This window comes from Ranitomeya variabilis, chromosome 2 (assembly GCF_051348905.1).
Source record: "Ranitomeya variabilis isolate aRanVar5 chromosome 2, aRanVar5.hap1, whole genome shotgun sequence".
In the NCBI taxonomy this organism is placed as follows: domain Eukaryota; kingdom Metazoa; phylum Chordata; class Amphibia; order Anura; family Dendrobatidae; genus Ranitomeya; species Ranitomeya variabilis.
The window spans coordinates 961397828-961469916 of NC_135233.1; positions in this window are offsets into that span (position 1 = coordinate 961397828).

Consider the following 72089-nt stretch of genomic DNA (forward strand, 5'->3'; position numbering starts at 1 on the left):
ATAAGACCAAAGACGCCATCTTGGAAAAGGTGAGTACCAAACCACCGTGGATAGGAGACCACCAGAAAATAAATGAACTTGGGAATAAATTTTAATAAAAATAGGCCTTTATTTTATAAAGTTGGCAACAATTACATACAACAAAATATATGGTATTCAAAATTAATAAAAAGTACATATGACTTGTTCGCAAGGTCAGGATTTAAAATTCAATAAGATAAACCCCAGTATAATATCTCCTTTCTCACTATGCCTATCAAAAGGTGCAAAGGTTTCAATATTAAGTGTTAAAAAAGGGAGGGACCGTGAATAAAAAGTATATAATATTAAATTATGTGCAAAATACAATTAAGTTTTATAACGTTGTGTAAAATAGTGCGAAAAAAGTGCATAATAGCAGAGGATTCAACAACCCAATAATGTGAAAAATCCACATGTGCCAGCCTCTATTCAGGCCAAACAATAAGTGACCATTTGCACATAGGAGATAGCACAACAATATATAAGAGAAGGTTTTTTATATATATACCTGGGGGACAATGGATACCTGGACCAGCGTGCGCCCGACGCGTGTTTCGGATGTATCTCCTTCGTCAGGGGGTAGTCAAATGGTGATCATTAGGGGTTTATATAGTGTGGATTATGATAGACGCTGCGACCCGAGTATGTTCGGCGCATGCGCAGACTGGAGGTCCGAGAGTTCCGGTCCCCGCGTCACATGACCGGACGCACAGGAACGGAGTACCCGGCGTAACCAAGGTAACATGGACGCGGAGCGCCGGAGCTCACAGACACAGGCTGGGCATGCGCGCAGCCAGGGACACAGCGTGTAATAGGACGTAAGTGCAAGAAAACTTCTATGGGCATTAGTTCTATGAATATAACCCAAAAATAAGCCCATCAAAACACATAATACATAAGAGTAATCAATTTAACCAAGGTGTACATATAATAATCAGATATATATATATGTTTTTTATACCGGACTAATTCCAAAGAGGAATGAAAAAATATATTCATATTTGTCTGTACATCTGCACATTTAGAATATAAATATAAGAGCCAGGTATAAAGAGGCCGAATGTAGAAAAAATATTATTGGACAATTATATAAATAAAGAAGATCTATACAGATAGATACATATAGATACAGTAATTAAAACATACAAAAATAAAAACAGAAAAAATTTGAAAAAATTCCTTTGAGAAATAATAAATCTAATTTATATCAAATTTCTATCTTCTTAGTGTTCATCGCCTATGGACACCCGAAGTACACACCAGGCCACACAGTTCAATCATCCAGCACGACTGGCAACGTCCGCAGCCCACAATCCAACATGGTAAGTATAAAACAGAGCTAAAATCAATTTGAAAGATAAAAGATTAAAACACAGATAAAATAAATATAATATTAGTCTAACGGTTTACAAAAAGGGTATAAAACTCAAATTCTCATTTAATCCTTTAGGTGACACAGTGTCAAGTGTCCAAATCCATTTTGTTTCTTTTCTCGCAAGGGCCATACTTATTTCTCCACCTCTTTCATTGCTTTTAATCATGTCTATACCTGTCACTCTTAGCAATGATGCATCACAACCATGATGCAGTTTGAAGTGTTTAGGAATTGTTTTTAATAAAGATATCTCCTCCACCTCTTTAGCAGCAATGATTCCGCGTACATGTTCCCTGGTACGTATCTTGAGTTGTCTAGTTGTCATACCTACGTATACCAGGGAACAAGGACATACAGCATGATAAATCACCGCTTTAGAAGTACAAGTTATAGTCTGTTTGATTTTATAAGTACTAGTACTATTATGGTTGCAAAACGTGTCAGTTCTAACAATATTCGAACATGCGACACAATGGCCGCATGGCTTGCAACCAGGCACTACTCTTGTATCTGTGAGAAAAGATTGAATTTCCGGATTATAGGAGTAGTGACTCCTCACTAATTGATCCTTCAAATTTCTACATCTTCGGTAAGTGATATTGGATGTCTCACCAATATACTGTGATAAGACTGGATCAGCCTTCAGGATTGCCCAGGATTTATTTATATATGCCCTCATTAGTTCATTCTGACCATGGTATTGTGTAATATACCTTACTACTTTGTCTTGTTTCGGTGGTTTATTTTCATATAGCGCCTGATGTCTAGTTATGTGTTTAGCACAATTATATCCCTTTTTCACTGAGCGTTTACTATACCCTCTTTCTAAAAACCTTGCCTTGAGATCCAGTGCCTGCCTCTCAAAATCTGCCTCATTTGTGCATATCCTCCTCAGGCGCAAAAAATTGGCCTATTGGGATTGATTTAATCATAGTTGGAGGATGCGACGATGAGGCATGTAGTAAAGAATTTACCGCTGTTGACTTCCGGAAGATATCACTATACAGGCAGCCATTGTCATCCCTATGTACACCCACATCCAAGAATTCTATAAATTTTTTATCACACTTGTATGTCAAATGGATATTTAAGGAGTTTTGATTTAATCTTTCCATAAAAGTCTGAAGTGATTCTGTAGACCCCTGCCAGATAAAAAATATGTCATCAATGAACCGCACCCAAATAAGGATGCGGTCCATTGATGACACTGGCTCGGTATGGAAGAGGTCCCTCTCCCACAGCCCCAGGAACAAATTGGCATATGAGGGCGCAAAAGATGCGCCCATAGCTGTGCCCTGGAGCTGAAGGTAGAGGGACCCCTTAAAAAGAAAAAAAAAATTTTCTAATGAAAACCTAAGAATATCAACTGTAAATTGTCTCATGGAATTGGGTATATGTGAGGAGTCCAAAAAATACTCTGCTGCCCGTATGCCATCACCATGCTGGATGTTGGTGTACAGACTCTCAACGTCACATGACACCAAGAGCGTGTCATCACCAACAAAGAGACCATCTATTTTTTTCAGAAATTCATTGGTGTCTTTAATGAATGAGGGTAAGGTCTCAACTAAAGGTTGTAGTTTGGAGTCAATGAATTTATTTATTTTTTCCAAATAATTCCCGCAGCCGGATATTATAGGTCTACCAGGTGGAACTTTTTGACCCTTATGGACCTTCGGAAGTAGATAAAATGTAGATATGGCAGGCTCTGACACCTGGAGAGCTACATATAAATCTTTGTTAATAGTGCCTGTATCGAGCGCATCCTTTAAAATGACTGAGAGTTCAGTTTTAAATTTCCCCAATGGATTAAAGGTCATCTTTTTATAGTATGTAGTATTTTTTAACTGTCGAAATGCTTCAGATTCGTACATCTGTTTAGGCCAGATCACGACGTTGCCCCCCTTGTCAGCCGGCCTAATCACTACATCAGTGAGTTTCTCCAAATTTTTAAGGGCCATTTTTTCGGTCCTATCAAGGTTCTCTATAGATGGAAACCGTGGAATTTTATTGAATTCCTTACTTACGGTTTTTACAAAAGTATCAATAACCGGACACGCTGACAAGGGGGGGAACCTACGAGACCTTGGCCTAATAGATAAGGGGATCTTACCTCCCATCGTGTCATTGTGCTCCTGGGCAAGTTCCTCCAGAGTCTCTAGTGTCTCCTGCTCCGCCTCTGTTGGAAATAATTGCAATAATTCTTCATTATGAAAGTATTTTTTAAACATTAATTTCCTGGCAAATAAATGAAGGTCTTTTATAGCTGTAAACTTATCAAACTGTGCCGTTGGGCAAAACGTGAGACCTTTCTTTAAAACATTTATTTCAGTTTCAGATAGAGTATGATTGCTTAGATTAATCACCTTTAAATTATTTTCCGGAGTCAATCTATAATTCCGTTTGGCTGGGGCATATCTCGGCTCACGTTTACGTTTAGGAGTCGAGACAGTAGATGCCAAAGTGGAAACAGAGGAGGATGAGGAGACACCGGATACATCCACTAAGGCTTGATTAGATGAGGCTGAAGGAGTCCTGTTACGTGTATTATCATCCTGTTGGTTCTTACGCCACCTGTACACTTTACCACTCGAAAAATCCTTTTGGTCTCTAACCAATTTGTTCCTCTGGTTAGTTTGAATATCTTTTATCCATTGATCCATTTGTTTCTCAAGTAGGTTATCCATAGATGATAATTGTTCAGTTGACAGGCAGTTTTTGGCACTAGTATATATATCATCCAGGGATTTATCAATAGTAACTAGATTATTAGAATTATATTTTACCAGTAATTCCATCAATTGTCTTGAGGCAGTGTTACATACCTCCTCCCAGTTTTTTACAAATTCCTCGTCAGTGACGGGGAATGCAGGGGTTACGTGTATTCGTAATCCCCTAGGGATTAATTTATGTTGGATATAATTCTCTAGAAATGCCTTACTCCACCAAACCTGGGTTCGCTTGCAAGTTAAATTTTTTATTGTTTTGAAAAGTTCATCAAATTGCAAACCGTCAGTAACAACCGTGTTCGTGTTGCCTTTAGAGAATACTTCATTAATCTGTCCCTGCCATGATAATTCTCTGGTTTTAAAATCCATATCCGGATGGTAAGGAAGAAGCGCCTGTGCAGAACACAGTAATATATAATTGTTAAACACAGAATACCCAAAATGATCCACAGATTTATATAAATCTAGAGAATATTCTCAATAAATCAGAGTATAACCGTGGTCAGGATATGCTGTGAGATATTACTAATGGAAACCACTATAGTAAAAAAGTGAGTACCAAACCACCGTGGATAGGAGACCACCAGAAAATAAATGAACTTGGGAATAAATTTTAATAAAAATAGGCCTTTATTTTATAAAGTTGGCAACAATTACATACAACAAAATATATGGTATTTAAAATTAATAAAAAGTACATATGACTTGTTCGCAAGGTCAGGATTTAAAATTCAATAAGATAAACCCCAGTATAATATCTCCTTTCTCACTATGCCTATCAAAAGGTGCAAAGGTTTCAATATTAAGTGTTAAAAAAGGGAGGGACCGTGAATAAAAAGTATATAATATTAAATTATGTGCAAAATACAATTAAGTTTTACAACGTTGTGCAAAATAGTGCGAAAAAAGTGCATAATAGCAGAGGATTCAACAACCCAATAATGTGAAAAATCCACATGTGCCAGCCTCTATTCAGGCCAAACAATAAGTGACCATTTGCACATAGGAGATAGCACAACAATATATAAGAGAAGGTTTTTTATATATATACCTGGGGGACAATGGATACCTGGACCAGCGTGCGCCCGACGCACGTTTCGGATGTATCTCCTTCGTCAGGGGGTAGTCAAATGGTGATCATTAGGGGTTTATATAGTGTGGATTATGATAGACGCTGCGACCCGAGTATGTTCGGCGCATGCGCAGACTGGAGGTCTGAGATTTCCTTTCCCCGCATCACATGACCGGACGCACAGGAAAGGAGTACCCGGCGTAACCAAGGTAACATGGACGCGGCGCGCCGGAGCTCACAGACACAGGCTGGGCATGCGCGCAGCCAGGGACACAGCGTGTAATAGGACGTAAGTGCAAGAAAACTTCTATGGGCATTAGTTCTATGAATATAACCCAAAAATAAGCCCATCAAAACACATAATACATAAGAGTAATCAATTTAACCAAGGTGTACATATAATAATCAGATATATATATGTTTTTTATACCGGACTAATTCCAAAGAGGAATGAAAAATATATTCATATATGTCTGTACATCTGCACATTTAGAATATAAATATAAGAGCCAGGTATAAAGAGGCCGAATGTAGAAAAAATATTATTGGACAATTATATAAATAAAGAAGATCTATACAGATAGATACATATAGATACAGTCATTAAAACATACAAAAATAAAAACAGAAAAAATTTGAAAAAATTCCTTTGAGAAATAATAAATCTAATTTATATCAAATTTCTATCTTCTTAGGGTTCATCGCCTATGGACACCCGAAGTACACACCAGGCCACACAGTTCAATCATCCAGCACGACTGGCAACGTCCGCAGCCCACAATCCAACATGGTAAGTATAAAACAGAGCTAAAATCAATTTGAAAGATAAAAGATTAAAACACAGATAAAATAAATAAAATATTAGTCTAACGGTTTACAAAAAGGGTATAAAACTCAAATTCTCATTCAATCCTTTAGGTGACACAGTGTCAAGTGTCCAAATCCATTTTGTTTCTTTTCTCGCAAGGGCCATACTTATTTCTCCACCTCTTTCATTGCTTTTAATCATGTCTATACCTGTCACTCTTAGCAATGATGCATCACAACCATGATGCAGTTTGAAGTGTTTAGGAATTGTTTTTAATAAAGATATCTCCTCCACCTCTTTAGCAGCAATGATTCCGCGTACATGTTCCCTGGTACGTATCTTGAGTTGTCTAGTTGTCATACCTACGTATACCAGGGAACAAGGACATACAGCATGATAAATCACCGCTTTAGAAGTACAAGTTATAGCCTGTTTGATTTTATAAGTACTAGTACTATTATGGTTGCAAAACGTGTCAGTTCTAACAATATTCGAACATGCGACACAATGGCCGCATGGCTTGCAACCAAGCACTACTCTTGTATCTGTGAGAAAAGATTGAATTTCCGGATTATAGGAGTAGTGACTCCTCACTAATTGATCCTTCAAATTTCTACATCTTCGGTAAGTGATATTGGATGTCTCACCAATATACTGCGATAAGACTGGATCAGCCTTCAGGATTGCCCAGGATTTATTTATATATGCCCTCATTAGTTCATTCTGACCATGGTATTGTGTAATATACCTTACTACTTTGTCTTGTTTCGGTGGTTTATTTTCATATAGCGCCTGATGTCTAGTTATGTGTTTAGCACGATTATATCCCTTTTTCACTGAGCGTTTACTATACCCTCTTTCTAAAAACCTTGCCTTGAGATCCAGTGCCTGCCTCTCAAAATCTGCCTCATTTGTGCATATCCTCCTCAGGCGCAAAAATTGGCCTATTGGGATTGATTTAATCATAGTTGGAGGATGCGACGATGAGGCATGTAGTAAAGAATTTACCGCTGTTGACTTCCGGAAGATATCACTATACAGGCAGCCATTGTCATCCCTATGTACACCCACATCCAAGAATTCTATAAATTTTTTATCACACTTGTATGTCAAATGGATATTTAAGGAGTTTTGATTTAATCTTTCCATAAAAGTCTGAAGTGATTCTGTAGACCCCTGCCAGATAAAAAATATGTCATCAATGAACCGCACCCAAATAAGGATGCGGTCCATTGATGACACTGGCTCGGTATGGAAGAGGTCCCTCTCCCACAGCCCCAGGAACAAATTGGCATATGAGGGCGCAAAAGATGCGCCCATAGCTGTGCCCTGGAGCTGAAGGTAGAGGGACCCCTTAAAAAGAAAAAAAAATTTATGAAAACCTAAGAATATCAACTGTAAATTGTCTCATGGAATTGGGTATATGTGAGGAGTCCAAAAAAAACTCTGCTGCCCGTATGCCATCACCATGCCGGATGTTGGTGTACAGACTCTCAACGTCGCATGACACCAAGAGCGTGTCATCACCAACAAAGAGACCATCTATTTTTTTCAGAAATTCATTGGTGTCTTTAATGAATGAGGGTAAGGTCTCAACTAAAGGTTGTAGTTTGGAGTCAATGAATTTATTTATTTTTTCCAAATAATTCCCTCAGCCGGATATTATAGGTCTACCAGGTGGAACTTTTTGACCCTTATGGACCTTCGGAAGTAGATAAAATGTAGATATGGCAGGCTCTGACACCTGGAGAGCTACATATAAATCTTTGTTAATAGTGCCTGTATCGAGCGCATCCTTTAAAATGACTGAGAGTTCAGTTTTAAATTTCCCCAATGGATTAAAGGTCATCTTTTTATAGTATGTAGTATTTTTTAACTGTCGAAATGCTTCAGATTCGTACATCTGTTTAGGCCAGATCACGACGTTGCCCCCCTTGTCAGCCAGCTTAATCACTACATCAGTGAGTTTCTCCAAATTTTTAAGGGCCATTTTTTCGGTCCTATCAAGGTTCTCTATAGATGGAAACCGTGGAATTTTATTGAATTCCTTACTTACGGTTTTTACAAAAGTATCAATAACCGGACACGCTGACAAGGGGGGGAACCTACGAGACCTTGGCCTAATAGATAAGGGGATCTTACCTCCCATCGTGTCATTGTGCTCCTGGGCAAGTTCCTCCAGAGTCTCTAGTGTCTCCTGCTCCGCCTCTGTTGGAAATAATTGCAATAATTCTTCATTATGAAAGTATTTTTTAAACATTAATTTCCTGGCAAATAAATGAAGGTCTTTTATAGCTGTAAACTTATCAAACTGTGCCGTTGGGCAAAACGTGAGACCTTTCTTTAAAACATTTATTTCAGTTTCAGATAGAGTATGATTGCTTAGATTAATCACCTTTAAATTATTTTCCGGAGTCAATCTATAATTCCGTTTGGCTGGGGCATATCTCGGCTCACGTTTACGTTTAGGAGTCGAGACAGTAGATGCCAAAGTGGAAACAGAGGCGGATGAGGAGATACCGGATACATCCACTAAGGCTTGATTAGATGAGGCTGAAGGAGTCCTGTTACGTGTATTATCATCCTGTTGGTTCTTACGCCACCTGTACACTTTACCACTCGAAAAATCCTTTTGGTCTCTAACCAATTTGTTCCTCTGGTTAGTTTGAATATCTTTTATCCATTGATCCATTTGTTTCTCAAGTAGGTTATCCAGAGATGATAATTGTTCAGTTGACAGGCAGTTTTTGGCACTAGTATATATATCATCCAGGGATTTATCAATAGTAGCTAGATTATTAGAATTATATTTTACCAGTAATTCCATCAATTGTCTTGAGGCAGTGTTACATACCTCCTCCCAGTTTTTTACAAATTCCTCGTCAGTGACGGGGAATGCAGGGGTTACGTGTATTCGTAATCCCCTAGGGATTAATTTATGTTGGATATAATTCTCTAGAAATGCCTTACTCCACCAAACCCGGGTTCTCTTGTAAGTTAAATTTTTTATTGTTTTGAAAAGTTCATCAAATTGCAAACCGTCAGTAACAACCGTGTTCGTGTTGCCTTTAGAGAATACTTCATTAATCTGTCCCTGCCATGATAATTCTCTGGTTTTAAAATCCATATCCGGATGGTAAGGAAGAAGCGCCTGTGCAGAACACAGTAATATATAATTGTTAAACACAGAATACCCAAAATGATCCACAGATTTATATAAATCTAGAGAATATTCTCAATAAATCAGAGTATAACCGTGGTCAGGATATGCTGTGAGATATTACTAATGGAAACCACTATAGTAAAAAAGTGAGTACCAAACCACCGTGGATAGGAGACCACCAGAAAATAAATGAACTTGGGAATAAATTTTAATAAAAATAGGCCTTTATTTTATAAAGTTGGCAACAATTGCATACAACAAAATATATGGTATTTAAAATTAATAAAAAGTACATATGACTTGTTCGCAAGGTCAGGATTTAAAATTCAATAAGATAAACCCCAGTATAATATCTCCTTTCTCACTATGCCTATCAAAAGGTGCAAAGGTTTCAATATTAAGTGTTAAAAAAGGGAGGGACCGTGAATAAAAAGTATATAATATTAAATTATGTGCAAAATACAATTAAGTTTTATAACGTTGTGCAAAATAGTGCGAAAAAAGTGCATAATAGCAGAGGATTCAACAACCCAATAATGTGAAAAATCCACATGTGCCAGCCTCTATTCAGGCCAAACAATAAGTGACCATTTGCACATAGGAGATAGCACAACAATATATAAGAGAAGGTTTTTTATATATATACCTGGGGGACAATGGATACCTGGACCAGCGTGCGCCCGACGCGCGTTTCGGATGTATCTCCTTCGTCAGGGGGTAGTCAAATGGTGATCATTAGGGGTTTATATAGTGTGGATTATGATAGACGCTGCGACCCGAGTATGTTCGGCGCATGCGCAGACTGGAGGTCCGAGAGTTCCGGTCCCCGCGTCACATGACCGGACGCACAGGAACGGAGTACCCGGCGTAACCAAGGTAACATGGACGCGGAGCGCCGAAGCTCACAGACACAGGCTGGGCATGCGCGCAGCCAGGGACACAGCGTGTAATAGGACGTAAGTGCAAGAAAACTTCTATGGGCATTAGTTCTATGAATATAACCCAAAAATAAGCCCATCAAAACACATAATACATAAGAGTAATCAATTTAACCAAGGTGTACATATAATAATCAGATATATATATGTTTTTTATACCGGACTAATTCCAAAGAGGAATGAAAAATATATTCATATATGTCTGTACATCTGCACATTTAGAATATAAATATAAGAGCCAGGTATAAAGAGGCCGAATGTAGAAAAAATATTATTGGACAATTATATAAATAAAGAAGATCTATACAGATAGATACATATAGATACAGTAATTAAAACATACAAAAATAAAAACAGAAAAAATTTGAAAAAATTCCTTTGAGAAATAATAAATCTAATTTATATCAAATTTCTATCTTCTTAGGGTTCATCGCCTATGGACACCCGAAGTACACACCAGGCCACACAGTTCAATCATCCAGCACGACTGGCAACGTCCGCAGCCCACAATCCAACATGGTAAGTATAAAATAGCTAAAATCAATTTGAAAGATAAAAGATTAAAACACAGATAAAATAAATATAATATTAGTCTAACGGTTTACAAAAAGGGTATAAAACTCAAATTCTCATTCAATCCTTTAGGTGACACAGTGTCAAGTGTCCAAATCCATTTTGTTTCTTTTCTCGCAAGGGCCATACTTATTTCTCCACCTCTTTCATTGCTTTTAATCATGTCTATGCCTGTCACTCTTAGCAATGATGCATCACAACCATGATGCAGTTTGAAGTGTTTAGGAATTGTTTTTAATAAAGATATCTCCTCCACCTCTTTAGCAGCAATGATTCCGCGTACATGTTCCCTGGTACGTATCTTGAGTTGTCTAGTTGTCATACCTACGTATACCAGGGAACAAGGACATACAGCATGATAAATCACCGCTTTAGAAGTACAAGTTATAGCCTGTTTGATTTTATAAGTACTAGTACTATTATGGTTGCAAAACGTGTCAGTTCTAACAATATTCGAACATGCGACACAATGGCCGCATGGCTTGCAACCAGGCACTACTCTTGTATCTGTGAGAAAAGATTGAATTTCCGGATTATAGGAGTAGTGACTCCTCACTAATTGATCCTTCAAATTTCTACATCTTCGGTAAGTGATATTGGATGTCTCACAAATATACTGCGATAAGACTGGATCAGCCTTCAGGATTGCCCAGGATTTATTTATATATGCCCTCATTAGTTCATTCTGACCATGGTATTGTGTAATATATCCTTACTACTTTGTCTTGTTTCAGTGGTTTATTTTCATATAGCGCCTGATGTCTAGTTATGTGTTTAGCACGATTATATCCCTTTTTCACTGAGGGTATAGTAAACGCTCAGTGAAAAAGGGATATAATCGTGCTAAACACATAACTAGACATCAGGCGCTATATGAAAATAAACCACCGAAACAAGACAAAGTAGTAAGGTATATTACACAATACCATGGTCAGAATGAACTAATGAGGGCATATATAAATAAATCCTGGGCAATCCTGAAGGCTGATCCAGTCTTATCGCAGTATATTTGTGAGACATCCAATATCACTTACCGAAGATGTAGAAATTTGAAGGATCAATTAGTGAGGAGTCACTACTCCTATAATCCGGAAATTCAATCTTTTCTCACAGATACAAGAGTAGTGCCTGGTTGCAAGCCATGCGGCCATTGTGTCGCATGTTCGAATATTGTTAGAACTGACACGTTTTGCAACCATAATAGTACTAGTACTTATAAAATCAAACAGGCTATAACTTGTACTTCTAAAGTGGTGATTTATCATGCTGTATGTCCTTGTTCCCTGGTATACGTAGGTATGACAACTAGACAACTCAAGATACGTACCAGGGAACATGTACGCGGAATCATTGCTGCTAAAGAGGTGGAGGAGATATCTTTATTAAAAACAATTCCTAAACACTTCAAACTGCATCATGGTTGTGATGCATCATTGCTAAGAGTGACAGGTATAGACATGATTAAAAGCAATGAAAGAGGTGGAGAAATAAGTATGGCCCTTGCGAGAAAAGAAACAAAATGGATTTGGACACTTGACACTGTGTCACCTAAAGGATTGAATGAGAATTTGAGTTTTATACCCTTTTTGTAAACCGTTAGACTAATATTATATTTATTTTATCTGTGTTTTAATCTTTTATCTTTCAAATTGATTTTAGCTCTGTTTTATACTTACCATGTTGGATTGTGGGCTGCGGACGTTGCCAGTCGTGCTGGATGATTGAACTGTGTGGCCTGGTGTGTACTTCGGGTGTCCATAGGCGATGAACCCTAAGAAGATAGAAATTTGATATAAATTAGATTTATTATTTCTCAAAGGAATTTTTTCAAATTTTTTCTGTTTTTATTTTTGTATGTTTTAATTACTGTATCTATATGTATCTATCTGTATAGATCTTCTTTATTTATATAATTGTCCAATAATATTTTTTCTACATTCGGCCTCTTTATACCTGGCTCTTATATTTATATTCTAAATGTGCAGATGTACAGACATATATGAATATATTTTTCATTCCTCTTTGGAATTAGTCCGGTATAAAAAACATATATATATCTGATTATTATATGTACACCTTGGTTAAATTGATTACTCTTATGTATTATGTGTTTTGATGGGCTTATTTTTGGGTTATATTCATAGAACTAATGCCCATAGAAGTTTTCTTGCACTTACGTCCTATTACACGCTGTGTCCCTGGCTGCGTGCATGCCCAGCCTTTGTCTGTGAGCTCCGGCGCTCCGCGTCCATGTTACCTTGGTTACGCCGGGTACTCCGTTCCTGTGCGTCCGGTCATGTGACGCGGGGACCGGAACTCTCGGACCTCCAGTCTGCGCATGCGCCGAACATACTCGGGTCGCAGCGTCTATCATAATCCACACTATATAAACCCCTAATGATCACCATTTGACTACCCCCTGACGAAGGAGATACATCCGAAACGTGCGTCGGGCGCACGCTGGTCCAGGTATCCATTGTCCCCCAGGTATATATATAAAAAACCTTCTCTTATATATTGTTGTGCTATCTCCTATGTGCAAATGGTCACTTATTTTTTGGCCTGAATAGAGGCTGGCACATGTGGATTTTTCACATTATTGGGTTGTTGAATCCTCTGCTATTATGCACTTTTTTCGCACTATTTTACACAACGTTATAAAACTTAATTGTATTTTGCACATAATTTAATATTATATACTTTTTATTCACGGTCCCTCCCTTTTTTAACACTTAATATTGAAACCTTTGCACCTTTTGATAGGCATAGTGAGAAAGGAGATATTATACTGGGGTTTATCTTATTGAATTTTAAATCCTGACCTTGCGAACAAGTCATATGTACTTTTTATTAATTTTAAATACCATATATTTTGTTGTATGTAATTGTTGCCAACTTTATAAAATAAAGGCCTATTTTTATTAAAATTTATTCCCAAGTTCATTTATTTTCTGGTGGTCTCCTATCCACGGTGGTTTGGTACTCACTTTTTTACTATAGTGGTTTCCATTAGTAATATCTCACAGCATATCCTGACCACAGTTATACTCTGATTTATAGAGAATATTCTCTAGATTTATATAAATCTGTGGATCATTTTGAGTATTCTGTGTTTAACATCTTGGAAAAGGGCAGTAATGCACAAAAGGTAAAAAATGTTCAGAGTCCTGACAGCGTGGAAACATGTAACTCCAATGAGATTAATCTCCTCTTATGATTTTCATATTTTCTTTTCAACATATCGCTTGAGGGAACACTCAAGAAAGACACATCAGTTTGTGCGGCACCAATAATGCGTGTGGCATCATCATCCGTGTAGGAAAAAATGCTGGCACCATCCAGTTCACCCATATCTGGATTTAGATTAACTTCAGTCATTCTCAAACAGGTGCACGTCAGCAATAGGCCCAAAAACAGTCCCTTTCCCATTTGATGCTTATGTAATAAGATTTTTTAGGGAACTCTAAATTTGTTTGACAATTTATATGAGACTTTTATGGACATAATTCTCTCTGCCACTTAGTCCAATACACATACACAAGCTGATCAGGGGTTAAGTGACAACGCGACTATAAGTGTTAATAGCCATGGATATGGCAATATAGGTTGTCATATTAAATATTCCTGTTGTGCTCTACATGTATGTGTGGGCGTCTGATGTCCACGCAGTTCTGAGGATGAGCGCCGGTTTATGGATTGTGGGTGGGCATGTCTGCTGGGTCTCCATGGTAGCGCCGCTTGTTTGGTCATGTGACGCTCTGTGGGGGGCGGGGATCATGCACATCACATGCTGGAGCTGTCTACATACTGTGCGCTACACACAGGTGTGTCCTAGTGGGCTCTGCTTGAGTGTCCGGACGTCTGATGACAACGCACCGTTGAGACTGAGCGTTGTTTTCTTGCATTGTGGACGGCGCCGTGCGGCGTGTGGGCGTGTCTCCTGGGTCTCCATGGTAGCGTTGTGAGACGCTCTGTGTGAGGGCCGGAGGGCATGCGCATCACGCGGTGGAGTTGTTTACACACTGTGGGATATACACGTGGGTCCGGCGTCGCGGATGTGTTGATGGTTGTCCGGGTTTGGGGTGGAGCGTATGTGAGGGTGCACTGTGTAGTTAATACATTGGTTTTTTGTGACGGCGGTTATGATTGGTCCCTTCGATATGGGATGACAGCAGTGGAGATGTATGTGATTGGCTCTATAAGGGCCGCTGTGATTGGCTGGGTATGATGTGAGCCGATATGAGATACGGGCTACAGCATTGGCCGACGTTATATATGGGTGCTGTTTTGGACCCAGTGATTGGACTTTGTACAACAGGAAGGGCCGTTGTTTATATTTAGAAGTCGCCCATATGCTAATTGTTGTGTATATGTATATCATTATGGGGTTTACATTATACCAATGACAATGTGAATGATTTTAAACTTTTTATGTTATACACGATGTGTATTTTATAATATATGTTATTTGATTGCTAAACACTGATATTTAAATTGTATGGGCAGTTCCTGATGTGGTGATTGGTAATTTGTTACCCCCTCTCCTACTTAAGGCTGCCATTTTGATTGTTTTGTACGCTTGAAAAAGACCTTGATGGTTGAAACGTCGCATTTGGCACAATAAAGAGAAACTTTTTTCACCTGGATCAGATGCTGTCCTTCACTTCAATTTATGGTATGTACTCCCCCACTTGGGTCCAATGGAATTAGGACGGGCATCCTTTTGCCACTTGTGCTGTCAGCTGATCTTTATTCTTGTCCTCCATGTAATTCTCTCCTTCACAGACTGTCCTCCATGTTATTCTCTCCCTCACAGACTGTCCTCCATGTTATTCTCTTCCTCACAGAATGTCCTCCATGTTATTCTCTCCCTCACACACTGTCCTCCATGTTATTCTCGCCCTCACAGACTGACTTCCATGTTATTCTCTCCCTCACAGACTATCCTCCATGTTATTCTCTCCCTCACAGACTGTTCTCCATGTTATTCTCTCCCTCGCGGGCTGTCCTCCATGTTATTCTCTCCTTCACCGCCTGTTCTCCATGTTATTCTCTCCCTCACAGACTGTCCTTCATGTATTCTCTCCCTCACAGACTGTCATTCATGTTATTCTCGCCCTCACAGACTGCCCTCCATGTTATTCTCTCCCTCACAGACTGTCCTCCATGTTATTTTCTACCTCACACACTGTCCTCCATGTTATTCTCTCCCTCACACACTGACCTCCATGTTATTCTTTCCCTCACAGACTGTCCTTCATGTTATTCTCGCCCTCACAGACTGACCTCCATGTTATTCTCTCCCTCACAGACTGTCCTTTATGTTATTCTCTCCCTCACAGACTGTCCACCATGTTATTTTCTCCCTCACACACTGCCCTCCGTGTTAATCTGTCCCTCACTCACTGTCCTTCATGTTATTCTCTCCCTCGCAGACTGTCCTCCATGTTATTCTCTCCCTCACAGACTGTCCTCCATGTTATTCTCTTCCTCACACACTGACCTCCATGTTATTCTCTCCCTCACACACTGTCCTCCATGTTATTCTCTTCCTCACAGACTGTCCTCCATGTTATTTTCTCCTTCACAGACTGTCCTCCATGTTATTCTCTCCCTCACAGACTGTCTTTCATGTTATTTTCTTCCTCACAGACTGTCCTCCATGTTATTCTCTCCCTCACAGACTGTCCTCCATGGTATTCTCTCCCTCACACACTGTCCTCCATGTTATTCTCTCTCTCACAGACTGTCCTCCATGTTATTCTCTCCCTCACAGACTGTCCTCCATGTTATTCTCTCCCTCACAGAATGTCCTCCATGTTATTCTCTCCCTCACACACCGTCCTCCATGTTATTCTCGCCCTCACAGACTGACCTCCATGTTATTCTCTCCCTCACAGACTGTCCTCCATGTTATTCTCTCCCTCACACACTGACCTCCAGGTTAATCTCTCCCTCACACACTGTCCTCCATGCTATTCTCTTCCTCACAGACTGTCCTCCATGTTATTCTCTCCCTCACAGACTGTCCTCCATGGTATTCTCTCCCTCACAGACTGTCCTCCATGTTATTATTTCCCTTACAGACTGTCCTCCATGTTATTCTCTCCCTCACAGACTGTCCTCCATGTCATTCTCTCCCTCACAGACTGTCCTCTATGTTATTCTCTCCCTCACAGACTGTCCTCCATGTTCTTTCCCTCACCGACTGTTCTCCATGTTATTCTCTCCCTCACAGACTGTCCTCCATGTTATTCTATCCCTCAAAGACTGTCCTCCATGTTATTCTCTCCCTCACCGACTGTTCTCCGTGTTGACCTCTCCCTCACAGACTGTCCTCCATGTTATTCTCTCCCTCACAGACTGTCCTCCATGTTCTTTCCCTTACCGACTGTTCTCCATGTTATTCTCTCCCTCACAGACTGACCTACATGTTATTCTCTCCTTCACCGACTGTCCTCCATGTTATTCTCTCTCTTACAGACTGTTCTTCATGTTATTCTCTTCCTCACAGACTGTCCTCCATGTTATTCTCGCCCTTACAGACTGTACTCCATGTTATTCTCTCCCTCACAGACTGTCCTCCATGTCATTCTCTCCCTCCCAGACTGTCCATGTTATTCTCGCCCTCACAGACTGACTTCCATATTATTCTTTCCCTCACAGACTGTCCTCCATGTTATTCTCTCCCTCACAGAGTGTTCTCCATGTTGTTCTCTCCCTCACAGACTGTTCTCCATGTTATTCTCTCCTTCACCGCCTGTTCTCCATGTTATTCTCTCCCTCACAGACTTTCCTCCATGTTATTCTCTCCCTCACAGAATCTCCTCCATGTTATTCTCTCCCTCACACACTGTCCTCTATGTTATTTTTGCCCTCACAGACTGACCTCCATGTTATTCTCTCCCTCACAGACTGTCCTCCATGTTATTCTCTACCTTACAGACTGTCATTTATGTTATTCTCGCCCTCACAGACTGTCCTCCATGGTATTCTCTCCCTCACAGACTGTCCTCCATGTTATAATCTCCCTCACACACTGACCTCCATGTTCTTGTTTCCCTCACAGACTGTCCTTCATGTTATTCTCGCCCTCACAGAATAACCTCCATGTTATTCTCTCCCTCACAGACTGTCCTCCATGTTATTCTCTCCCTCCAGACTGTCCTCCATGTTATTCTCTCCCTCACAGACTGTCCTTCATGTTTTTCTCTCCCTCACAGACTGTCCTCCATGGAATTCTCTCCCTCACACACTGTTCTCTATGTTATTCTCTCCCTCACAGCCTGTCCTGTTGTGAATTAGACCTTTTGGCTCCCTCTTGTTGTTACTAGTGATATGACTCTGGGATTGTCTTTCCTCAGTTTGGCACCCACCTGGGTCGTTAGTCCAGGGGTGTTGCTATATAAACTTCCTGGATCCTTAGTCCAGTGCCTGGCATCGTTGTAATCAGATCCTTTCTGTTTGCTCCTGTCTGCTGGTCCTGGTTCGTGCAAAATTAAGCTAAGTCCTGCTTCTTTGTTTTTTGGTTATTTGCTTTGCTCTTATTTTTGTCCAGCTTGTACTAAATGTGATTCCTGACTTTGCTGGAAGCTCTAGGGGGCTGGTGTTCTCCCCCCGGCGCGTTAGACGGTTCGGGGGTTCTTGAATATCCAGCGTGGATATTTTGATAGGGTTTTTGCTGACCATATAAGTCATCTTACTATATTCTGCTATTAGCTAGTGGGCCTCTCTTTGCTAAATACCTAGCTCATTCTTACGTTTGTCTTTTCCTCTTACCTCACCGTTATTATTTGTTGGGGGCTTGTATCCAACTTTTGGGGTCTTTTCTCTGAGGCAAGAAAGGTCTTTCTTTTCCCTTCTAGGGTTAGTTAGTTCTCCGGCTGGCGTGAGACGTCTAGAACCAACGTAGGCACGTTCCCCGGCTGCTGCTATTTGTGGTGCTAGGATTAGTTATACGGTCAGCCCAGTTACCACTGCCCTATGAGCTGGTTTTTTGTGTTTGCAGACTTAGTAATTATTTCTGAGACCCTCTGCCATTGGGGTCATAACAGTATGCCAGGCCAACATTGAATGTTTAATGCATTGCAGAAGTGGGATAATAAGAAAGGAAATTCTGAGTTTTTTTTTTTTCCTCTCTTCCTCCCCTTTACCTCTGAGTGGCTTGTGCTTGCTGCAGACATGAATGTCCAGACCTTGATTACAAGTGTAGACCAGCTTGCTGCTCGTGTGCAGGGCATACAAGATTTTGTTACCAGTAGTCCAATGTCTGAACCTAAAATACCTATTCCTGAACTGTTTTCTGGAGACCGATTTAAGTTTAGGAATTTCAGGAATAATTGTAAATTGTTTCTATCTCTGAGACCCCGTTCATCTGGAGATTCAGCTCAGCAAGTTAAAATTGTTATCTCTTTTTTATGGGGCGACCCTCAGGATTGGGCTTTCTCGCTAGCGCCAGGAGATCCGGCATTGGCAAATATTGATGCGTTTTTTCTGGCGCTCGGATTGCTTTACGAGGAACCCAATCTTGAAGTTCAGGCAGAAAAAGCCTTGCTGGCTATTTCTCAGGGCCAGGATGAAGCTGAAGTGTATTGCCAAAAATTTCAGAAATGGTCCGTGCTTACTCAGTGGAATGAGTGTGCTCTGGCCGCAAATTTCAGAAATGGCCTTTCTGAAGCCATTAAGAATGTGATGGTGGGTTTCCCCATTCCTACAAGTCTGAATGATTCCATGGCGCTGGCTATTCAAATTGACCGGCGTTTGCGGGAGCGCAAAACCGCTAATCCTCTGGTGGTGTTGTCTGAACAAACACCTGATTTAATGCAATGTGATAGAATTCAGACTAGAAATGAGCGGAAAAATCATAGACGTCAGAATGGGTTGTGTTTTTACTGTGGTGATTCTACACATGTTATATCAGCATGCTCTAAACGCCTAACAAGGGTTGTTAGTCCTGTCGCCATTGGTAATTTGCAACCTAAATTTATTTTGTCTGTGACTTTAATTTGCTCATTGTCTTCTTACCCTGTTATGGCGTTTGTGGATTCAGGTGCTGCCCTGAGTCTTATGGATCTGTCATTTGCCAAGCGCTGTGGTTTTGTTCTTGAACCGTTGGTAAATCCTATTCCTCTTAGAGGTATTGATGCTACGCCATTGGCGGAAAATAAACCGCAGTTTTGGACGCAGGTAACCATGTGCATGACTCCTGAACATCGGGAGGTGATTCGTTTTCTTGTTCTGCATAAAATGCATGATTTGGTCGTTTTGGGTCTGCCATGGTTACAGACCCACAATCCAGTCTTGGATTGGAAGGCAATGTCTGTGTCATGTTGGGGCTGTCAGGGAATTCATGCTGATTCCCCGCCGGTGTCTATTGCTTCCTCTACTCCTTCGGAAGTTCCTGAGTATTTGTCTGATTATCAGGATGTATTCAGCGAGTCCAGGTCCAGTGCTCTGCCTCCTCATAGGGACTGTGACTGCGCCATAGATTTGATTCCAGGTAGTAAATTTCCTAAGGGAAGACTATTTAATCTGTCTGTACCTGAGCATGCCGCAATGCGTTCGTATATCAAGGAGTCTCTGGAGAAGGGGCATATCCGTCCATCCTCTTCCCCTCTTGGTGCGGGATTCTTTTTTGTGGCCAAGAAGGACGGATCTTTGAGACCTTGTATTGACTATCGGCTTCTGAATAAAATCACTGTTGAATTTCAGTATCCTTTGCCTCTGTTGTCGGACTTGTTTGCCCGGATTAAAGGTGCCAAGTGGTTCACCAAGATAGATCTTCGTGGTGCGTACAACCTTGTGCGCATTAAGCAAGGAGATGAATGGAAGACAGCATTTAATACGCCCGAAGGTCATTTTGAGTACTTGGTGATGCCTTTTGGGCTCTCTAATGCTCCCTCAGTGTTTCAGTCCTTTATGCATGATATTTTCCGGAAGTATCTGGATAAATTTATGATTGTTTATCTGGATGATATTCTGGTTTTCTCTGAAGATTGGGACTCACATGTGGAGCAGGTCAGGATGGTGTTTCAGGTTTTGCGTGAGAATGCTTTGTTTGTTAAGGGCTCAAAGTGTCTCTTTGGAGTACAGAAGGTTCCCTTTTTGGGGTTTATTTTTTCCCCTTCTGCTGTGGAGATGGACCCAGTCAAGGTCCGAGCTATTCATGATTGGACTCAACCCACGTCAGTTAAGAGTCTTCAGAAGTTCTTGGGTTTTGCTAACTTCTACCGTCGTTTTATCGCTAATTTTTCTAGCGTTGTTAAACCTTTGACGGATATGACCAAGAAAGGTTCTGATGTTGCTAACTGGGCTCCTGCAGCCGTGGAGGCATTCCAAGAGTTGAAGCGCCGGTTTACTTCGGCGCCTGTTTTGTGCCAGCCTGATGTCTCACTTCCCTTTCAGGTCGAAGTGGATGCTTCTGAGATTGGGGCAGGGGCCGTTTTGTTGCAGAGAGGCCCTGGTTGCTCGGTAATGAGACCATGTGCTTTCTTCTCTAGGAAGTTTTCGCCTGCTGAGCGGAATTATGATGTTGGCAATTGGGAGTTGCTGGCCATGAAGTGGGCATTTGAGGAGTGGCGTCATTGGCTCGAGGGTGCTAAGCATCGTGTGGTGGTCTTGACTGATCACAAAAATTTGATGTATCTCGAGTCTGCTAAACGCCTGAATCCTAGACAGGCCCGCTGGTCATTGTTTTTCTCCCGTTTTGACTTTGTGGTCTCGTATTTACCAGGTTCAAAGAATGTGAAGGCTGATGCTCTTTCAAGGAGCTTTATGCCTGACTCTCCTGGAGTCGCAGAACCAGTTGGTGTTCTTAAAGAGGGAGTTATCTTGTCGGCCATTTCTCCTGATTTGCGACGTGTGTTGCAGAGATTTCAGGCTGGTAGACCTGACTCTTGTCCACCTGACAGACTGTTTGTTCCTGATAAGTGGACCAGCAGAGTCATTTCCGAGGTTCATTCCTCGGTGTTGGCAGGGCATCCGGGAATTTTTGGCACCAGAGATCTGGTGGCTAGGTCCTTTTGGTGGCCTTCCTTGTCAAGGGATGTGCGGTCATTTGTGCAGTCCTGTGGGACTTGTGCTCGAGCTAAGCCTTGCTGTTCTCATGCCAGCGGGTTGCTCTTGCCCTTGCCTGTCCCGAAGAGGCCTTGGACACACATTTCCATGGATTTCATTTCAGATCTCCCAGTGTCTCAGGGCATGTCTGTCATCTGGGTGGTATGTGATCGCTTTTCTAAAATGGTCCATTTGGTGCCTTTGCCTAAGCTGCCTTCCTCTTCCGATCTGGTTCCTGTGTTCTTTCAGAATGTGGTTCGTTTACACGGCATTCCTGAGAATATTGTGTCTGACAGAGGATCCCAGTTTGTTTCCAGGTTCTGGCGATCCTTTTGTGCTAGGATGGGCATTGATTTGTCGTTTTCGTCTGCCTTTCATCCTCAGACTAATGGACAAACGGAGCGAACTAATCAGACTCTGGAGGCTTATTTGAGGTGTTTTGTTTCGGCAGATCAGGATGATTGGGTGACCTTCTTGCCGTTGGCTGAGTTTGCCCTTAATAATCGGGCTAGTTCCGCTACTTTGGTTTCGCCATTTTTCTGCAACTCTGGTTTCCATCCTCGTTTTTCCTCGGGACATGTGGAGCCTTCTGACTGTCCTGGGGTAGATTCTGTGGTGGATAGGTTGCAGCAGATCTGGAATCATGTGGTGGACAACTTAAAGTTGTCACAGGAGAAGGCTCAGCGTTTTGCCAACCGCCGCCGCGGTGTGGGTCCCCGACTTCGTGTTGGGGATTTGGTATGGCTGTCTTCTCGATTTGTTCCTATGAAGGTCTCCTCTCCTAAATTTAAGCCTCGCTTCATCGGTCCTTACAAGATATTGGAAATCCTTAATCCTGTGTCCTTTCGCTTGGATCTTCCGGTGTCGTTTGCCATTCACAACGTGTTCCATAGGTCTTTGTTGCGGCGGTACGTTGTACCTGTGGTTCCTTCTGTTGAGCCTCCTGCTCTGGTGTTGGTTGAGGGCGAGTTGGAGTATGTGGTGGAGAAGATCTTGGATTCTCGTCTCTCCAGAGGCTTCAGTATCTGGTCAAGTGGAAGGGCTATGGTCAGGAGGATAATTCCTGGGTGGTTGCTTCTGATGTGCATGCGGCTGATTTAGTTTGTGCCTTTCACGCTGCTCATCCTGATCGCCCTGGTGGTCTTGGTGATGGTTCGGTGACCCCTCCTTAAGGGGGGGGGTACTGTTGTGAATTAGACCTTTTGGCTCCCTCTTGTTGTTACTAGTGATATGACTCTGGGATTGTCTTTCCTCAGTTTGGCACCCACCTGGGTCGTTAGTCCAGGGGTGTTGCTATATAAACTTCCTGGATCCTTAGTCCAGTGCCTGGCATCGTTGTAATCAGATCCTTTCTGTTTGCTCCTGTCTGCTGGTCCTGGTTCGTGCAAAATTAAGCTAAGTCCTGCTTCTTTGTTTTTTGGTTATTTGCTTTGCTCTTATTTTTGTCCAGCTTGTACTAAATGTGATTCCTGACTTTGCTGGAAGCTCTAGGGGGCTGGTGTTCTCCCCCGGCGCGTTAGACGGTTCGGGGGTTCTTGAATATCCAGCGTGGATATTTTGATAGGGTTTTTGCTGACCATATAAGTCATCTTACTATATTCTGCTATTAGCTAGTGGGCCTCTCTTTGCTAAATACCTAGCTCATTCTTACGTTTGTCTTTTCCTCTTACCTCACCGTTATTATTTGTTGGGGGCTTGTATCCAACTTTTGGGGTCTTTTCTCTGAGGCAAGAAAGGTCTTTCTTTTCCCTTCTAGGGTTAGTTAGTTCTCCGGCTGGCGCGAGACGTCTAGAACCAACGTAGGCACGTTCCCCGGCTGCTGCTATTTGTGGTGCTAGGATTAGTTATACGGTCAGCCCAGTTACCACTGCCCTATGAGCTGGTTTTTTGTGTTTGCAGACTTAGTAATTATTTCTGAGACCCTCTGCCATTGGGGTCATAACACTGTCCTACATGTTATTCTCTCCTTCGCCGACTGTCCTCCATGTTATTCTCGCTCTCACAGGCTGTACTCCATGTTATTCTCTCCCTCACAGACAGTCCTCCATGTTATTTTCTCCCTCACACACTGTCCTCCATGTTATTCTCTCCCTCACACACTGTCCTCCATGTTATTCTCTTCCTCACAGACTGTCCATGTTATTCTCGCCCTCACAGACTGACTTCCATGTTATTCTCTCCCTCACAGACTGTTCTCCATGTTATTCTCTCCCTCACAGACTGTTCTCCATGTTATTCTCTCCCTCACAGACTGTTCTCCATGTTATTTTCTCCTTCACCGCCTGTTCTCCATGTTATTCTTTCCCTCACAGACTGTCCTTCATGTTATTCTCTCCCTCACAGACTGTCATTTATGTTATTGTCGCCCTCACAGACTGTCCTCCATGTTATTCTGTCCCTCACAGACTGTCCTCTATGTTATTTTCTACCTCACACACTGTCCTCCATGTTATTCTCTCCCTCACACACTGTCCTCCATGTTATTCCCTCCCTCATACAATGTCCTCCATGTTATTCTCTCCCTCACAGACTGTACTTCATGTTATTCTCGCCCTTAAAGACTGACCTCCATGGTATTCTCTCCCTCACAGACTGTCCTCCATATTATTCTCTCCCTCACAGACTGTCCTCCGTGTTATTTTCTCTTTCACGCACTGTCCTCCATGTTATTCTCTCCCTCACAGACTGTTCTCCATGTTATTCTCTCCCTCACAGACTGTCCTCCATGTTATTCTTTCCCTCACAGACTGTCCTCCATGTTCTTTCCCTCACCGACTTTTCTCCATGTTATTCTTTTCCTCACAGACTGTCCTCCATGTTATTCTCTCCCTCACAAACTGTCCTTCACGTTATTCTCGTTCTAGTATATGTATGTAATTTATTTATGAATGCTGATTGAATATTATGATAGTGGATGAAAGCCTGCCTATCTCTTCATAATCCCACAGTCTGTTCCTATTCTTAAAGTATACAACACACATTGCAAAACAGCAGAGATCTCCAGCATGTCCTTGCAATGATGAAGTGAATTGATAGCGATATAACACCCAGATGCCTGGCTTTTTACTTTCCCTCCTATTAAATCTCTTTCTACCCTATCTCCACCTAACAAAGAACTAATCTTCACTCTCATGAGCTCCTAAAAGAGCTTTTTTGAATAAAAAAAATCATTCTATATGATCCTTTCACTCTACCTACGCTCACACTGTGCTGTTTCTGGCTGCAATGTGGCAAGATTGTGCCAGCAGGGATTAAATATCCCCTATGTTGCTGTAAGGCCAGCCAATCACAGTAATGCCACACCAAAGATGGAACTGACACTACTGTGATTGGTAAGCCAGCCCACCATGTCCATTGGCTAAAAATAAAGCGTCAAACATGTTGGGCAGGTCACTTAAATATACCGGGGCAAATACCAAATTACTCACCGACTAACAAATAGCCTGAATAGCGTACTATTCATGCGAGTAATGAATAGTGCTGAATGTATTTGCTCATCACTAGTATAGAAAAGTTTTGCAAAAAATGTGGCAATCCAAAAGAAAATTATTTTTAATAGAAATAAGTAACTGTATTCCAATACATAATGGTTAATAATTATTCATATAAAGGTGCCAGGCAATGTTTTAAAAAATAAAGAAGTTAAGGTGTAGCATGCCTGTGAGGATATGCAATGCAGTATCTAGGGGACAAAGAGGTAGGTAGAGAGAGAAATGTGCTGATGTGCACATGTATGAAAAGGCTGAAGGTGTGTAGTCAGCTGTAGAAAGCTATGAATAAAATTGTCATGAAGGCTGATAAACGAGTTTTAACATGCAGATTGCCGATACCTGTGAAGTAAAGATGCTCAGACAAGAGAATCACCGAGGCGCGTTTTGCAATTTCTTCTTCCTGGGGGTAGGTCAGTCATTTCCACCTCAGGTATTCCAAAATGAACGGGGCTGTGATGAAACAGGTCATTTAATTGATGAAGAGCTGTGGCGCATGTTAGTTCTGGAATCTTAACCCTTTCATTGTAGAGCTATGATAGAGACAGCGGTAAACTTAGTTTGATATGACTTGCATTTATTTAGGAAAATATTGGAAATTTGGTGAAAATTTAGAAAATTATGCCATTTTCAAACTTTTTATTTTTATGCTCTTAATCCAGAGTTATGTCACACAAAATAGTCCATAGAGCATTTATACGTACTTTACATAAGTAGAATACACCATTCTAAAAACTGCCCCCTCAAACTGCTCAAAACCACATCCAAGAGGTTTATTTACCCTTCAAGTGCTTCATAGAAACTAAAGCAATGTAGAAGGAAAAAATAAAGGTTTGCTTTTTCAAAAAAAAATGTTACTTTAGCCCAAAGTTTTTTATTTTCACAAGGGTAAAAAGATAATATGGACCCCAAAATTTATTGTGCAATATCTCCTGGGTACGCTGATACCCCTTATGTGGTGGAAAACTACTGTTTGGGCATACAGCAAGGGGCATCATTTGAATTTTGGAATGTAAAAGTGTCTGTAATCGAAAGCAGACACTAATTCGCATTTGGAGAGCTCCTGATGTGCCTAAAAAGTGAACCCCCATCACCAAGTGACACCATTTTGGAATCTAGACCTCCTCAAGGAATTTATCTAGATGTGTGGCGAGCAACTTGAACACCCTGGGGCTTCATGGAATTTTATAATGTTGAGCCATGAAAATTTAAAAAAACACATTTTTCCCACAAAAAAGTTATTATAGTCCCATTTTTTTTCACAAGGGTAGCAATAAAAAATGGAACCCACAATTTGTTGTTCAACTTATTCCAAGTAAACCTATACCCCATGTGTGGTGAAAAACCACAGTTTGTGTGCACAGCATGGCTCAGAAGAGAAGGATGACATTTGACTTTTGTAATGCAAAATTGATTGGAATCGATAGCTGATGACATGTTATGTTTGTAGAGCCCCTGATGTGCCTAAACAGTTTAACCTCCCCTACATATGACCCCATTTTGGAAACTAGACCCAAATAGGAATTTATCTAGGTTTGTAGTGAGCACCCTTAACTCCCTGATGCTTCACAGAATTTTATACCATTGAGCTGTGAAAATAGAAATTTACATTTTAACCCCAAAAATGTTGTTTTAGCCACAAATTTCACAAGGGTAACAGGATAAAATGGAATATACAATTTGTTGTGCAATTTCTTCTGAGTGTGTCGATACCCTATACAGTCTGTGGTGGACAACTACTGTTTGGGCACATGGCAGGACTAGAAAGGGAAAGAATGCTAGTTTGGATAAAATAGTCTGCAGACACCATATCACATGTGAAGAGCCCCTGACTTGCCATAACAGCAGAAACTCCCCCAAATGACTCCATTTTGGAGTCATAAGGCCTGACACGTTAAAGGTTGACTTTTTGATCATGTTTGATTCCCCTTTTTTTCTGTGGTATGATAAAAAAGCATAGTTTTTTCCCACATTTTTTTTTATTATTTTTATGATGTTCATTGAAAGGGTTAACTAGTGTGACAATTTTATAGATCAGGTCGTTCTGGAAGAAGTGATACCAAATATGTGTATTTTTTTTTCTTTACGTAAATAAACATATTTATTGGTGAAATTTTTTTTATATTTATTTTGTGATTTAAAAAAACAAAAACTTTTTTAACTTTTATACTTAGTCACTCTATGGGACTTAAACTTTTATGTTTGTGATGACTGGTCTCTTGCATTACAATACATATGTATTCAGACTGTAACGGGAGTTAGTGGACAATATTTTGCGCTGCCGACAGAATGGAGACGTATATCCCAGTATGGTACAGTAAGGTGATGGTTTATTTCAACACATTTTGTTTTTCCTGAAGAAGTTATGTACTTTGAAATGCGTTGAAATAAACCACCACCTTACTATGCCATACTGTGATATATGTCTCCATTTTGTCGGCAGCGCAGAATATTGTCCACTAACTCCCAGTACAGTCTGATGCTCACTTGCTGACCCGTGACCACTGCAACTGATTTTCTACATTATATGCATCTTTAACAGTTTGAGCAGGTGAGTTTAATCTGAGTGATAAACTAGCTGTATTTCTGGGATAAGACCCTATTTGCGCTGATTTCTCATACAGTTTGTCCGTTAATACATATGTGGTTAGGGTTGGAATTAGGGTAATGGGTGTGTTGAGGTTAGGGTTAGGGTTATGAGGAATGTTGGTGTTAGGGTTGGAGTTAGAGTTGGGGGTTTCCACTGTTTAGGTACATCAGGGGGTCTCCAAACGTGACATGGTGCCACCATTGATTCCAGGCAATTTTGTGTTCAAAAAGTCAAACGGTGCACTCTCCCTTCTGAGCCCTGCCATGCACCCAAACAGTGGTTTACCCCCACATATGGAGTATCAGCATACTCAGGACAAATTGCACAACAATGGTGTTGGTATAATTTCTCCTGTTACCCCTGGAAAACAATTTTGGGGGGAAAAGATAATTTTTGTGGAAAAAATATTTTTTATTTTCATGTCTCTACGTTATAAACTTCTGTGAAGCACTTGGGGGTTCAAAGTGCTCACCACACATCTAGATAAGCTCCTTTGGGGGTCTAGTTTCCAAAAGGGTGCTACTTGTGGGGAATTTCCACTGTCCACTGGCACATCAGGGGCTCTCCAAATGCGATATGGCAATCAACCTCAATTCAAGCCAAATCTGCGTTGAAAAAGTAAAATGGCGCTCCTTCCCTTCTGAGCTCTTCCGTGCACCCAAACAGTGGTTTATCCCCACATATGGAGTATCAGTGTATTCAGGAGAAATTGTACAACTTTTGTGGTGTATTTTCTCTTTTTACACTTGTGAAAATAAAAAAAAACTGGTTCTGAATCAAAATGTTTGTGAAAAAAAGTAAAATGTTCATTATTTCCTTCCCCATTGCTTCAGTTCCTGTGAAGCACATAAACTTCTTGAATGTGGTTTTGAGCATAACGAAGGGTGCCGTTATTAGAATAGTGCCACGTTTGGGTATTTTCTGTCATTCGCATCCCTCAAGGTCACTTCAAATATGATATGGTCACTAAAAAAAAATAGCTTTGAAAAAATGAGAAATCGCTAGTCAATTTTAACCTCATAAAGAGACAATGGTCAGAAATGTAAAAATTGTCCTGGTCTTTAAGTATCAAATTGACTCTGTCATTAAGGGGTTAATATGTTTATTCACAGTAGAGATGATTATTAATACTGGTGCATAACACAGGCAGTGAGCCAGTTACCGTCTTTCATGCACTCAGCAATAACAATATTTAAAGAGTAACCATCATTTTATTTATTTATAGTATTATCTCATATATCAATAGTACACCTAAAAATAAGAAACTTTGTAATACATTTTATCAGTGAAATTGCTTTTTGGCCTCACAATATTACAGTCCCAAAACAACTTTTAAAACCTCCACCTTACTAAGTGACAAATGATATTTGACATAACTTTTAGCTAAAGTAAACACTTATAGACAAATAAGAATCCCGGTTACAAAGTAGGAGACCCTTCCATTCATTGGTGTCATTTATATCTTTACATATTTTGTACAACTAAAGGGAATCTGTAAGCAAGTTTTTGCTGCCTCATCTGAGAGTAGCATGATGTAAGCAAAGAAATCCTGCATCCAACGATGTATCACTTAGCTTATTGGGTACAGAGTTCTGACACAAGAGTTTTTATTTCTAGCAATGAAGCAGAGCTGAGAAAGCTACCCCTGCCCACACCAAGCCCTGTATGTACACTGTCTATTCACAGTGAGCTGCTTATCACAGAAGGGGAGGAGTTGGACTTGCATTCGTGTGCACATCAGACTTGGTAGCAGTAATGTCCTTTTAAAACACACAAAATCTTTCTGCTGTGGTTTTCCTGCAGTATAAAATCATGAAGACATCAGTGTATTTGAACATACACTTGAAACACTTGCTTAAGACTGATCAAACAAGTTACATAGAAATGAAATTTCTGCTTTCTGTTAATAACATCCATACATTTGATTACTGAGAAGTAAGAAAATCATCAGTGCTTCGAGAGTGAGCAAGGATAGGTCAAAAGTATCCACAGTGATTCAGAAGCCTTGTATTTCATTATTTATAGCTTATATCAGAAGAGAACTACCAATCATGTATAGCATGCAAAATCTATTTACATGAAAATGAGGAAACAGAATCTGTCCATTATTACTACACCCACAGCTTCATAAAATATTAACCTTCAATTTTTCCCACTGTTCCCCCAAACATTCTTTTTTTTATTTATTATACAGTTTCATAAATATAGACCTTTTTATTTAGAGTGAGCAATAAAATAATTTTTATGACAATTACCAAAGGCATGCCACTCACAGGATGCTTGGGAATTTGTGCCTTCTGGCTTCACCATATAAATTCCAATTGAGTAACAAACCATTGGTCAAGACTAGGGTTGAGCGAAACGGGTCGTTCATTTTCAAAAGTCACCGACTTTTGGCAAAGTCGGCGTCTCATGAAACCAAGCTGATCCCAGCGTTGCATCGGCCATGCGGTACGCGACTTTCGCGCCAAAGTCGCGTTTCAATGACGCGAAAAGCGCCATTTCTCAGCCAATGAAGGTGAATGCAGAGTGTGGGCAGCGTGATGACATAGATCTCAGTCCCCACTATCTTAGAGAAGGGCATTGCAGTGATTGGCTTGCTTTCTGCGGCGTCACAGGGGCTATAAAGGGGCGTTCCCGCCGACCGCCATCTTACTGCTGCTGATCTGAGCGTAGATAGAGGTTGCTGCCGCTTCTTCAGAAGCAGGGACAGTGATAGGCAGGGTACATAAAGCTGCAAACCGCTTGTGCTGTAGCAATTTCCACTGTCCAACACCAACTTTTGTTTGCAGGGACAGTGGAAGCTAAATTTTTTTTTCCTCAGCGCTGTCGCTCATTGGGCTGCCCTAGAAGGCTCCCTTACCCTGATAGCTGCGTTGCTGTGCCTGTGTGTGTACGACGCTGTGCAAACCAACTGCTTTTTTCAAAGCACAAATCCTCTTGTTCCTTCCTTTCTGCACAGCTATCTTTTTTGTTTGTCCACACTTTTTATTTAATTTGTGCATCAGTCCACTCCTTATTGCTGCCTGCCATACCTGGCTGAGATTACTGCAGGGAGATAGTAATTGTAGGACAGTCCCTGTTTTTTTTTTTTTTTTTTGTGGGAGATTAAGATTGGCATTTCTGCTAGAGTGCCATCCTTGTGTGTGCCATCTCTCACTCAGTGGGCCATAGAAAGCCTATTTATTTTTTTGCTTGATTTGGGTTCTAAAATCTACCTGACAAAAAATCACTACATCAATCAGTGGGAGAAAAATATTGGCCTCAGGGCTTGTGTGCCACTCCTGACTCCTGTGTGTGCCGTCTCTCACTCAGTGGGCCATAGAAACCCTATTTATTTTTATTATTTGGTTTCTAAAGTCTCCCTGAAAAAAAAAAAAAAAAATTCAAACAGTGGGAGATTAATATTGCCCTTTCTGCTTGTGTGCCACTCCTGACTCCTGTGTGTGCCGTCTCTCACTCAGTGGGCCATAGAAAGCCTATTTATTTTTTTGCTTGATTTGGGTTCTAAAATCTACCTGAAAAAAAATCACTACATCAATCAGTGGGAGAAAAAAATTGGCCTCAGGGCTTGTGTGCCACTCCTGACTCCTGTGTGTGCCGTCTCTCACTCAGTGGGCCATAGAAAGCCTATTTATTTTTATTATTTGGTTTCTAAAGTCTCCCTGAAAAAAAAAAAAATTCAAACAGTGGGAGATTAATATTGCCCTTTCTGCTTGTGTGCCACTCCTGACTCCTGTGTGTGCCGTCTCTCACTCAGTGGGCCATAGAAAGCCTATTTATTTTTTTGCTTGATTTGGGTTCTAAAATCTACCTGACAAAAAATCACTACATCAATCAGTGGGAGAAAAATATTGGCCTCAGGGCTTGTGTGCCACTCCTGACTCCTGTGTGTGCCGTCTCTCACTCAGTGGGCCATAGAAAGCCTATTTATTTTTATTATTTGGTTTCTAAAGTCTCCCTGAAAAAAAAAAAAATTCAAACAGTGGGAGATTAATATTGCCCTTTCTGCTTGTGTGCCACTCCTGACTCCTGTGTGTGCCGTCTCTCACTCAGTGGGCCATAGAAAGCCTATTTATTTTTTTGCTTGATTTGGGTTCTAAAATCTACCTGACAAAAAATCACTACATCAATCAGTGGGAGAAAAATATTGGCCTCAGGGCTTGTGTGCCACTCCTGACTCCTGTGTGTGCCATCTCTCACTCAGTGGGCCATAGAAAGCCTATTTATTTTTATTATTTGGTTTCTAAAGTCTCCCTGAAAAAAAAAAAAATTCAAACAGTGGGAGATTAATATTGCCCTTTCTGCTTGTGTGCCACTCCTGACTCCTGTGTGTGCCGTCTCTCACTCAGTGGGCCATAGAAAGCCTATTTATTTTTATTATTTGGTTTCTAAAGTCTCCCTGAAAAAAAAAAAAAATTCAAACAGTGGTAGATTAATATTGCCCTTTCTACTTGTGTGCCACTCCTGACTCCTGTGTGTGCCGTCTCTCACTCAGTGGGCCATAGAAAGCCTATTTATTTTTTTGCTTGATTTGGGTTCTAAAATCTACCTGACAAAAGATCACTACATCAATCAGTGGGAGAAAAATATTGGCCTCAGGGCTTGTGTGCCACTCCTGACTCCTGTGTGTGCCGTCTCTCACTCAGTGGGCCATAGAAAGCCTATTTATTTTTTTGCTTGATTTGGGTTCTAAAATCTACCTGACAAAAAATCACTACATCAATCAGTGGGAGAAAAATATTGGCCTCAGGGCTTGTGTGCCACTCCTGACTCCTGTGTGTGCCGTCTCTCACTCAGTGGGCCATAGAAAGCCTATTTATTTTTTTGCTTGATTTGGGTTCTAAAATCTACCTGACAAAAAATCACTACATCAATCAGTGGGAGAAAAATATTGGCCTCAGGGCTTGTGTGCCACTCCTGACTCCTGTGTGTGCCGCCTCTCACTCAGTGGGCCATAGAAAGCCTATTTATTTTTATTATTTGGTTTCTAAAGTCTCCCTGAAAAAAAAAAAAAAATTCAATCAGTAGGAGATTAATATTGCCCTTTCTGCTTGTGTGCCACTCCTGACTCCTGTGTGTGCCGTCTCTCACTCAGTGGGCCATAGAAAGCCTATTTATTTTTTTGCTCGATTTGGGTTCTAAAATCTACCTGACAAAAAATCACTACATCAATCAGTGGGAGAAAAATATTGGCCTCAGGGCTTGTGTGCCACTCCTGACTCCTGTGTGTGCCGTCTCTCACTCAGTGGGCCATAGAAAGCCTATTTATTTTTATTATTTGGTTTCTAAAGTCTCCCTGAAAAAAAAAAAAATTCAAACAGTGGGAGATTAATATTGCCCTTTCTGCTTGTGTGCCACTCCTGACTCCTGTGTGTGCCATCTCTCACTCAGTGGGCCATAGAAAGCCTATTTATTTTTTTGCTTGATTTGGGTTCTAAAATCTACCTGACAAAAAATCACTACATCAATCAGTGGGAGAAAAATATTGGCCTCAGGGCTTGTGTGCCACTCCTGACTCCTGTGTGTGCCGTCTCTCACTCAGTGGGCCATAGAAAGCCTATTTTTTTTTTGCTTGATTTGGGTTCTATAATCTACCTGACAAAAAATCACTACATCAATCAGTGGGAGAAAAATATTGGCCTCAGGGCTTGTGTGCCACTCCTGACTCCTGTGTGTGCCATCTCTCACTCAGTGGGCCATAGAAAGCCTATTTATTTTTATTATTTGGTTTCTAAAGTCTCCCTGAAAAAAAAAAAAAAATTCAAACAGTGGGAGATTAATATTGCCCTTTCTGCTTGTGTGCCACTCCTGACTCCTGTGTGTGCCGTCTCTCACTCAGTGGGCCATAGAAAGCCTATTTATTTTTTTGCTTGATTTGGGTTCTAAAATCTACCTGACAAAAAATCACTACATCAATCAGTGGGAGAAAAATATTGGCCTCAGGGCTTGTGTGCCACTCCTGACTCCTGTGTGTGCCGTCTCTCACTCAGTGGGCCATAGAAAGCCTATTTATTTTTATTATTTGGTTTCTAAAGTCTCCCTGAAAAAAAAAAAAATTCAAACAGTGGGAGATTAATATTGCCCTTTCTGCTTGTGTGCCACTCCTGACTCCTGTGTGTGCCATCTCTCACTCAGTGGGCCATAGAAAGCCTATTTATTTTTTTGCTTGATTTGGGTTCTAAAATCTACCTGACAAAAAATCACTACATCAATCAGTGGGAGAAAAATATTGGCCTCAGGGCTTGTGTGCCACTCCTGACTCCTGTGTGTGCCGTCTCTCACTCAGTGGGCCATAGAAAGCCTATTTTTTTTTTTTCTTGATTTGGGTTCTAAAATCTACCTGACAAAAAATCACTACATCAATCAGTGGGAGAAAAATATTGGCCTCAGGGCTTGTGTGCCACTCCTGACTCCTGTGTGTGCCATCTCTCACTCAGTGGGCCATAGAAAGCCTATTTATTTTTATTATTTGGTTTCTAAAGTCTCCCTGAAAAAAAAAAAAAAATTCAAACAGTGGGAGATTAATATTGCCCTTTCTGCTTGTGTGCCACTCCTGACTCCTGTGTGTGCCGTCTCTCACTCAGTGGGCCATAGAAAGCCTATTTATTTTTTTGCTTGATTTGGGTTCTAAAATCTACCTGACAAAAAATCACTACATCAATCAGTGGGAGAAAAATATTGGCCTCAGGGCTTGTGTGCCACTCCTGACTCCTGTTTGTTCCGTCTCTCACTCAGTGGGCCATAGAAAGCCTATTTATTTTTATTATTTGGTTTCTAAAGTCTCCCTGAAAAAGAAAAAAAAAAAACAGTGGGAGATTAATATTGACATTTGTGCTTGAGTGACAGTCCTGCGTGTGTGGCATCTCTGTGATTTGGTGCCACAGAAAACAGAGTGTGTAACATTGTGCCTGATTTTCCTTGTGGTCTCACCAACCTGTTAAGGGATATTGAAATCATACTGAAGTTATAGCTCACCGTGTAAGTTGTTTGACAGCAACAAATAAAGTTACTTTGGTTAAGTTTTTAAAACAATGAGGAAGTCTGGTGCAAGAGGTCGTCGTGGCCATGGGCGTTCATTGTCAGCTGGTAATGATGGTAGTGGTAGTGGAGCATCAGCTGGTTGTGGGGATAAAAATATTCCACCTAAGTCTGGAGCTGTGGAGCCAGTTTCGTCGTCTGGCTACACAATGCCTCGAATGCTCTCTTTTCTGGGAGTAGGAAAACCGCTTTTAAAGGCGGAGCAGCAACAGCAAGTTTTGGCTTACATTCAGGGGCTGGCTGGCAAATTTTAGCCTGGGGGGCAAGCACACAGCAGTGGCCCATGAGTAGCGGCCCATCCTTAAAGGGGTTGTCGGATCTTAAGCTACATGTCTAGTCACTATGTGTGAATCCTCATATCGTGCGCACTGTGCGCTGTGAGGATTATCCGGTGCCTGCGCTGGGAACAAGTGGTCTTGTGACTGCAATATATAATATGACACACACACGCACAGCCCCACTGTAAAATTGACACGCACAGCCCCACTGTATAGTGACATACACGCACAGCCCCACTGTATAGTGACACACACGCACAGCCCCACTGTATAGTGACACACACGCACAGCCCCACTGTATAGTGACGCACACGCACAGCCCCACTGTAAAATCACACTCACGCACAGCCCCACTGTATAGTCACACACACAGCCGGACAGGGACAAAAAAGCAGCCCTGCCACAAAAAACCCCACCAGTCCACATACTCAAACACTTCCCACCCCCTAACAGTGAATTTTGCTATACTTTGTTCTGCCCTTCAACAATCCTCTTAAAGGAGTTATTTGAAGAGCCACATGTGAATGGCGCCGAAGTGCGCATGATCGACCACAGGTCCATTTGCATGGTGCTCTTTAGAGCTCCAGCTCTCGGGATCATGGGGGTCTCAGCGGTTGGACCCCGGCGATTCCAAGATCTCGGCATAGGAGATTACTTGGGATAATCCATTTAAATGGATTTTCCAATATTTTTTAAAATTTTCCTATAAAAAAACTGAAAATAATAAACCAGTATTGACCTTCCCAAAGACCAATGTCGCCTCTCTGACAACCGAACAGGAGAAATGGCACCATGCAGTGTATATATACAGGACAGGAGAGGTGGTACTGTGCAGTGTATATATACAGGAGGAGCGGTACTGTGCAGTGTATATATACAGGACAGGAGAGGTGGTACTGTGCAGTGTATATATACAGGACAGGAGGAGTGGTACTGTGCAGTGTATATATACAGGAGGAGTGGTACTGTGCAGTGTATATATACAGGAGGAGTGGTACTGTGCAGTGTATATATACAGGACAGGAGGAGTGGTGCTGTGCAGTGTATATATACAGGAGGAGTGGTACTGTGCAGTGTATATATACAGGAGGAGTGGTACTGTGCAGTGTATATATACAGGAGGAGTGGTACTGTGCAGTGTATATATACAGGAGGAGTGGTGCTGTGCAGTGTATATATACAGGACAGGAGGAGTGGTACTGTGCAGTGTATATATACAGGAGGAGTGGTACTGTGCAGTGTATATATACAGAATAAGGCCACATGTTCAGTATTTGGTCAGTATTTTTTATCCGTATTTGTAGCCAAAACCAGGAGTGGGTGATAAATGCAGAAGTGGTGCATATGTTTCTATTATACTTTCCCTCTGATTGTTCCACTCCTGGTTTTGGCTACAAATACTGATGTAAAATACTGACCAAATACTGATAGTGTGAAAGTGGGCTTAATACAGGTACTCATTAGGGTGGAATCACAGTAGAATATGGCATCGGATGTGAGAAGAAAATCATACCACTGTTGTGGAAGAAAATGGAACCGATTTTTTTTTTTATACACTTTATTAGCCCATGTGGCAACATTTCACTTCCATATCAGAGAAATGTTCAGTTATGGATCTGAAACGTTGCCACATGGACTAATAAAGAGTCCGCTAGTTTTCTCACAATTAATTGGAATGATAGATAGATATATAGATACACACACATACATAGTAAGAATAGATGCTGAGAATTACACCATTTATGCAGGACAGTAGAAGTATACACAGCTCCCAATATACCGTATGTACTTGAGTATAAGCCGAGGCACCTAATTTTGCCACAAAAAACTGCGAAAACTTATTGACTCGAGTATAAGCCGGGTATACATTGTCCCCACATCCCCATCCTTGTTTGCATGGCTCCTCATCCCCATCCTTGTATGCCTGGCTCCTTATCCCTGTCCTTGTATGCATAGCTCCTTATCCCTGTCCTTGTATGCATAGCTCCTTATCCCTGTCCTTGTATGCATAGCTCCTTATCCCTGTCCTTGTATGCATAGCTCCTCATCCCCATCCTTGTCTGCATGGCTCCGCTGTCCTTGTGTGCATGGCTCCTTATCCCTGTCTTTGTATGCATAGCTCCTTATCCCCGTCCTTGTATGCATGGCTCCTTACCCCCATCCTTGTATGCATGGTTCCTATAAAAAAAAAAAAACAAAAAAAAAACACTTCCTACTTACCTTCCCTGCATGCCCTCGCAGCATCTCGTTCTGGTGCCAGCAGCTCCTATGGCTGGGCGATCACATGTCCCCCACTCATTAAGGTAATGAATATTTACCCACACCTATGGGAGTGGAGAGGGGTGAATACTCATTACTTTAATGAGCGGAGGACACGTGATCGCTCGGCCTGAAGAGCTGCTGGCCCCGGAACGAGATTCAGTGAGGGCGCGCAGGGAAGGTAAGTAGTATGTGTGCTGGAAGCCGGCGGCTGTGGCTGTGCACACTGTAAGAGAAATGAATATTCACTGCCAGCGCAGTGAATATTCATTTCTCTTTAGCAGCGGCACAGACTTTAGCCTCAGCCGCCGGCTCCTGCCTCTGTGACCCGCTGCTCCCCCTCCATCTTTCTGTGACAATGACTCGTGTATAAGCCGAGGGGGGCGTTTTCAGCACTAAAAAAAATATGCTGAAAACCTCGGCTTATACACGAGTATATACAGTATACTACAATCTATTATATACACAGCTGCATATTATATATCGTGTTAAGGAATATAGAGCGGTGTATATATTATATAGTGTAGAGATGTGGCAGCAGTGTATATATAGTGTGAATTCCACACTATATACATAGCACCACACTATATAAACATCTCTACACTATATAAACATCTCTCCCTCTCTCTCAATATATTATAATTAAGACACCATTATACTATATTATGATGCATACATTATGATGCATACATCACATAAGAGACACCGCGACTGCTGAATATATATCACATTGAAACTACTGTATATACAATATATAGTTGATACTGCGACTGATGTGCATAGTTGTAGTATCACCTATATATTGTATGTGATACTGTGACTGCTGTACACACATTATTTAGGTGAAACTGCTATATATATATATATATATATATATATATATATATATATATATATATATATATACACACACACAGATATATAGTGCGTCTGTACACAGCAGTATCACCTATATAACGTATATGCAGTAGTCAACATTATACAGGTGATACTGCAAATGTTGGATACATATTATATAGGCGATACTGCTACTGCTGTGTATGATAGTATCACCTATATAGTGAATATACAGCAGTCTATATAGATTATATAGGAAATGCTGCTACTGGTGTGTATATACATTATATATAGGTGATACTGCTGTGTATATATGTACGTGTGTGTGTGTATATATACACACACCAGTATCGCCTATATAACGATACAGTATATACTCAGCAGTATCACCTATATAACGTTTATATACACATCAGTAGCAGTATTGCCTATATAATGTATATAGACTGCCGTATATACATTATATAGGTGATACTGTGATTATATACAGGAGTAGCAGCCAGTATCACCTATATAATGTATGCATAGCAGTCTGTATCTTATATGGGCAATACTGCTACTGATATGTGTATACGTTATATAGGTGATACTGCTGTGTATACAGTGGTGTGATATATACAACCCCCCCCCCCGCAGTGTCACCTATATAAGGTATATACACATCAGTAGCTGTCTCACCTATTTAAGATATAGACTCCTATACGTACATTATATAGGTGGTATAGTGAGTATATACAGCAGTATCACCTATATAATGTATATATAGCAGCCTATACACATTATATAGGTGATACTGCTGTATATAATCACTATACCACCTATATAATGTACGTATAGCAGTCTATATCTTATATAGGCAATACTGCTACTGATGTATATACGTTATATAGGTGATACTGCTGTGTATACATGTATATATATATATATATATATATATATATATATATATATACACATACACACACCCCGCAGTGTCTCCTATATAAGGTATATACTCATCAGTAGCAGTGTCACCTATATAAGATATAGACTGCTATACATACATCATATAGGTGGTATAGTGATTATACACAGCAGCATCACGTATATAATGTATATATAGCAATCTATACACATTATATAGGTGCAACTGCTGTATATACATAAAAAAAATTCATCTTGGGACTCACCCAGGTCCCTGAGATGTGGGGGGAGGTCGGGAGGATGAAGAGCTTAAGTGGGTCGGGTCCTGTCCAGCATAGGCGGTGAAGAGGAGAGGATCCCAGGCATTGGTGAGGAGAACAGTCTTCTCTGACGCTGGTACAGGCCGGCCAGCGTCAGACACACAGTCAGGTGGAGGCGCCCTCTATGCGCGCCGGACTTTTCAAATCTCTCCATGTGCGCGCGTGGTCTCCTGCTTGCCCGCGCTGGCACAGGCAGCAGACGAGCACGCGCAGGAACTAGCAATGCGGCCGTGCTCGTGCACTAACGCGGGCCGCCGCGGCACTTCTCAGCGCGGGCAATGCGCGCACACAGGACCTGACTGACAAGATTTAAAGGGCCGGCTGGCGAGATGCTCTATATATTAAAATCGCTGCCGGTCCTCCAGCGGCCCTGTGCAGCTGCTCAGGCACCGGCCCGGGGGGCATATGCATGCCTGCAACCCGGGCCAGTCCGCCCCTGCTTACATTGCAGACTCAGCCTCTAGCTCTTTTGCCTCCTCTTCTGAAACTGGTAAATGTAAAAGCAGCGCGTCGCTTGTGGATGTTCACGGTCAGGGACAAGTCGCTTCCTTGTCCTCTTCAGCAAAAACTACAACAAGAGAGAAGGATGCAGCAGGCGACACAACGGGTTACTCCATGGAGCTCTTTACACATACCGTCCCTGGCTTAGAAAGTGAAACACTTAACAGGCCATGCCCATTACAAGTAGATTCTGACTTGGAGTGCACTGATGCACAGCCACAGCCAGAGTACTATGCTGCTCCTTTGACTCAGACCACCACATTGCCCTCTCAGGGTACTGATCCACAATCAGACCCTGATGAGACTATGTTGCCCCGCCACGAACGCTATACCACCGACTGACACAGTGACACAGACGAAGTTGCACACGAGCTCGAAGAGGAGGTAATAGATGACCCAGTTGTTGACCCCGATTGGCAGCCATTGGGGGAACAGGGTGCAGGCGGCAGTAGTTCAGAAGCGGAGGTGGAGGAGGGGCCGCAGCAGGCATCAACATCGCAACAGGTTCCATCTGCCGGGCCCGTATCTGGCACAAAACGCGTGTCAAAGCCAAAACCTGTTGGAGGACAGCGTGGCCATCCGGTTAAAGCTCAGTCTGCAATCCCTGAAAAGGGCTCCGATGCTAGGAAGAGTGCAGTCTGGCATTTTTTTAAACAACATCGAATTGATCAGCGCAAAGTCATCTGTCAAAAATGTTCAACTAGCTTAAGCAGAGGTCAGAATCTGAAAAGTCTCAATACTAGTTGCATGCATAGACACTTAACCACCATGCATTTTCAAGCCTGGACTAACTACCAAACGTCCCTTAAGGTTGTAGCACCCTCGGCCAATGAAGCTAGTCAGCAACGCAACATCCCTTCCGTCACTGTAAGGCCACCATTTTCCGCACCACCTGCAGTATCTGTGCAGGTTTCTTTGCCAGCCAAAAGCAGTCAGGGTCAGGGAATCACCAGTTTTTTAGGAGGAAATATTGCATCTAGGTCACCGGCGGAAACAATACCGTCTCCAACCGTCTCTCAGTCTGCCATGTACACCGGCACACCCGAAAGTTCCTTGATCTCCAGCTCTCCAGTCCAGCTCACCCTACATGAGACTCTGGTTAGAAAAAGGAAGTACTTATCCTCGCATCCACGTACACAGGGTTTTAATGCCCACATAGCTAGACTAATCTCGTTAGAGATGATGCCCTACCGGTTAGTTGAAAGCGAAGCTTTCAAAGCCCTGATGGAGAACGCTGAACCACGATACCAGCTACCCAGTCGACACTTTTTTTCCAGAAAAGCCATCCCAGCCCTGCACCAGCACGTTAAACAGCGCATCGTCCATGCACTCAGGCAATCTGTGAGTACAAAGGTGCACCTGACTACAGATGCATGGACCAGTAGGCATGGCCAGGGACGTTATGTGTCCATCACGGCACACTGGGTGAATGTGGTGGATGCAGGGTCCACAGGGGACATAAATTTCGGGACAGTTGTGCCTAGCCCACGGTCTAGGAAACAGTTGGCTGTAGTCGTTCGCACCCCCTCCTCCTCCTCCTCGTCCTCCTGCAGAAGCTACAGCTCTTCCACAGACCGCAGTCGGCCAACCACTCCATCGGCAGATGACACTGTTGCACACCAGTTGTCCCATTATGGGCCAGCTACTGGCAAGCGTCAGCAGGCTGTATTGGCTATGAAGTGTTTGGGCGACAACAGACACACCGCGGAAGTTCTGTCCGAGTTCTTGCAACAAGAAACGCAGTCGTGGCTGGGCACAGTAGATCTTGAGGCAGGCAAGGTAGTGAGTGATAACGGAAGGAATTTCATGGCTGCCATCTCCCTTTCCCAACTGAAACACATTCCTTGCCTGGCTCACACCTTAAACCTGGTGGTGCAGTGCTTATTGAAAACTTATCCTGGTTTCTCCGACCTGCTCCTCAAAGTGCGTGGACTTTGCCCACATATCCGACGTTCGCCTGTACACTCCAGCCGTATGCAGACCTATCAGCGGTCTTTGAACCTTCCCCAGCATCGCCTAATCATAGACGTTGCAACAAGGTGGAACTCAACACTGCACATGCTTCAGAGACTGTGCCAACAGAGGCGGGCTGTTATGTTTTTGTGGGAGGATACACATACACGGGCAGGCAGTAGGATGGCAGACATGGAGTTGTCAGGTGTGCAGTGGTCGAAGATACAAGACATGTGTCAAGTCCTTCAGTGTTTTGAGGAATGCACTCGGCTGGTTAGTGCAGACAACGCCATAATAAGCATGAGCATCCCCCTAATGCGTCTGCTGATGCAAAGTTTGACGCACATAAAGGATTAGGCATCTGCACCAGAGGAAGAGGATAACCAATATAACCAATTCACTTTTGAAGCGTTCAAGCGGATTGTGATCTAAGCGCTTGTAACATTGTGAAGCACTCAGCTGTCTGAATGCTTCACGTTCGTACATCTCTGCTGGCCAAATCACAACATTTCCCCCTTTGTCAGCGGGTTTAATTACTACATTATTCATACTTTTTAGTTCTTTAATTGCTTTATTTTGTGCCGCTGACAGATTGAAATGCATAGGTTTCTTGGAGATCTCGGCCATATCTCTTTTGACCAGTTTGACAAAAATGTCAACATTTGGACATAAACCACTAGGGGGGAAATGTTGTGACGCACCATGCAGAAATGTCAGAATACCCCTCTGCGCCTGTGTCTCCTGTTCGAATAATAGATCTTCCAAATCCGCCAATGTCCTAGCTTCAATACCAGCTGAGGACATATTTTTTACCTGATTCGCAAAATATTTTTTATAATTAAGTTTTCTAGCGAATAGCTCCAAATCCTTTATCATCGTGAAAGAATTAAAGGAGGCCGCTGGTGCAAATGTTAGTCCTTTTTCTAACACTTGTGTTTGTGCAGGTGTAAGGACTCTATCTGAAAGGTTAATTACCTTTAGAATCCACGTGGTCATCTCTCTTTCCTTGCTGCATTCCTTGTGCTCATGGGAGGGAATGGGATGCCGGATTTGTGGGGTAGTTGATCTACATATCTTCCCTCCCCCACTCCGCTTTTCTAAAAAAGATGATGATCGTGACGTTATTTTCCGGTCACCTTTCTTATTGCTGTATTGCCACCTATAGATTCTTTTCTGCTCGTAATCCTGCTGATCTCTATGGAACTTCCGTATCTTTTGACTTTGTACTTCTTGTTCCCATTTGACTAATTCTGTTTCTATCTCTTTGTCAAATTGATTACACTCATCTACCGTAAGGGTAGCTTGTATTTTAGTTCTCAATAAGTCAATTTCTCCTTCCACACATTCCAATTTTTTCTTATCTGCGCCAATTAACAGCTCCAGCAGAGTACGAGAACACTTAGATAAAGTATCTTCCCATTTATTTGTAAACAGAGAATCACACTCAGCTGTTGGGTAGATCTTATGTCCATGCATGGGTGGTACAAAGAGATATTGATATATGTTGCCATTTTCTGGGTGGATTTTACATGTACCACCAATAATGCATATTGGAATTCTTCTCTGTCCATCTTGTGCACAGAACAAAACTCAAACAACCTCTGACCAGTCGGCTAATTCTTTTGTCCATACCATCTGCTCCCTTGATGCATATGGCAATGGATTTAACCCCTTCACCCCCAAGGGTGGTTTGCACGTTAATGACCGGGCCAATTTTTACAATTCTGACCACTGTCCCTTTATGAGGTTATAACTGTGGAACGGTTTAACGGATCTTGGCGATTCTGACATTGTTTTCTTGTGACATATTGTACTTCATGATAGTGGTAAAATTTATTTGATATAACTTGCGTTTATTTGTGAAAAAAATGGAAATTTGGCGAAAATTTTGAAAATTTCGCCATTTTTCAACTTTGAATTTTTATGCACTTAAATCACAGACATATGTCATGCAAAATACTTAATATGTAACATTTCCCACATGTCTACTTTACATCAGCACAATTTTGGAACCAAAATTTTTTTTTGTTAGGGAGTTACAAGGGTTAAAATTTGACCAGAAATTTCTCATTTTTACAACCCCATTTTTTTTTAGGGACCACATCTCATTTGAAGTCATTTTGAGGGGTCTATATGATAGAAAATACCCAAGTGTGACATTCTAAAAACTGCTCCCCTCAAGGTGCTCAAAACCACATTCAAGAAGTTTATTAACCCTTCAGGTGTTTCACAGGAATTTTTGGAATGTTTAAATAAAAATTAACATTTAATTTTTTTTCATACAAAATTTATTTCAGCTCCAGTTTGTTTTATTTTACCAAGGGTAACAGGAGAAAATGGACCCCCAAAGTTGTTGTACAATTTGTCCTGAGTACACTGATACCCAATATGTGGGGGTAAACCACTGTTTGGGCGCATGGCAGAGCTCGGAAGGAAAGGAGCGCCATTTGACTTTTCAATGCAAAATTGACTGGAATTGAGATGGGACGCCATGTTGCGGTTGGAGAGCCCCTGATGTGCCTAAACATTGAAACCCCCTACAAGTGACACCGTTTTGGAAAGTAGACCCCCTAAGGAACTTATCTAGATGTGTGGTGAGCACTTTGACCCACCAAGTGCTTCACAGAAGTTTATAATGCAGAGCCGTAAAAATAAAAAATCATATTTTTTCACAAAAATGACCTTTTCGCCCCCAATTTTTTTTTCCCAAGGGTAAGAGAAGAAATTGGACCCCAAAAAATGTTGTGCAATTTGTCCTGAGTACGCTGATACCCCATGTGTGGGGGTAAACCACTGTTTGGGCGCATGGCAGAGCTTGGAAGGGAAGGAGCGCCATTTGACTTTTCAATGCAAAATTGACTGGAATTGAGATGGGACGCCATGTTGCGTTTGGAGAGCCCCTGATGTGCCTAAACATTGAAACCCCCCACAAGTGACCCCATATTGGAAAGTAGACCCCCTAAGGAACTTATCTAGATATGTTTTGAGAGCTTTGAACCCCCAAGTGTTTCACTACAGATTATAACGCAGAGCCGTGAAAATAAAAAGTCTTTTTTTTTTCACAAAAATGATTTTTTAGCCCCCAGCTTTTGTATTTTTACAAGGGTAACAGAATAAACTGGACACCAAAAGTTGTTGTCCAATTTGTCCTGAGTACGCTGATACCCCATATATGGGGGGGAACCACTGTTTGGGCGCATGACAGAGCTCGGAAGGGAAGGAGCACCATTTGGAATGCAGACTTAAATGGATTGGTCTGCAGGCGTCACGTTGCATTTGCAGAGCCCCTGATGTACCCAAACAGTACAAACCCCCCACAAGTGACCCCATATTGGAAACTAGACCTCCCAAGGAACTTATCTAGATGTGTTGTGAGAACTTTGAACCCCCAAGTGTTTCACTACAGTTTATAACGCAAAGCCGTGAAAATAAAAATTCTTTTTTTTTTCACAAAAATGATTTTTTAGCCCCCAGTTTTGTATTTTCACAAGGGTAACAGGATAAAATAGACCCCAAAAGTTGTGGTCCAATTTGTCGTGAGTACGCTAATACCCCCTATGTGGGGGGGAACCACTGTTTGGGCGCATGACAGAGCTCGGAAGGGAAGGAGCGCCATTTGGAATGCAGACTTAAATGGATTGGTCTGCAGGCGTCACGTTGCATTTGCAGAGCCCCTGATGTACCCAAACAGTACAAACCCCACAAAAGTGACCCCATATTGGAAACTAGACCTCCCAAGGAACTTATCTAGATGTGTTGTGAGAACTTTGAACCCCCAAGTGTTTCACTACAGTTTATAACGCAAAGCCGTGAAAATAATTTTTTTTTTTTTCACAAAAATGAATTTTTAGCCTCCAGTTTTGTATTTTCACAAGGGTAACAGGATAAAATAGACACCAAAAGTTGTTGTCAATTTGTCCTGAGTACGCTGATACCCCCTATGTGGGGGGGAACCACTGTTTGGGCGCATGACAGAGCTCGGAAGGGAAGGAGCGCCATTTGGAATGCAGACTTAAATGGATTGGTCTGCAGGCGTCACGTTGCATTTGCAGAGCCCCTGATGTACCCAAACAGTACAAACCCCACACAAGTGACCCCATATTGGAAACTAGACCTCCCAAGGAACTTATCTAAATGTGTTGTGAGAACTTTGAACCCCCAAGTGTTTCACTACAGTTTATAACGCAAAGCCGTGAAAATAAAAATTCTTTTTTTTTTCACAAAAATGATTTTTTAGCCCCCAGTTTTGTATTTTCACAAGGGTAACAGGATAAAATAGACCCCAAACGTTGTTTTCCAATTTGTCCTGAGTACGCTGATACCCCCTATGTGGGGGGGAACCACTGTTTGGGTGCATGACAGAGCTCGGAAGGGAAGGAGCGCCATTTGGAATGCAGACTTAAATGGATTGGTCTGCAGGCATCACGTTGCATTTGCAGAGCCCCTGATGTACCTAAACAGTACAAACCCCACACAAGTGACCCCATATTGGAAACTAGACCTCCCAAGGAACTTATCTAGATGTGTTGTGAGAACTTTGAACCCCCAAGTGTTTCACTAGAGTTTACAACGCAGAGCCGTGAAAATAAAACATATTTTTTTCCCACAAAAATGATTTTTAGCCCCCCAAATTTTTATTTTCCCAAGGATAACAAGAGAACTTGGACCCAAGAAGTTGTTGTTCAATTTGTCCCGAGTATGCTGATACCCCATATGTTGGGGTAAACCCCTTTTTGACGCACGGGAGAGCTCGGAAGGGAAGGAGCACTGTTTTACTTTTTCAACGCAGAATTGGCTGGAATTGAGATTGGACGCCATGTCGCATTTGGAGAGCCCCTGATATGCCTGAACAGTGGAAACTCCCCAATTCTACCTGAAACCCTAACCCAAACACACCCCTAACCCTAATCCCAACGGTAACCCTAACCACACCCCTAACCCTGACACACCCATAATTCTAATCCCAACCCTAATCCCAACCGTAAATGTAATCCTAACCCTAACTTTACCTCCAACCCTAACCCTAGCCCTAACCCTAGCCCTAACCCTAACTTTAGCCAAAACCCTAACCCTAGCCCTAACCCTAACCCTAGCCCTAATGGGAAAATGGAAATAAATACATTTTTTTAATGTTATTATTTTTCCCTAACTAAGGGGGTGATGAAGGGGGGTTTGATTTACTTTTATAGCATTTTTTATATCGGATTTTTATGGTTGGCAGCTGTCACACAATAAAAGACGCTTTTTATAGCAAAAAAGTTTTTGCGTCTCCACATTTTGAGACCTATAATTTTTCCACATTTTGGTCCACAGAGTCATGTGAGGTCTTGTTTTTTGCAGGACGAGTTGTAGTTTTTATCGGTAACATTTTCGGACACGTGACCATTTTTGATCACTTTTTATTCCGATTTTTGTGAGGCAGAATGACCAAAAACCAGCTATTCATGAATTTCTTTTGGGAGAGGCGTTTATACCGTTCTGCGTTTGGTAAAATTGATAAAGCAGTTTTATTCTTCGGGTCAGTATGATTACAGCGATACCTCATTTATATCATTTTTTTATGTTTTGGCGCTTTTATACGATAAAAACTATTTTATAGAAAAAATAATTATTTTGGTATCGCTTTATTCTCAGGACTATAACTTTTTTTTTTTTTTGCTGATGATGCTGTATGGCAGCTTGTTTTTTGCGGGACAAGATGACGTTTTCAGCGGTACCATAGTTATTTATATCCGTCTTTTTGATCGCGTGTTATTCTACTTTTTGTTCGGCGGTACGGTAATAAAGCGTTGTATTTTGCCTCGTTTTTTTTTTTTTTCTTACGGTGTAGTTTTATAGGTTGGGTCGTTACGGACGCGGCGATACTAAATATGTGTACTTTTATTGTTTTGTTTTTTTTATTTAGATAAAGAAATGTATTTATGGGAATAATATTTTTTTTTTATTATTATTATTTATTTAGGAATTTTTTTTTTTTTTTTTTACACATGTGGAAAAATTTTTTTTTACTTTTTTACTTTGTCCCAGGGGGGGACATTACAGATCGATGATCTGATAGTGTGCACAGCACTCTGTCAGATCACCGATCTCACTTACATCGGTGCAGGCTTACCAGCGTCTGCTCTGAGCAGGCGCTCGGTAAGCCACCTTTCTCCCTGCAGGACCCGGATGCCGCGGCCATCTTGGATCCGGGACCTGCAGCGAGGAAGGAGGTAGGAGACCCTCGGAGCAACGCGATCACATCGCGTTGCTCCGGGGGTCTCAGGGAAGCCCTCAGGGAGCCCCCTCCCTGCGCGATGCTTCCCTATACCGCCGGTACACTGCGATCATGTTTGATCGCGGTGTGCCGGGGGTTAATATGCCGGGGGCGGTCCGTGACCGCTCCTGGCACATAGTGCCGGATGTCAGCTGCGATATGCAGCCGACACCCGGCTACGATCGGCCGCGCTCCCCCCGGGAGCGCGTCCGATCGCGTATGACGTACTATCCCGTCGGTGGTCATACGGGCCCACCCCACCTCGACGGGATAGTACGTCAGATGTCAGGAAGGGGTTAATCACTGATCTTCCAATATAGGCCAGGTATACAATTATCTGGATGGTTGCGGATTGCTTCTCCAAGATGGTTCATTTCATTCCTTTATCTGGTCTTCCATCTGCTCCATTGGTAGCAGAGAAGTTTATTCTACATATTTTCCACCTCCATGATCTACTGCTCCATATTGTCTCTAATAGAGGCATCCAGTTTACCTCTCATTTTTGGAGGGCTACTTGCAAGCTGCTGTATGTCACTTTAGATTTCTCTGTCCTTCTCTCTTAAAGGACCAGAGTGCCGAACTAAAGTGTCCCCAGCCAATAGCTGGGAGACATTTATAATTTAAGTCACCTCCACCTGATGGGAGAGGCCTGAGCAATGTGTTAGTTTAGTCTTACATGCTTGGTATTACTCAGCTCCCCAGTGCTCGTATCTCAGTATACCAACCCTGTATATCACATCTGCTGTGTCTATCTGTGCAACAATCATTTCTTCCAGAGCACCTGTTTGTATACCAGACGATCCTGCCAGCACCTGCTTGCCTGTGGATCAGCTGAGCCTGCCTGTCTATCAGCCATACCCCCTGCCTACCTGTGTGTTAGCTATGCCCACCTGCCTGTCTATAAGCCGCTTCACTGATTTGGAGACATGCAGCGCATAATTTGATGAACGGCATCAACTCCTCTGATGTATGGCTTTTGTCGCCCATTCTTTTAAGTTATAACACCACTTAGAAGTCCTTTACTTTTCAGAAATTAAGAGAATGACGGCATTGTATGGAATTAATACTGTGTTCTGTGATTGTTAGGGATGTAGTGATTTCTGTTGAAGTGGATGCAAAAGTGATGTTGGAGGATGCAGACAATTGTTGCCTTGCACTGGAAACAGACAAAAATCTTGGTCATGAACGCTGCACCACCAGTCCTCGTTGTGCCCACCATTTTCCTACACACAAGAGCAAAGAGTGTTCACATCTTTCTGCAAGAAATACTGTAATGGCAGCTGGGTATCTTCTAACATGGCTGAGCATATGCCATCTTTTCTCAGTACTGACTGCAACACCAGCAACTTGACCAGGTTGAAGTTTGGTTGCACACAAATTTATCAATATAATAAATAGGGTACTCAAATAATGCTGCATGAACTGTTCACCAGCAATAATTGGTATAGGTAGAAATACAAAGTGCTATTAAGCACATGGAGGGTGTGTAAACAGATGCTACTAGGTACCAGATTTGGAAGAAAATTTGGGAAGAGAAAAAAAGAAATAGTAACATAAGATGAGGCAATAGACCAGTCTAAAGCAGTGTGCTTTTAAGTCACGCTTAAGGTACCATCACATTAAGCGACGCTGCAGCTATATAGACAACGATGCCGATCGCTGCAGCGTCGCTGTTTCGTCGTTGTGTGGTCGCTGGAGAGCTGTCACACAGACAGCTCTCCAGCGATCAACGATGCCGAAGTCCCCGGGTAACCAGGGTAAACATCGGGTTACTAAGCGCAGGGCCGCACTTAGTAACCCGATGTTTACCCTGGTTACCAGTGTAAATGTAAAAAAAAAAAAACACTACATACTTACATTCCGGTGTCTGTCGCGTCCCCCGGCGTCCGCTTCCCTGCACTGTGTAAGCGCCGGCCGTAAAGCAGAGCGGTGACGTCACCGCTGTGCTCTGCTTTACGGCCGGCCGGCACTGACACAGTGCAGGGAAGCGGACGCCGGGGGACGCGACAGACACCGGAATGTATGTATGTAGTGTTTGGGTTTTTTTACATTTACAATGGTAACCAGGGTAAATATCGGGTTACTAAGCGCGGCCCTGCGCTTAGTAACCCGATGTTTACCCTGGTTACCAGTGAAGACATCTCTGAATCAGCGTCACACACGCTGACTCAGCGATGTCAGCGGGTGAGCCAGCGACGAAATAAGGTGCTGGCCTTCTAGCTCCGACCAACGATGTCACAGCAGGATCCTGATCGCTGCTGCGTGTCAAACACAACGATATCGCTATCCAGGACGCTGCAACATCACGGATCGCTATCGTTATCATTGTTAAGTTGTTCAGTGTGAAGGTACCTTTAAAGCTGTGGGTATTAAGAATTAATTGAATTGTCTTAGGTAGTGCATTGTAGAGAATTGACGCAGCTCACAAGAAGTCTCAGAGACATGAGTGGGAGGTTCGGATTATTGAGGATATTAGTCTAAGATCACTAATCGAACAAATGGCATGGGTAGGGAGATAGGCAGAGATGAGGGAAGAGATAAAGGGTGGAGGGCTTTGTGGATGAATGTGATAAGTTTATATTGGGCTTTTTAATAGATGGGCATTCAGTGCATTGGCTTGCACTGGGTAGAGTCATCAGTGTATCGGTTGTAGTGGAATATATTCCTGACTGCTACATTCAGGATGGATATGAGAGGGGAAAATTTAGTAAGTGGGAAGCCAACTAGTAGAGATTTGCAGAAGTTCAGACAAGAACAACAGTTAGTGTTTTAACAGTAAAATGAAAAAAAGGTCAAATTCTAGAGATGTTTTTGAGATGTAGGAGACATACATAAAGTTTATATAGTCCTATACCTGTCAAGGTAGTCAATGCCAAACAAAGAAATTAATTTTGTTCAAATGAAGATTTTCCCATAGACTGGTGACACGTTATTAAAGGGAACCTGTTAGCAGAATTGTGCATAGTAATCTACACACAGTGTCAGGTCGGTGCCATTATACTGAATAAATTGATGCCTTGGTTGATGATATCCATCTTGTGGTTGTTTCTTAATCTTTATTTTCTGCTTTGTGTTAATGAGATTCTCGTGCCCTAAGGCGGGGTTGGTGTATGTGGTGCTCTAAGTATACAGTATAATAACTGGATCATTGAAATAAATTTAACATCGAATCTCATGTCCTTTAACACAGCCCACAAAAAGTTCAATTTTACGCTGTCAAATGCCTTGAGGCTTCTAAGCAAAGGATTGCCCTTGTTCCTGTGGATTTTGAAATAAGCTGCATCCCCAACTTATATTATTTGAGGTGTACTTGTTTGGTATAAATACAGTTTGATCATCGTGTATTACCCTTGTAATCACCTTGAATGATCTATTTGCCAGAATCTTAGCCAGCAGTTTGATGTCAGTTTGGTGGAGGGAGACGGGTTTATAAGAATCAGACAGTGATGGATCCTTTCCAGCTTTCAATATCAAAACCACCACCGCCTGTTTCATAGATTCTGGGAGGTTACCAATTTGAATACTTTCTTAAAAAAATTAGATAGTAAATTTGGAAGCAATATTTCTTGATATGTTTTGAAGAATTTCACTGGTAGCCCATCTGAGCCTGGGGCCTTCTCATTTTGGGACCTTTGAATGGCCTCCTTCAATTCATCAAGTTCAATTGGTTTGTCTAGTTTATCCCTCTCTAGATTTGATAATTGTGGTAATGAAATGGTTGCTAAAAAGTTCTCTATTTCTTCTGAATTGGTGATGCTTTTAGAAGAAAAAATACTAGAAAAATAATTAATGCAAAGTGTGGAGAATATCTCCATAATCCGTAACCATGACCCCAGTGTCAGAGACTAGTTTAGAATTCAAAATAACCCATTTTAAGCTTTAACAATAGTTGCTAGCATGTGGCCCGCACTTTCACCCTCTGTAAAATATGTTTGTTTCGCAAAGAAAAAAAAAACCTTTTTGAGCAGCTAGTCCCAATAGGTGATTTTTCATTAGTTTTTTGAGATTCTTTCATATTTCCTGCAGTGCTACCTGAGGGGTTTGATATAAATTCTGAAATTGCTAGGCCGACGTGCTCTTTTAACTTTTGGGTGTATTCTGTTGTTTTAGTTTTTTAGTTTTCCGTCTACTAATTTCATCAACATAGAACCCGCTAACAAATGCTTCATAGCATCCCATACTATTAACCTTCATATTAAAGTATTCCCGCAATCTGTCATGTAGAGAACCCCCAATAATCTGAATCCAAAATGGCTTTAACCGCCATTTGTTCTTGGTGACCAAGGTCACCATGCCCAACCTCGGTTGTACCCTTATGGTAACTCAGATATAGTTCCTGTATGAAATTTATCCCAGTACGAGTTTAAATACATATTGAAATCCCCCATCATGAGCAAAGGCATGTGTGGAAGTGTGGAGGAGAGTGAATATTTTTTTTCAGCACCTCACCAGAATAAGTTGGAGGGATATAAATGGCTACTATAAGAATTGGGATGTTATGTATAGTACAAAATATAGAGATGAAGTGATCCTCTGAGTCTACCATGACTTTGATGCACGTGAACAGTATGGCCCTATAAACCAGAGGACTCACTCCTCTTGAGTGCGTGCTGTAGACCGAATGATATTCAAATGACATCCATGACCCATGCAATAGATGCATCTTTTCCTTCACCATATGTGTTTCTATTAAGCATATTATTTCTGGTTGGTAAGTATGCAACCACAAAAATATTGCGCATCACTTAGATGGGCCCCCCTGATATTCCACGCTATAAAATTTACGCTTTTGGATATTTTGGACAAAAAGCAAAGTATCACATATAGTATTGCATATAATATCACTTTTTCCACTTGCAGAGAGAGCACACTGGCAGGTAGCTGGTCATGCATACAGTAGTTCCCTAATACAACTACATATAAAAAATTAATAATCCATATAAACAACTTATTAGTAGTGTTGAGCATTCCGATACCGCAAGTATCGGGTATCGGCCGATACTTGCGGGTATCGGAATTCCGATACCGAGATCCGATACTTTTGTGGTATGGGGTATCGGTATCGAAACAACATTAATGTGTAAAAGAAAGAATTAAAATAAAAAATATTGCTATACTCACCTCTCCGACGCAGCCTGGACCTCACCGAGGGAAGCGGCAGCGTTCTTTTCTTAAAATGCGCGCTTTTCCTTCCTTCCGTGACGTCACGGCTTCTGATTGGTCGCGTGCCGCCCATGTGGCCGCGACGCGACCAATCACAGCAAGCCGTGATGTAATTTTCAGGTCCTTCTAGGCATTCAGTATTTTAAAATTACGTTCCGGCGTTGTGATTGGTCGCGTCGCGGTCACATGGGCGACGCGACCAATCACAAGCCGTGACGTCATGGGAGGCAGGAGACGCGCGCATTTTAAAATGCGCGCGTGTCCAGCCTCCCGTGACGTCACGGCTTGTGATTGGTCGCGTCGCCCATGTGACCGCGACGCGACCAATCACAACGCCGGAACGTAATTTTAAAATCCTGAAGGACCTGAAATTACGTCACGGCTTGCTGTGATTGGTTGCGTCGCGGCCACATGGGCGACGCGACCAATCACAAGCCGTGACGTCACGGGAGGCAGGAGACGCGCGCATTTTAAAATGCGCGCGTGTCCAGCCTCCCGTGATGTCACGGCTTGTGATTGGTCGCGTCGCCCATGTGACCGCGACGCGACCAATCACAACGCCGGAACGTAATTTTAAAATCCTGAAGGACCTGAAATTACGTCACGGCTTGCTGTGATTGGTCGCGTCGCGGCCACATGGGCGGCGCGCGACCAATCACAAGCCGGGACTTCACGTAAGGAAGTTAAAGCGCGAATTTTAAGCAAACAACGCTGCCGGTTCCCTCGGTAAGGTGCAGGCTGCGTCGGAGAGGTGAGTATAGCAATATTTTTTATTTTAATTCTTTATTTTACACATTAATATGGTTCCCAGGGCCTGAAGGAGAGTTTCCTCTCCTTCAGACCCTGGGAACCATCAGGGATACCGTCCGATACATGAGTCCCATTGACTTGTATTGGTATCGGGTATCGGTATCGGATTAGATCCGATACTTTGCTGGTATCGGCCGATACTTTCCGATACCGATACTTTCAAGTATCGGACGGTATCGCTCAACACTACTTATTAGACATTCCTCTTATAAGAGGATTGAGGCTTTGTATGTTCCTGGAGTCATGTGACGGGCTGGCTCTATTGTTGTTATACAGCTCTGGCAAAAATTAAGAGACCACTGCAAAATGTTCAGTATGTCTGATTTTTCTCTTTATAGGTAAATTTTTGAGTAAAACGTTAATTTTTCATGTATTCTATGAACTACTGACAAAGTGTGTTAGGGGTCGAGTTCCCATCTCTGCACAGAGGGAATCTCGGTCCATCTCCGCTGCAGTCTCCCATTCTTCTCCTGCCGCAGTGGAGCCTGCTCAGCGAAGATGTCAGTCCCAGCGTCTCGCTCAGTCTGACTCTGTACAAAGAGTTACTGCTACTTTCCCTGCTTCTGCTATTGAAGTCAGTGCTGGGCAGCAGCGAGCAGACGCTTCTGGGACTAAGTCCTGCTTTTCTCGTTCTGAGCATGCCCAGAGTAAGATCTCTCAGTGGAGATCGAGGGTCACATGATCAGATATAGCAGCTTAGGCCATTGGCCCTTCAGGAAGGTCCTGTAGGTGCTCACGCTCTGTGGCAGCCTCTCATTGGTCCTTCTAGGAAGGTCCTGTACGTGCTGCAACTATTTAAGGCTCGCATGGCCGCACGGCCATGCACTAGTATTGTTCTAAGTTATGTACTTTGCGCCAGTGTGGTCATGTATGATTGTGTTCAGGGACCCGGCTGAAATAAGTCCCTAGAATGCTGGCACCTCCGGCGAGGAGTTTGTGTGTTTGTGTATTCAGGGACCTGGCTGAAATAAGCCCCTAGAATGCTGGCACCTCCGGCTAGGAGTTTTGTGTGCGTGCATGACCACTGACTGCTCTCGTTTGGGTAGTTAGCCTGTGCCACTGTGAAGTCTAACAGGGCGCAGTGCTTTGAGTTCACGGCTACTCTGTGAAGTAACATAGTCAGCTCATACCACCATATAGTTCCGCCGTTTGCTAGCAGCACGGTGGACCCCGGGCTGCAAACGCATCTATTATAATAAAATCTCTATATTCATTCGGTGCGTTCCTCTATCCCTAACATAATACTAGCGCCAGTGTCTGGCTAGTAAATGGCGGACATTCAGCAATCTTTGTGGTATATCCAGCAGCTGGAGGGTAGGTTGGCGGCTCTCGAGAGCTCACCCTCAGCTGTGGATGTAACCGCGGTTGCTGTACAGGCTGCTAGAGTGGCTGCAGCAACCTTGTCCACTGCCACCCCTGTTCCGACATTATCTCGCCTCCCGCTACCAGAAAAATTTTCTGGAGATAGCAAATCCTGTAGGGGATTCGTGAGTCAGTGCTCTATTTACCTCGAGCTCCTGGCTGCACGTTTTCCCACAGAGCGGGCTAAGGTGGGATTTATTGTGTCCCTCTTGTCGGACAGGGCATTGGAATGGGCTACACTGCTGTGGGAGCGTGGCGATCATGTGGTGCAGAGTGCTCCGCTGTTCCTGAGCACTTTGAAACAGGTCATTTTAGGACCTCCAGTCACCCATGACACGGCGCTCCAACTGCTGGCATTAACTCAGGGTGTGTCCTTGGTCAGCCATTTTGCCGTCCACTTCCGTACATTAGCTTCTGAGCTGGAGTGGTCAGATAAAGCCCTTATCCCCATATTTTGGAGGGGGCTGGCTGATCACGTGAAGGATGCTCTGGCCACTAGGTAGATTCCTGCCACACTGGAGGAATTAATAACTGTCTCTACTCGTATTGACCTCCGTTTTCACGAGCGGAGGTTAGAGCGAGCCCAGTGTAGGCAGAGGTTTCGGCTGGCTCCCACCTTCGCCAAACCTCTGGAATCTCCAGTCCTGGTTCCTGAGTCACATGAGGCCATGGAAGTGTCATGAGTGTAATCTAAGTCCAGGACCACTTGTGCACTCAAGGTCCGTCATGTCTGATAGCAGTCAGGACATCTTGCCACCAGATGTCCCCAGCGGTCGAGGAAACGTCAGCATCTAGTGGTAGTAGGTGGAGGTACGCTAGACACGGCGACGTTTGCCTCCAAATTGTCCTTTAAGGGGACAATTATTATAGGCTCATCCTCCCACTCGGTAGAGCTAAGCGTGGATTCTGGGGCGGAGGGCAATTTTATGTCTTCAGCCTTCGCCCAACGTCACGCAATACCCCTGGTTATGCTAGCTCAACCAGTAACGGTACGAGTGCTGCCCTCACAGATAACACACCAGACCATCCCTTTTACTCTGTCCATGTCGCCATCCCATCAGGAGATTATATCTCTGCTCGTCATTCCTGAGGGAATAGATGAGGTCCTGTTGGGATACCATGGCTACGGTACCACTCTTCTCATATCGAGTGGTCCTCAGGCAGAATTTTTTGTTGGGGTGAATTTTGTGTGGGTAGGTGTCAGAGGGAGTGTGTTCAGGTTGCGACTACATAGGTACCCGCAGATCTATCCTCTCTCCCCAAGCAGTATTGGTCTTATGCGGACGTGTTCTCCAAAAAGGTGGCGGAGACCCTTCCGCCCCATCGCCCCTATGACTGTCCCATTGACCTCTTGCCTGGTGCTGAGCCTCCCCGGGGTCGAGTCTATCCGTTATCTCTCCCAGAGACGGAGGCAATGTCTCAGTACATTCAAGAGAATCTGGCAAGAGGGTTCATCAGGAAGTCAGTGTCACCTGCTGGGGCTGGGCTCTTCTTCATGCAGAAGAAGAATGGGGAACTGCGTCCATGCATAGATTAGAGGGGTCTTAACGCCATCACCATTAAGAATAAGTATCCTTTGCCCCTGATATCTGAGCTCTCCGATAGGCTTCGGGGAGCAAGGGTATTTACTAAATTAGATCTGCGGGGTGCTTACAACCTGATTCGCATCTGTGAGGGGGACGAATGGAAGACGGCTTTTAACACCAGGGATAGGCACTATGAATATCTGGTGATGCCCTTCAGGCTCTGCAATGCCCCAGCCGTTTTCCAAGACTTTGTGAATGACATCTTCCAGGATATGCTCTCCACCTCGGTCGTAGTCTATCTGGATGATATTCTCATCTACTCTCCAGATATTGACTCCCACCGGAGAGATGTTTGCAAAGTCTTCGATCTCCTACGGGCAAACTCCCTCTATGCCAAGTTGGAGAAGTGTGTGTTTGAGCAGGAGTCCTTAACTTTCCTTGGCTATATCATCTCCGCCCAGGGATTGGCTATGGATCCTGCCAAACTACAGGCTGTGATGGACTGTCAGGAACCCCATTCTCTTAAAGCGGTGCAGCGCTTTATGGGGTTCATTAATTGTTATCACCAGTTCATTCTGCACTTCTCAACTTTGGTAGCTCCTTTGGTTGCCCTCACCAAGAAGGGAGCAAATCCCAAATTGTGGTCTGAGGAGGTCTCCAAGGCCTTTAACTCCATTAAGTCACACTTTGCTAGCGCTCCCATCCTACATCACCCCAATGTTGATAAGCCATTTATCATGGATGTGGATGCCTCATCTATTGGTGCTGGAGCAGTCCTCTTCCAAAGGATGCTCAAGGTCGGAAGCATCCTTGCTTCTTCTTTTCTAAGACCTTCTCACCAGCAGAGAGGAATTATTCCATCGGGGACAGGGAGTTGCTAGCCATGAAGTTGGCTTTCTCGGAGTGGAGACATCTCTTGGAGAGAGCTCGTTTTCCCTTCCAAGTCTTCACAGATCATAAAAATTTGGTGTACCTGCAGACAGCCCAGCGGATAAATTCTCGCCAGGCCAGATGGTCCTTGTTCTTCTCCCGGTTCCATTTCACCCTCCATTTTCTTTCTGGGGAGAAGAACATTCGTGCCGATGCTCTCTCTCGCTCTGTTGTGTCATCTGTGGAGGAGGAAGAGGAGCCTCAGCTTATTGTCCCCACTGAGAGCCTGAGAACTGTGGCCCCAGTTTTGCTAGAGTCTGTGCCTCCGGGCAAGACTTTTGTACCATCCAGTTTGCAACCGGAGGTTCTCTCTTGGGCATACTCTTCCAGGGTGGGTGGACATTTTGGTTCCAAAAGGACATCTGAGTTACTGGCGAGGACATACTGGTGGCCGCATATGGCTCGTGATGTCACAGACTATGTTCGGGCGTGTGTCTCTTGTGCCAAGAACAAGTCCCCTTGGCAACGGCCAGCTGGGTTGCTTTGCCCTCTGCTGGTGGCAGACAGGCCCTGGTCTCATGACTGCACCATTATCTGGGTGATCACCGACCATTTTTCCAAAATGGTTCATTTAGTGCCTCTTCCACGGCTACCTTTCTGCACGGGCTCTGGCAGCCTTGTTCATCAAGCATACCTTTCGCTTACACGGTATGCCGGACAAGATTGTCAGTGACCGGGGTCCCCAGTTTGCGTCTCAATTCTGGAGGGAGCTTTGTCGTCTACTCAGTATTGAGTTAAATCTCTCCTCGGCTTATCATCCAGAGACGAATGGGTTGGTTGAGAGGGCCAATCAGACTCTGGTCACTTATTTATGACATTTTGTTTCTGCCAGGCAGGATGACTGGGCATCCTTGTTACCATGGGCTGAGTTTGCTCTCAACAACGCTGTAGCCGACTCCACCGGTCAGACTCCTTTCCTCCTTAATTACGGCCAACATCCACGGGTTCCTGTGCCCATGCCCGTGTCCTCTGCTGATTCCAGGGTGGCAGACTGGGCAGTGGAGGCACGAGACATTTGGGACCGCACTCAGGATGCTATCCGGGCCTCCAAGGAGAGAATGAGGTCCTCCGCCGATGCACATCGGCGCCCTGCCCCGACCTTTGCTCCTGGCGACTTAGTGTGGCTCTCCGCTCGTAACATCAGGCTGCGTGTTGAGTCCACTAAGTTTGCACCTCGCTACTTGGGTCCCTTCAAGGTCCTCAAACAGGTTAATCCTGTGGTCTACCGTCTAGCCCTTCCTCCACGCCTAGGTATCACCGACACCTTTAACGTGTCCCTCCTTAAGCCCGTATACATGTCCCGGTTTTCTGAGTCATCTGCCGGGACATTGGGTTCGTCTGTGGATGATTACGAGGTGAACGCTATTTTGGGGTGCAAGGTGGTTCGTGGCAAAAAATTTTATTTGGTGGACTGGAAGGGTTACGGTCCTGAGGATAGGTCCTGGGAGCCTGCTGAGCACATTCGGGCTCCGCAGCTCATTGCTGCCTTCGAACATAGCGAGGCCCAAGGAGGGTGGGCCCTAGGAGGGGGGGTAATGTTAGGGGTCGAGTTCCCATCTCTGCACAGAGGGAATCTCGGTCCATCTCCGCTGCAGTCTCCCATTCTTTTCCTGCCGCAGTGGAGCCTGCTCAGCGAAGACGTCGGTCCCAGCGTCTCGCTCAGTCTGACTCTGTACAAAGAGTTACTGCTGCTTTCCCTGCTTCTGCCATTGAAGTCAGTGCTGGGCAGCGGCGAGCAGACGATTCTGGGACTAAGTCCTGCTTTTATCGTTCTGAGCATGCCCAGAGTAAGATCTCTCAGTGGAGATCGAGGGTCACATGATCAGTAGTGTTGAGCATTCCGATACCGCAAGTATCGGGTATCGGCCGATACTTGCGGGTATCGGAATTCCGATACCGAGATCCGATACTTTTGTGGTATCGGGTATCGGTATCGAAACAACATTAATGTATTAATGTGTAAAAGAGAGAATTAAAATAAAAAATATTGCTATACTCACCTCTCCGACGCAGCCTGGACCTCACCGAGGGAACTGGCAGCGTTCTTTCTTTTAAAATGCGCGCGTGTCCAGCCTCCCGTGACGTTACGGCTTGTGATTGGTCGCGTCGCCCATGTGACCGCGACGCGACCAATCACAAGCCAGAACGTAATTTTAAAATCCTGAAGGACCTGAAATTACGTCACGGCTTGCTGTGATTGGTCGCGTCGCGGCTAGTGTTGAGCGATACCGTCCGATACTTGAAAGTATCGGTATCGGAAAGTATCGGCCGATACCGGCAAAGTATCGGATCCAATCCGATACCGATACCCGATACCAATACAAGTCAATGGGACTCAGGTATCGGACGGTATTCCTGATGGTTCCCAGGGTCTGAAGGAGAGGAAACTCTCCTTCAGGCCCTGGGAACCATATTAATGTGTAAAAGAAAGAATTAAAATAAAAAATATCGCTATACTCACCTGTCCGACGCAGCCGGGACCTCAGCGAGGGAACCGGCAGCGTTGTTTGTTTAAAATTCGCGCTTTTACTTGGTTACGTGAGGTCCCGGCTTGTGATTGGTCAGGGCGGCCATGTTGCCGGGACGCGGACCAATCACAGCAAGCCGTGACGAAATTACGTCACGGCTTGTTATGATTGGTCCGTGTCCCGGCAACATGGCCGCCATTAACCAATCACAAGCCGTGACGTCACGGGAGGCTGGACATGCGCGTATTTTGAAAAGCGCGCGTGTCCAGCCTCCAGTGACGTCCCGGCTTATGATTGGTCACGGCGCCATGTTGCCGGGACGCGGACCAATCACAGCAAGCCGTGACGAAATTACGTCACGGCTTGCTGTGATTGGTCCGCGTCCCGGCAACATGGCCGCCATTAACCAATCACAAGCCGTGACGTCACGGGAGGCTGGACACGCGCGCTTTTCAAAATACGCGCATGTCCAGCCTCCCGTGACATCCCGGCTTGTGATTGGTTAATGGCGGCCATGTTGCCGGGACGTCACTGGAGGCTGGACACGCGCGCTTTTCAAAATACGCGCATGTCCAGCCTCCCGTGACGTCCCGGCTTGTGATTGGTTAATGGCGGCCATGTTGCCGGGACGTCACTGGAGGCTGGACACGCGCGCTTTTCAAAATACGCGCATGTCCAGCCTCCCGTGACGTCACGGCTTGTGATTGGTTAATGGCGGCCATGTTGCCGGGACGCGGACCAATCACAGCAAGCCGTGACGTAATTTCGTCACGGCTTGCTGTGATTGGTCCGCGTCCCGGCAACATGGCCGCCCTGACCAATCACAAGCCGGGACTTCACGTAACCAAGTAAAAGCGCGAAATTTAAACAAACAACGCTGCCGGTTCCCTCGCTGAGGTCCCGGCTGCGTCGGACAGGTGAGTATAGCAATATTTTTTATTTTAATTCTCTTTTTTACACATTATTACATTAATGTTGTTGCGATACCCGATACCCGATATCACAAAAATATCGGATCTCGGTATCGGAAATTCCGATACAGCAAGTATCGGCCGATACCCGATACTTGCAGTATCGGAATGCTCAACACTAGTCGCGGCCACATGGGCGACGCGACCAATCACAAGCCGGGACGTCACGGGAGGCAGGACACGCGCGCATTTTAAAATGCGCGCGTGTCCAGCCTCCCGTGACGTTATGGCTTGTGATTGGTCGCGTCGCCCATGTGACTGCGACGTGACCAATCACAAGCCAGAATGGAATTTTAAAATCCTGAAGGACCTGAAATTACGTCACGGCTTCCTGTGATTGGTCGCGTCGCGGCCACATGGGCGGCACGCGACCAATCACAAGCCGGGACTTCACGTAAGGAAGTAAACGCGCGAATTTTAAGCAAAGAACGCTGCCGGTTCCCTCGGTGAGGTCCAGGCTGCGTCGGAGAGGTGAGTATAGCAATATTTTTTATTTTAATTCTTTCTTTTACACATTAATATGGATCCCAGGGCCTGAAGGAGAGTTTCCTCTCCTTCAGACCCTGGGAACCATCAGGGATACCGTCCGATACTTGAGTCCCATTGACTTGTATTGGTATCGGGTATCGGTATCGGATTGGATCCGATACTTTGCCGGTATCGGCCGATACTTTCCGATACCGATACTTTCAAGTATCGGACGGTATCGCTCAACACTAATGATCAGATATAGCAGATTAGGCCATTGGCCATTCAGGAAGGTCCTGTAGGTGCTCACGCTCTGTGGCAGCCTCTCATTGGTCCTTCTAGGAAGGTCCTGTACGTGTGCAACTATTTAAGGCTCGCATGGCCGCATGGCCATGTGCTAGTATTGTTCTAAGTTATGTACTTTGCGCCAGTGTGGTCATGTATGATTGTGTTCAGGGACCCGGCTGAAATAAGCCCCTAGAAAGCTGGCACCTCCGGCGAGGAGTTTGTGTGTTTGTGTATTCAGGGACCTGGCTGAAATAAGCCCCTAGAACGCTGGCACCTCTGGCTAGGAGTTTTGTGTGCGTGCATGACCACTGACTGCTCTCGTTTGGGTAGTTAGCCTGTGCCACTGTGAAGTCTAACAGGGCGCAGTGCTTTGAGTTCACAGCTACTCTGTGAAGTAACAGAGTCAGCTCATACCGCCATATAGTTCCGTCGTTTGCTAGCAGCAGGTGCGCCTGCACGGTGGACCCCGGGCTGCGAACGCATCTATTATAATAAAATCTCTATATTCATTCGGTGCGTTCCGCTAGCCCTAACAATGTGTCTCCGAATTTCCAAACAATAAATTTTGTATTTTTTTTTCTGAACAGGAAAACAAAACAAAACAAACAAAACAGTCCTTTCAGACCTCAAATCATGCAAAGAAAACAAGTTCATAATCATTAAAAAATAACAATACTAATGTTTTAACTCAGGAAGAGTTCAGAAATCAATATTTGTTTAATAACCATGATTTTTAATTACATCCTTCATGCGTCTTGGCATGGTTTACACCAGTCTTTTACACTGCTTCTGGGGCAAAAAGTTAAGCAGGTCTTCTTTGTTTGATGGCTTGTGACTATCCATCATCCTCTTGATTACATTGCAGAGGTTTTCAATGGTGTTCCGGTCTGGAGATTGGGCTACCCATGACAGGGTTTTGATGTGGTGGTCTCTTAATTTTTTGCCAGAGCTGTATAGCACACCGTCCAATTGAATTCCAGCCACTACGCTTATGTAAACAGGTATTAAGCGGCTACCTTCCTCTCAGTATCTAGTCCTGGAATCTGTTTCTCTTGCCCTTAGACTTGCCCTTAGTTAACATGGATCTTGATGTTTCACGTCGGCCATCTTGCTTCCTGCCAAAGTTGTAGATAAAGCCAGCACCTGCTCTGTTTCATTGCTTGTGTATTATGTTTTGGACCATGTTCCTCTGCAGTCGCAAGCCTGGACTTACGAACCCTGTTGGTCCTTTCCTAACGGCGGAGTCCTCTGCCAACCTGCACGTCTGGATCCCTGCCTGCTGACCGAGTGATTGCTAAACACCTGACTTCAGAAACCTCTGCCTGACCACACCTGCAGTGAAGTAAGAACTCCAGCCAGCTAGTGTGTTCCTCTGCTCTGCAAGAGACTGTGTCTTGTGCACTCATTGCTCAGTGACTTTGCATGCTGTGTCGCAGAGTATCAGCTCTACTATTACTGTTTATCAGATTGACTGAACATTTATCTGGACTTACATGCTATATTGCATTCAGATCACAAATACAATTTTGCTTGTTCAAACCATTGTGTCTGCAGTCTCTTTGACCTAGCCACTGGTGTCCAGTTGTATCCACTAGTATTGTGACACTTCCATAGAACAGACTGACATAAATTGAAAAATGTATGCAGGGAAGGGGTAAAAAAGAAACCACAACCGTCCTCTTGTGTCAGGATAATATACCTCTCAGGGGCGCCTGTTCCATAGGTTGGTTTTGTTATTGACCAGCCACACCAAAGCATCATGCGGGGTCTCAAAGATATGTATTTCTCCTTTTGCAGCTACTTAGCAGGATAAAGAATGAAGTATCACTAAACAACTGAAAAGAAAACGAAGAGCAATAGGGTCTTATCCCGGTATTAGGAGATAAATTCCAATTGGATTTACTCACCAAATAGAGCCCAAACACAGGCTCATGAAAGTGTCAGCTGCTGCAGATCCACCCGATTTCATCGTGACCAAATCAAAGTAAAAAAAGTGGGAAAAAAAGTGGATTATCTCCTTGCTGCTTGATGTACAAAACAGTCCAAAGAGAAAATCAAATGAAAAAGTGGCTATATTGAATGCGTTTCGGAGCACTATGACTCGTTCATCAGGATACAACAAATGTATGCATAGATATATGTTTGACAGTTCTTAACCCCTTTCTGACATTAGACATACTATCCCGTCGAGGTGGTATGGGCCCGTATGACCACCGACAGGTTAATACGTCTAATGTCCAACGCGATCAGCCACGCTCACGGGGGGAGCGCGGCCGATTGCGGCCTGGTGTCAGCTGACTCACAGACCGCTCCTGGCACATTAACCCCCGGAACACTGCGATTAGAGTTGAGCGACATTTATTTTTTTCTGATCAAGTTGGGTTTCGCGAAACCCGACTTTGTCAAAATCGGGTGAAATCGGCTGATTATTGCGAAAAGCCGGGGGCCGACTGAAACACGAAACCCAATGCAAGTCAATGGGGAATCAAAGTTGGCAGTGAGTGGAGGACAGGAAAACACCTACAGTGCCCATTTTAATGCCAAAAAAAATCAATTCTTATTACTTAAGCTTGTCAATTTTAATTTACTTTATAATAATAGTTAGGCATTGAAAACTGGGGGTCATTTGGCTAAAGTTGTGGGGGGTAGGGCTGGCTCAAGATTTTCGTGGGCCCAGGAAACGCGGAATATGTCACGGCGGTGGAGCAGGGAGAGGTAAGTATTTCAACTTTGCAAGTGCTGTGATCCTGAGCAAGCAGGGGGGGCCCACTCGTTCGTAGGAAGGTGCAGATGAAAGTGCAGGTTCCTTCATCAGGTGGGGGGCATACTCGTTGGAGACGTCACTGGCACAGGGCCCCTCATAGTACGGCGGTGTGTTTGACGGCGGATGGCGCCTCCCACTGGCAGAGACACTTTTGCGTACTATGAGGGGCCCTGTGCCAGTGACGTCGCCAACGAGTATGCCCCCCACCACCTGGATGAACCTGCACTTTCATCTGCACCTTTCTCTTTGTTCCCGTGTAAGGTGGTATAGTATGCGGGAAAGGGAACCTGACTTTCAGCAGGGTCAGATTCTGGCTGTGTAGAGTGCAAGGGGAATGTAGTGGTCTGGGTCAATGTACCAGCAGACTCATCTAGCAGTGGCTGGGCAATGGTCAGGATGAGGAGGAAACACAGTTAGTAGGCCCAAATATTAAAGTGGGCCAAATGCAGTTCAAATGTGGTAACAGGGCTAAACAGGCGGGATTGCTTTGTCCAGTGGAGGAAAACTGTAATGAGTGGCAGACACAGATATAGGCCCAAATAATAAAGTAGGCTAAATGCAGTTCAAATGTGGTAACAGGACTAAACAGGCGGCATTGCTTTGTGCAGTGGAGGAAATCTGTAATGAGTGGCAGACACAGTTAGTAGGCCCAAATAATAAAGTAGGCTAAATGCAGTTCAAAATTGGTAACAGGACTAAACAGGCGGCATTGCTTTGTTCAGTGGAGGAAAACTGTAATGAGTGGCAGACACAGATATAGGCCCAAATAATAAAGTAGGCTAAATGCAGTTCAAGTGTGGTTACAGGACTAAACAGGTGGCATTGCTTTGTGCAGTGGAGGAAAACTGTAATGAGTGGCAGACACAGTTAGTAAGCCCAAATAATAAAGTGGGCTAAATGTCTGCCAAAAAATTCTTCATAAATAAACAGGTGGCATAGCTAGGTACAGGGGTTGGCTCCTCTGCTGAGTGGCAGCCAGTGGTAGTAGGCGCAAAGTATTAACTGGTCTAAATGGAGGCCAGGGCCCCTGTATATTTTAACTATCATCTATCATTTCAACAAATTTGTATTGGCAGTGCCATTGAAGGATTTAACAGCACAGACTACACAGTGGTGGAGCAGGGAGAGGTAAGTATTGCAAGTGGTAGAGCACTGTTCGAGCTGGGGGGAACACTCTCTCGTGGGCGGCGGTACTGGCACAGGGCCCCTCATATTACGACGGTGTGTCTGATGTTGGTTGTGCACCACCACCATCAGAGACACTTCATTGTACGATGAGGGACCCTGTGCCAGTGCCGTCGCCCAAGAGTGGGCCCACCCACCTGTCCAGGCAAACGGCACTCGCATGGGTGCTTGCGCCAGGTGGTGACCACAGCCCTGTGGGGGGAGTCAGCACATTTAGGGAGGTATAAAAATGGCCTATGGTGGACACTCAGCAGCTGCTAATGGAGGAATTGGAGAAGTCAGTAAGAGGAGGCCAAAAGCAACACATTTTTCAGGCAAGCTACGTGTCAGCAGGAGAAGGTGGGGCAAAATAATCTGAAATCCATGATTGGTTCATTTTAATGAAGGTTAGATCATCAACATTTTGGGTAGCCAGATGTGTCCTTTTTTCGGTCAGTATTGAACCAGTAGCACTGAAGATTCTTTCTGATAGCACACTAGCAGCAGTGCAAGCGAGCTCCTGTAATGCATATTCTGCCAATTCAGGCCAGGTGTCTATTTTAGATGCCCAGTAATCAAAGGGGAATGACCTGTGAGGGAGAACATCTATTGTGCTTTTGCCACTAACACCAGATGCACCACCACCACCATCAGTACCAGCTGGCAACCACCGCCCACGGGCTCTTCCACCAGACTTCCTAATTTTTTGGAAAATCTAACCAAAATAACAACCTTTATATGGTACTGTAAAACAAGGTAGAAGGTGTATATAAACTTGTTGAGAATTTAAATCTCACTTTTTGGGGGGGGAGACTGAACCAAAACTCAGGCACTGTGCATAAAACAACACAATGTAAGTGGCAGAAAGTGGCTGGCTGACATACGACAAACTAACAGGACTGAAGTATATCCACTTAGTGAGAATTTGAATATCACTTTTTTGGGAGGGAGACTGAACCAAAACTGAACACCTTGAGGACCCAGATCCAGGAACGCGTTGAGCTACATAAAAGAGACACGGAAAATCGGAAACGCAGCAAATTCTCCCGTGATACCATCGACTACGAGACAAATCAAGTATATCGATGGCACGACAACTCGACATCCAGACGACAATCCTCACGCAACCAGAGATCCACTACAGACTATTCCACCTCTGGTTCGGATCAAGAGAGGAACATCCTCCCTTCTACTTCAGTTCCTTTTTTAGGGCAGCGACGACGTTTTCCAAAAAGAAAACAAGACGGAGCTCCTCCAAGGCGGGACATTCCAGACCAGATGCGGATCACGAGATCCAAGGTACTGAATCGTTAGTAGTTAATATTTCTTCCAGATCATTAGGGGTCTCAGAACTTGGGGTATTACAAAAGGGTTTGTCATTTTGTCCGTCATCTCAATGTAAAACTTTTGATTTAGAGATGGATTTACAACGTTTTTTTCGGTTACTAAGACTTAAAACCCATTTTGCCTCTTCCCCAATTACCCCCTCACCCCCTGGTACTAACCCCATGTCCATAACGACATTGGGTCTCCACGAGAAGAGCTCTTTCCGCCCACCCCAGGGCTCTCACGCCGTAGAGGCCTTCATTGGCTTCGTTCGGGATTCATTTCACACCATCCGTGACGACATCGAGAAAGGTAGATTGCACTATCCCTGTAATCTCTCGGCGGCAGAACACCAGACACTTGCGACATTGCAGAAGGACCCCAACCTTGTCATTAAGCCAGCAGACAAGGGGGGTGCCCTAGTCGTAATGGACAAAGTACAGTATGTTGCGGAGATCCACCGCCAGCTGAATAACACCTCCATATATGATCCACTTTCGAGGGACCCCGCTATAGAAATTAGGGGCAAAATTGAGACAATCATCACCAAATATTCACATTTGGGTATTCTAGATTCTAAAACAAGCGATTTTCTAAGAAAGAAGAACCCCATAACACCAATATTCTATACCTTACCGAAAATCCATAAAGACTTAGCTAATCCCCCTGGTAGGCCAATAGTAGCCTCCACAGATTCTATTCTTTCACCACTATCACGGTACCTCGAAAAGATACTTACACCAATTACCCAAAAATCAGCATCCTTCATTTTGGACACGGGGGATTTTCTACATTGTATCAGGAATTTACACAGGGTATCCCCCAACACTCTACTGGTTACCCTTGATGTTAAAGACCTATACACATCCATCCCACATCTGAATGGGATCAATGCAGTACATCAGTCTCTCACTGCCGCAGGACTTGATACCGAACAAATCAATCTTTGTATTGACTTATTGTCCATGGTACTGTACAATAACTATTTTCTTTTCCAGGACTCCTTTTATTTACAGACACGGGGCACAGCAATGGGCTCCAATGTAGCGCCCCCTTACGCTAATACATATATGGCACTTTTCGAAACATCTATCATCTATAAGCATCCATTGTTCATCAATAACGTCACACTATGGAAACGTTATATAGATGATATTTTTTGCATGTGGGGGGGCTCATTGGAGTCCTTGCAGGAATTCTTTTTGTTCCTCAACGACGCCTGGCCAGGCATTAAGTTCATTATCAGCCATGATCATAACGCCATTAATTTTTTGGACACTATGGTGCTTAAGGATCCATCAGGCCTACTAACCACCGATCTTTACACAAAGCCAACTGATCGGAACAGCCTGCTACACTACCAGAGCTTTCACCCACCCTCTACCAAACGTTCCATTCCCATGTCACAATATCAAAGAGTTAAACGTATAGTCCCAGATGCAACACTCTGTGAGGAACGCCTCCAAGACATGACCACTAAATTTTTGAGGAGGGGCTATCCCCCCACCCTCTTGACAGAATCTAGGGACCCCCCTCCCCGACCAACTAGGAGGACCTCAGACAAACGGATCCCCTTTGTCCACTCATACCACCCCTTCTCTTTCATTCTTCACAAAACCATCAGGAGACACTGGCATCTTTTGTCCACGGCCCATCCTGACATACCAGAATTCAGAGAGCCTTTTTTTACCATGCTTTAGGAGACCCCCGAATCTGAGAGACAACCTGGTCAGAGCGGATATTGGATCTGAGCACCCTCATAGACAGACCTTCCTCTCACGACCCAAAACCGGCACCTATCCGTGCCTACATTGCGCACAATGCAATAATATCCAAAAGGGGAACATTTTTCAACACCCCAGATCTGGTAAAATGTTCCATATTAAGAACTTTTTCACCTGCGACTCTTCTTACATCATATATCTCATCAAATGTCCGTGTGGACTACTCTACATTGGCGAAACCACACAATCAGTTAGGGATAGGATCTCAAAGCACAAGAGCACTATCCGTTGCAGTAACCTACTCCTTCCTATTCCATACCATTTCCACACACAGGGACATTCTGTCTCACAATTAAAATACCAGGTCATAGATCACGTACCACCTCCTAGGCGAGGAGGTGACAGGGTCACTTTACTTAAAAAGAAAGAGGCCTTCTGGATACATACTTTGGAAACCCTCTCTCCCAGAGGCCTGAACCGCGATTATGAACTTATGGCATTTGTATAAGTGATACCTTGATTGTCATGCATTGTTATTAATTCGCTCTTTTTTGTCCCTTCAGAGTCGTCTTTATTGAATTTGCCATCACTATGGATCACGGGCACCGTTCCACTCACTTACCATCACCTTGCTCAGGATTGTCACGTCCCCCTGTCTTTTGTCATATTTAATTCCATCTGTTTAATTCTGGTGTATTGCATCACAGTACTATCTGTTATACCCAGTTAACAAGATAATAAAATTATCCACACCAATCATACTAATTGTCACTGACCTGTCTGGGGCTTCTTTGGTGGTTACGCGCACTGTTGTGAAATTGGATTTTGGGCTCCCCCGGTGGCCACTGGTGGAATTGAACTTGTGTGCATCATCCCCTCTGTTCACCTGTTCCCATCAGGATGTGGGAGTCGCTATTTAACCTTGCTCCTCTGTCACTTCCATGCCGGTCAACATTGTAATCAGAAGCCTTTCTGTGCTTGTTCCTGCTACCAGACAACTTCCAGCTAAGTCGGACTTTTGTCCTTGTTTGTTTTTTGCATTTTGTTCCAGTTCACAGCTGCAGTTTCGTTTCTGTGTCTGGAAAGCTCTTGTGATCTGAAATTGCCACTCTGATGTTATGAGTTAATACTAGAGTCTTAAAGTAATTTCAGGATGGTGTATTGATAGGGTTTTCAGCTGACCATGAAAGTACCCTTTCTGTCTTCCGGCTATCTAGTAAGCGGACCTCGATTTTGCTAAACCTATTTTCATACTACGTTTGTCATTTTCATCTTAAATCACCGCCAATATATGTGGGGGCCTCTGTCTGCCTTTCGGGGAAATTTCTCTAGAGGTGAGCCAGGACTATATTTTCCTCTGCCAGGATTAGTTAGTCCTCCGGCCGGCGCTGGGCGTCTAGGGATAAAACGCAGGCTACGCTACCCGGCTACTGTTAGTTGTGCGGCAGGTTTAGTTCATGGTCAGTTTAAGTTTCCATCCTTCCAAGAGCTAGTTCCTATGTATGCTGGGCTATGTTCTCTTGCCATTGAGAACCATAACAGTTTGACCGGCCACAAAGGGTTAAATTAATTGGCAGAGAAAGGAGAGAAAAAAGAAGTCTGCTGAAAAATTTTTTTTTTTTTCCTTCAGTTCTGAGTGTGCTTTCAATTGAATCACTTGCAAGTCTGCCTATATTGCAGCCTTCCTCTCTCTCTCTCCTTCTAATCCTGGAATGGCTCTGTGTTCACCTGTTTAAAATGGATATTCAGAGTTTAGCTGCAGGTTTGAATAATCTCACCACGAAAGTTCAAAATTTACAAGATTTTGTTGTTCATGTTCCTATATCTGAACCTAGAATTCCTTTGCCTGAATTTTTCTCGGGGAATAGATCTTGCTTTCAAAATTTCAAAAATAATTGCAAGTTGTTTTTGTCCCTGAAATCTCGCTCTGCTGGAGATCCTGCTCAGCAGGTCAGGATTGTGATTTCCTTGCTCCGGGGCGACCCTCAAGATTGGGCTTTTGCATTGGCTCCAGGGGATCCTGCGTTGCTCAATGTGGATGCGTTTTTTCTGGCCTTGGGGTTGCTTTATGAGGAACCTCATTTAGAGCTTCAGGCGGAAAAAGCCTTGATGTCCCTATCTCAGGGGCAAGATGAAGTTGAAATATACTGCCAAAAATTCCGTAAATGGTCTGTGCTTACTCAGTGGAATGAGTGCGCCCGGGCGGCGAATTTCAGAGAGGGTCTCTCTGATGCCGTTAAGGATGTTATGGTGGGGTTCCCTGTGCCTGCGGGTCTGAATGAGTCCATGACAATGGCTATCCAGATCGATAGACGTCTGCGGGAGCGCAAACCTGTGCACCATTTGGCGGTGTCAACTGAGAAGACGCCAGAGAATATGCAATGTGATAGAATTCTGTCCAGAAGCGAACGGCAGAATTTTAGACGAAAAAATGGGTTGTGCTTTTATTGTGGTGATTCAACTCATGTTATATCAGCATGCTCTAAGCGTACTAAGAAGCTTGATAAGTCAGTTTCTATTGGCACTTTTCAGTCTAAGTTTATTCTATCTGTGACCCTGATTTGTTCTTTATCATCTATTACCGCGGATGCCTATGTCGACTCTGGCGCCGCTTTGAGTCTTATGGATTGGTCCTTTGCCAAACGCTGTGGGTATGATTTAGAGCCTCTTGAAACTCCTATACCTCTGAAGGGGATTGACTCCACCCCATTGGCTAGTAATAAACCACAATACTGGACACAAGTAACTATGCGAATTAATCCGGATCATCAGGAGATTATTCGCTTTCTTGTGCTGTATAATCTACATGATGTGTTGGTGCTTGGATTGCCATGGCTGCAATCTCATAACCCAGTCCTCGACTGGAATGCTATGTCTGTGTTAAGCTGGGGATGTAAGGGGATGCATGGGGACGTACCTTTGGTTTCCATTTCGTCATCTATTCCCTCTGAGATTCCTGAATTCT